A 58,056-nucleotide genomic window follows, 5' to 3' on the forward strand; every position below is an offset into this window, starting at 1 on the left:
GCATTCAGAACTGAACATTTTCATTTCCTGTTGATGCCACCGGCTTTCTCCTCCAACGTTGGAACATCAACAACAATTAGTCTGTTTTCTTCCATCTATTCGGTGAAGCGCTTTGAGACGTCGAGAAGACGTGTAAAGTGCCATATCAAATGCAAGGATTATTACTATTATCATCATTATTACTATCTCCTTCCTCCTTCAGACACACATACTCTCTCACACTCACCCATTCCGTCATATACGTGCGCACACTCTCTCACGCTGACACGCTCTCTTACACACCCGCTCTCTGTGTCAGGGCACGTACAATTACACAAGACGGTGAAAACAGACCATTTAGCCCAACTCGTCCATTCCATTGTCTATACTGCACAAGAGATTCCATCCATCCCTGTCTGCTCCCCTCTCCATTCCCCCTCTCCCTTGTGTCTGCATCAAGCTTCCTCTTAAACACGTTAGTGCGTTCTGCTTCAACCGGGGTTTGCTGTGATTAGGTCCACACTCTCACCGCCACCCCACCCTCTCTCTCTCTCTCTCTCTCCGTCCCTGGTGTGCGGACAAACACACCAGATGTGAACCTGTCTCAGAACAGGAACCGAAACACTGGTATCGAGCAACAACGAAAGCAATTTGCATTTATCCAGCGCCCCTCACGTAGGGTAGCGCCCCAGAGCGCTTGACATTAGCAGAGCCAAGCTGGGGGGAGGAGGCGGGTGACTGTAGGCAGTCGAAGAGGAAGGCCTTCAGGTGCGACCTGAAGCTCAGGGAGGAAGGGGCAAGATGGAGGGATAGAGGGAGAGTGCTCCAGAGTTTCTGGGCGAGGTGGCTGAGAGCGCAGCCACTGATAGCGGAGCAGTAAAAGACAAGTTACTTGGCTATAAATCGTAAGGCGGGAGAAACCGTTGAGAGTTTGGCTTATGATTAACCAACACCTTAACCCAGCACATATTACAATTTTTCAAGTGGGGGGAAAAGAACAGAACAAGGAGAGGCGAGAGAGAGAGAGAGAGAAAGATTAGGAACACAATTCAGAGAGAAATAGTGCTCTGATCAGATCTGATCTAAAACATTCCCTTATCCCTCTCCCCCAAAAACCCAAGGAGTTTCACCAAAGAATGTGGTAAACAGCCTGGGCGCTGCCACACTCACACTCACACACACACACTTCCTGGTCACTAGGGCTCTTAAACAGGTGACTTCAAGAAAAATATCCACAGCCAAAAAAAAGCGGATTGGAGGCAGTGGCTGACGACGATCACAGCAACACCACATATATACTCACATCACTCTTGGTGTCGAATGTCGCTCTGGATCCGAGCATTGTGGCGAATGGACGTGAAGCTGATGGACGCAACTTGAGCTCCAGTCCCTGATCTGAGTTTTCCTCTTCTTTTCTCTGTGTTTCTCTGTGTGTCTCTCTCTCCCTCTGTGTGTGTGTCTCTCTGCCTCTCTCTGTGTGTGTCTCTCCCTCTGTGTGTGTGTGTGTGTGTCTCTCTCTCCCTCTGTGTGTGTGTGTCTCTCTCTCTTGTGTGTCTCTTTTCTGTCCAGTTTCAGGCTCTTCACGGGTGGGGTTCTGAGTATCTATGAAACAGGTGACGGAGTTTCATGTGACAGGAAGTAAAGTAACTTACCTGTAAAGGTACAGCCTCCAATCAGAGACCGTGTGTGTTCCCTTCACCCAACACTTGGGAACCAAATCCAACCCTAGAAAAAAAAAGGGCCAAAACACTTGGGAGCGACTTAGTTCGGGAAGAAACAGTTACTATGTCCAAGAAACAAGATATACTGTATTTTTTTAAAAAATCACAAAAAAAAACTGATGGAAAATTAGATTGCAAGAGTTTTTGTTTGTGCGTTAGAAAGTTTGGGAAAAGATATTTTTAGTGTTAGATACGTTGGGAAAGTGTTTTTTTTTGTGTGTTAGAAGAGTTATTTGTTTGCTTTACAAGTTTTGGAAAAGTTATTTTTTGTTTGGGAAGTGAAGGTCCACCGGCTGCAGCCCGTGTCCTCCCTCCCGCACCAAACTCCGTGACCCCATCTTCCCCACTCTCGCCCGACTCCATTGGCTCCCTATCCTGCAGAGGATCCAGTTCAAGATCCTGGTCCTCACCTACAAAGCCCTCCATGGCCTCGCCCCACCCTACCTCTGTGACCTCCTAAACCCCTACCAACCCGCCCGCTCCCTCCGCTCAGCCGGCTCCGGCTGCTCCACGTCCCCTGACCCACCCGCCCCACCATTGGCGGGAGAGCCACTCTGCCCCCAACCTCTGGAATTCCATCCCCCAGTCACTCCGCCTCACCCCCTCCTTAGCCTCCTTCAAGTCCCGCCTCAAAACCCTCCTCTTCGACCATGCCATTGGTCACCCCCCTTCCCCTCCCTTCTCCCGCCCCTGAAATGCTGTACACTGTCCAGCGCCTTGGGACGTCCTCCCGACGTGAAAGGTGCTATACAAAAATATAGTTTTGGAAAAGTTTATATATTCTTACAACAATTTGGGAAAACTTTTCAAAGCAAACCTCAAAGTGAAACTTCAAACTGAAATCCGCCCCCACAACGTTGAGGTTTGACGTTGGTTTAAAGTGATGTGAGTGAGAGAGAGAGAGAGAGAGAGACTCTGTGGGTTTCCTGATTGAAGAAGATTTTTCGAGCGAGATTTTTGCTGCATGTATTTTATTTAAATGTGCCAGGATCTTTACCAAGTTCATTGACGCCTATTGCTCACTCCCTCGCTGGCGCTCTCCCAACCAATTCCGTTTTTTTAACCCACCAACAATTAATAATAATCCTTGCATTTGATATTGTGCCTTATCACGTTGTTGAGATATTTCAAAGCACTTGACAAAATATACTGTAAAATGAATTGACAGTGTATTTGTAAATTGCCTGTGTGCTACTCCCTACCTCTGTGACCTGCTAACTCCATTCAGACCACTCCGCAAAGCGGGCTCCATGTCCCACTCTCTGCCCTCCCCACCATCAGCCTTCCTGCCCCCACCCTTTTGGAACTCGATCCCAGTTCCTCTACCTCGCCCCCTTCAAGACCCTCCTCTTCAATCGTGCCTTTGGCCATGCTCCTACCCTCCCGATCCCAAACCCCAGCTCGGGTGCAAATCCTCGACTGTCCGCCTTGGGACATCCTCCCAACATAAAAGGTGCTGCGTAAATGTCATTTGTTGTTGGTCTTCTCCAGCCTCACTGTCTCTTCGGCCTCTCCATTCCGGACTCAGGTTTGCTGTGTGTCCACCACCTTTGGTGGTTCAGCTGTCACCCTCTGGACCACTCTCCCCTGAGTCCTCACTCTCACCCCTCTCCACCTGTATCCAAAAGCGGCTAAAAACCCACCTTCTCAGCTGTGCCTTTGCGTTCATGCTGTTGTACTGTTACCTGTCACCAGAGGACAGTATTTCCTCTGAAATGCTGATTCTCAAAGCAGTTTATGGAGGTGTTCCAATAGTACCTTAACATATTGTAATCTCACCAGTGTTCCCAATAATTACTGGCAAATGCGGATTGTTTCTCTAGGCAGCCAGAAAAGATGAACACGAAGTGGGGCAGAAACTTCGCTGACCAAGAATTGGCAACGGTTTTGACCAGGAGATTCCAATTGAAGCAAGTCTCATAGCCAACGACAAATAACATTTATATAATGCTGCTCACACCGGGAAGACATCCCAAGGCTGTGGACAATTCTCCATCTGAAAGTCTTCTCTGAGCCCCACACTCCGATGAACTAAGAGAAAATGTATCCGCACGGATCATTCTCTTCTTCATTGTCCAAAAACAAACCACTCCCAAGTCCAACCACTTGTCTTATATTTGCACTAAGGAATTTGTAGCTGTAAATTCTAATTGCTAAATAAAGAGGAAATTAAGACAGCACAGTGACCCAACAAATCTTCCCAGATCCTCTCACAATACCCAAGTTGGTTTAACGTCTCACGTGAAAGGCTCCGCCCAGCACTGCACTGTAGTGTCAGGCTCAACTGTGAGCTCAAAGTCACGATGACAAGATTAGTTTGGATGAATAAGAAGTCCCTTTGGCCCATTTGATCTCATCCTTTCAGAATACTTGTCCAATCATCTTCCCACCAAAGCATTAAGCTGTTTTTTTAAATGAGTCCCAATATACCGACCTCAACCACAACTTCCCGGTAACCTGTTCCAGTCGCTAATTCCACTCTGGGTAATGATAAATTTCCTGGGTTCTGGAATTGCTGTTTGCAATCTAAACCTGTATCCTCTTGTTCTATTTTCTCAGTGCATCCTGAAGTATTGTTCTGAGTTAACTTTTTTTCCGAAAGGCAAAATACGGCAGATGCTGGAAATCCAAAATAAAAACACGAGATCGCTGGGAACACTCAGCAGGTCAGGCAGCAGCTATGGAGAGAGGAAAGTGAGTCAACGTTTCAAGTTGATAACCGTTCGTCAGACCTCAATTCCATTTACTATTTGATACTCCTACAGAAGATCAGATTGGAAGCAGGTTTGATAGCTTTCAAAAGGGATTTGGATAGGTGCTTAAATAGGAAAAATGGCTATGGGGTAAGAGCGGGGGAGTTGGTGGCTCTTTCAAAGAGCTGGCACATGCACGATGGACCAAATGGCCTCCTTTTATGCTGTAAGATTCTATGATCCTTCTGATGCATATTGCTATCAGTGCTCATAGCTTGTTCCTCTCACACTGGGTGTGGCACATTGAGTTCATTGTCCGGTCTCGACACTTCAGTGCAGAACTGGGCTGTGATCCCATGAATGCTAATGACCCCATTACCAAATGCCTAATGCCACATGTGAACTTTCGCAACGAGTGTCGGAAGGCTATTCAATAGTGGCATTGTACCTTCGCTCACCTTTTAGCAGAGGAGAAAGGTAGTAATCAGGAGTATTGGCAAAGCTCAGGGGGCAATAAGGCCAATAATAATGCCACCCCCACCCCTCTCCTGCTTGGTGTCCAACTCTGCCAGTTTGCAGGCTCCGAGAGCTTACCTTATGTGAAGAGTAATGTAAAGGCAAGTAGTTATTTTTTCAGTAAGTCTCATTTACTTTCTACAAGTTTGCATTTGCGTAGTGCCTTTCATGCCAGGAGGACGTCTCAAAAATGTTTTACAGTTGTCTGGGCACCCAAGCTGGAGGGGAGGAGGAAAGAAAACGTGACTGAAAGCAGGGTTGAAATGATAGGTTTTAAGGTGGGAAGGGAGGGGACGAGGGACTTCAAGAGGGAATTCCTGCGAGCGGGGGCAAGTAGGGAGGTGGGCTGGTGTTCACTGAGTGGAGGGAGCGGCCGGGCGGAAGAGTGAGGGCGAGGCTGTGGAAGGATAAAATATATTTATCGGATATTTATTCATATTCTCCATCTATTCAGCTCAGAATTCCGTCGCCCCCCACCCACCCGTAAGGCATTCAATATGCAGTTAGATATTTGCTACAACAATGAGAGAGAGAGGAGGCAGAGTCGTGCCTCATTAAGTATCTCAAAATCCTTCCGGAAAAAAATAAGTAGAATTCCAGTGTTTGAAATGAAGCCAAATTGTTTGTGTGACCTAGATTTGTTTTTCCCCCACTGACAAAAGAAGCATTCACTCTTTCAGTGTGTCACACCACACAGCCTGGGAGACTGCCGAGATAGCAGCATTGCCAACAGCTGGCTCCAACCCCAGGGAAGTTGAGAAACCAAAACACAACCAGCTATGTTCCTATGCCCGAACCACAGAGTCTCCCACAAAGATCAAAAACATGGGGGGTACGGGGCTTTAATGTACAACATTTCTAAAGGAATTCTTTAATAAGGAAATAATAATCCTTGCATTTGGTATAGTGCCTAACCATGTCTTTGAGAAGTCTCAAAGCGCTTTGCAAAATACACTAATGTGAATGGACTGTATATTTTGTGGGCAAAACGCGGCAGCCAATTGTGCACAACCCAATATGCGTTACGCTCCCCACCCCAATCCCCCACCTGAACTCCACCTCACCAAATCGACCTTTCAACCAGAATTCCAGAGGGCGTGTGTGACATCTGGGTACAGCAACTGCATTTATGCAGCACCTTTCAGGAGACGTCCCAAGGCACTGGACAGTCAAGGGTTCGCACCCAAGATGGAGATTAGAAGGCTGGGAGCCAAGGGTTGGAGGCAGGGAGATGACCAAAGCCACCGTCAAAGAGGAAGGCCTCGAGAAGGGCCTTGAAAGACAAGGGAAGCTTCAAGATGCTACCCTGCGTGAAGGGCGCTATATAAACACAAGTTGTTGCACCGCAACAGGTTGACTGCTTCAAGGGCTAAGAGAAAAAAACTGGTAACTTCCGAGTCGCTCTCTGAGAGGTGAAACACGTTTGCATCAGTGGAAAAAATACCAACACTTTAGGGAAATAGGAAGGGATGGTTTGTCAGCTCAGCAGAGCTTGAGCCATCCACTGAAGCAAAGAAATGCACAAAAACGTACCCGACATAAAACCTTGATCAAGCAACTCGAACAAATATATTTGAGACCCGCAGTCAAGAGCTTTTACAGAAAGATTATAATCTAGTTTGTGCCAACAAAACACATTATTGGCAATACTTTAGTAATGAAGTACATTCCCAAAAAGGAGCCAACATAAAGGGGACGTAGGTAAACTTACCTCTCATCTTTCAGATTTCTTTAAGATTAGTAAGACATTTGACAAATCTTGCAGATCAATCCGGTTCCCAAATTTATAGACTGGAACCATTTATTTTCTCCCCCACCCCACTTGCCCCATTCAACATTCTTTAATGTGCTAAATATTGGGAGATTTGCAGCTATATATTTCTCTATATCAGACTTCTATGTTAATACGGTGGCTGCTCTGGACAATGGATGTTGTGAATTCTATTTCTCTCAGTTAAGTACATGTGAGTGAGTGAAACAATAAGACTCATTTATTCAGCCCATCGGAAAGTCGAGGCTCTGAAACCGAGATGAAAGGTGAATGTTTAAGGCCCAGGAGTTCTGACCGCGCACACTCCATACCCAGGAAATGACGAAGAAGCCCTTGTTTATGGAAGTAGTAGTTGTGTTTATTGATGCGATTGCCCTTGGGACTCCTGCAAATTACAGCTACCACAGCAATACGACTGAAACCAATGTGCATAGTTCTGACAGAACAAATAAGGAATGTGCAGGGTGAGGGGAGGGCGGGGGAAGAGAAGCCAGAGGTTACCAGAACCTCAGTAAATGCCTGGATCCCAATGTGAATATACAAGCAGAGCAGACAGACAGACGCACAATGAGAAATGGAATCATTACCTCCGTTTCAGCTGCCTATCACAGTGTTACCCATTTTAAATGCAGATTTACAGCTGAAAATGCCGCAAGTTTGTTACATAAATCAGTACAAATACCCTTCATATACAGCTCTCTATTAGATAGAAATCAACAATCTCAATTTATAGATAGATCTTTTTGTGACGCACAGAAAATAAAACAGATTTAAAAGACTTTAAAAAGGAAACTGCTAGATCATTATTGTTCTCATCAAATATTTGTAACCAGATAATAGAATATCCTAAGATTATACATCATATATTGTATATTACCATTTCACACCCATTTAAAAAAATGGGAATCTTAGAATCTACAGTAGTAAGTGTTTATGTTCTGGAGATGTGTTGTGTGTGTGTATGTGTGTGTCTGTGTGTGTACGTGTGTGAAGATGGAGCTTTCTAGCATTATAGGTCAGTAGTTTGCTGGCTGATTGATTTTCCGTGCATCAGCCGGCCTCAGCTCTTTAGAGTTAGATCTGCATTTGTTCCAGATACTTGTAAGTCGGGTTCTCATACCCGTGGTTCTGCATCTTGTTCAGATGGCGCTCTTCTGGGGTCAGCATGGGATCAACCTGGGAATCAATCAAACAGAGTTTTACTTAACAAAACCAGACTTGTCCAACTCATCATCCTCGTCCACTGGCTCCCTAAACCCCCACCCCTCCATCCCACTGGACTGTGCTCAAGATTTTTGTTCTACCTTTTAAATAATCCTCACTCTACTCCTGACATCTCCCCAAGTTCTCCTCCCCTGCCCTCTCCCTCCACCCTCTCAACTTCTGGCCCAAGTGAGTCCAACGGGATTTTCACCCTCTCCCTCCCACCATATTTGTACAATAATGACTGATCTCAACCCAAGTCCTGGTGAGCATGGGAAGCAGCAGAGACTCCCATGTTTATCAGGTAAGGGTATCAAGGGATATGGGGTAAAGGCAAGTAATTGGAGTTGAGGTACAGATCAGCCATGATCTTATAGAATGGCGGAACAGGCTCGAGGGGCTGAATGGCCTACTCCTGTTCCTTTCCAATACTGTGGAGGGCATCACCTTGAGCTAGGATTAAGGAATGTTTCAGGCAAATTTTACCCCGAGTGAGACAATAGGCTTCTGTGCATACAAACCAGTACCGTGGAAGCTCAACAACAGTGTACTGACACACACACACACACACACTTTCTCTTACCTCCACAATCCCATGGCTGATGGTACCATATTGCCTCTTCCGTAGCATAACCAGGCTGATGACAATTACTGTGGCTATGGCAACAGCAATCACCAGCAGGCCAATTAGAGCACTGCTGCTGAAGCTGAAGTCGTCTCTCAGAGCGCCCTCGGGATCCTGGACAAACAGAGAAAGCTTTAGCCGTGCACACTGCGGGCGAACAGAGCCAGATAGGAGTCACGAGGGAACATACGTATAATCTCCACTGCATCTGGTACCTGCATTGGTTCTTACAACTCTCTCTTGCTACCAATTGTTTCCCCCTTCCTCAACCCGAAAGCGCAGGGAGAAAGAGATGAACTGGGAAATATCAGAGGAGAGGAATACAGGGACAAAAAGGTTCCACTCGTATATAATGTTGCTGCAAATTGAACACCATAAACAATATTTAGCACAGCAGGAAAAAAATAGGCTTACAAGCTTTCAGTAAGTGGTCTATGAAGGAAGATTGAATAGGAAAAGAAAAGCCTGTTTATAAGAATTCAGAAAGGATAAATTAAATCTTACAACAGAGATTGGGGACTTGATTCTTTGACTGAGTATAAAAAAATAAATCTTTGTATATAGCTAAATAGTCAATATTTTTTTTTTGCGATTCGCTTGTAGGGCTGTGTTTGTCCTAAATACAGTGCTCAGGATAAATGTTAGCTCATGGGGAAAACTGATCAGTAATTGAATGGTCTTTAAAAAAAAATTAAATTATAAAGCAGGAAACTATGCAAAAGACATGATGGCCAGATGGAATGCATCCAAGATAATAAAAAGAGAATAGAGTAGATGGACATCAGAAATGGTTTCTAATTCAGTTAACACCGTACCTAAAAAAAGAAATATGAACTTGGGAAAAGAGCTACTTTAAAGGCAGTCATTTATGTGCACTTTGATGAGTAATGCACTAAGTCTGTCCCAAGCCAAGTTTCCAACACCCTGTTCTGCTCGTCAGTCTTCCCAGCTCCACCCTCCCTCCACAAGCTCCAGGCCATCCAAACCTCTGGAGCCTGTGTCTTTTCCCCATTTAGTTCAGGTGCTGGTTGGCAAGAGCCAAAGTCTACGGATCCCAGAGCGCGGAGTACTACTGGAGTTTAACCAGTTAAAAATGACAGTATACCGTTGCAGACGTTGGCCATGGTGGGGCGGTGGGGGCGCAGATTTGATTTATCAGGTTATACATAGTCTTAATATGTACCAAAATAATACTGGGGGAGAAACCAGGGCTGGGGAAGCCAAATAGTGACATCTTTTAAAGTAAACTAAGTGTAAGGTAGATCGTCTGAACATTTCCTCCTTTTTTCTTCAGCTTACACTTGAACGATCGAGCGACACAAACTCCAAACCAGTTTCAGTCCGAGTACTTATCACTGCTAAACTTCCACAAAGCAGAGATTTCTTTATATAATGAGAAAGGTTCTGTGGTAATCGTGCAGAAAGATACAATCTACCTTCTGGATCCAATCCAACTCAAACCAGCCCCCCCAGCAGGAGCCCCCTGTGCCTACCATGTCATCCTCCACCCCGCTGACACGCTCCGCATTGAAAATCAGTTCCTTCACATCAAGGGTCTCATCAATCACCTGGAAAACAAAAGGGAATCAGAAATTGAAGCTAATGTTGCACATACAAGCTAACTAGTTGGACCGGTCCCCTGGAGAGCTGCCACATTGTTCTGTGAATATAGGTGCATTGCACACATTGCAGGTTAAGACAAGTTACACAACAAGAAAATCAGGGAGCACTTTGTCCTATGCAGAGATTTCTTGGTACCCAGTGACCACATTCTGTGTGACCGCTTTACATTGATTTTCACTTCTCCTGAAGTCAGAAACTCAAACCTCAGGTGTCATCATGTCATCTCGCTGAAAGGCTAAAGGGCAAAGGAGAGGCTGGAAGCGCGAAAATTCTAATGCCTCAGAAATGCCCTGTCAATCCAAGCCAACAATTTAATTTTCAGCAATTTCAACAACCGTCAACCTACCACATTCTCGTTAATCTTCTTCTCATCGCTGCTGACTGCCATGCCATCAGGGATCAGGCCATCAGGATCGATCATTGCGGAACCTGTCGAGAACAGCACACAGTTATTCTCTTGGCAATGCTGAGGTGACACTCCATTTTGCATTATGTTTAGATGGAAAAGCACACACAGGACGTACACACAATTACTAAAACATTCAATGGAACACAATGTTTTCTAAACCGATATATGAATGTTGTGTGGTGGGAGTTTGGTGAATCAAGTCACTGTCTCTCACCTCTGACTTTAAAGGAGATGATTCTTTTCACAATTCAGATATGATCAATAGTATCAGGAAACTCAAAGAATGGTGGGCTGAATGGCCTACTCCTGTTCCCATATCCCTACGTAGGACACCGGGAGAAACTCCCGTCTCTTTTTGAATAGTACCAATGGATCTTTAACGTCCACCAGAACATGCAGATGGAACCTCAGTTTAACTCTCATCTGAATGATGACACCTCCGACAATGTAACACACCTCCAGCACTGCATTGGAGCATCAGCTTAGACAATGTGATTCCAAGTTCTGACGTGGCGGCTCGAACCCAGAACCTTCTGATTCAGAGGCGGGAGTTGCTACCACTAACTCAGGTTAACACATATCATTGTGATCAATTTGAGGAGCTTTACTCAAGCTTTCTGCCATCAGTGCAGAGCATTTCTAGCTGTAATATATTACCATTAATCTGCAATTAATATGCGCACCCCGCACGCTGGCCCAAACCTCATTCATGCCAGGCTATGCCCTCCTTATATCATACTAACAATCTGGCTTGGCATTTGCCATGTTTTCCTCAGTGTGTACAAAGCAGTGACAACTCAACCTTCAAACATTGAATATTGAAACTCGATACAGAGAGGGTCAAGTGCCACACAGTCACTGCCCTCTGGAGAGCAGGAGAAAGATGATCAGCCCTGACTGCCTTTACTTGCCCTTAAAAAAACTGAGTAAACACCTGCTGCCCAACATAGAGTAACACCGTCACCACACAACAAATTTTTTCGGGAAAATTTTCTCAAGCTCCCCATCAATACAAGGATTATTATTATCCCACCCAGGACCAATCTTTTACATTGAAACCAATCTGTTTACACCTTTTCTACATCCGTGGAGGGAAACGTGATCTTACAAGCCTTTAACTAGTGATGAATAATACGATGTTTACATTCCAGAATCTCAAAAGGTTTCACACTATCTGCCCCCTTCCTGCCCTGCCTCTCCACCCTTTGTGATGAGTCATAGCATTGCATGTTTTCCTGCCCTAATCCATCTCAAGTCTGGTCACGATACTGTAAGAAAAGGAGTCAGAATCAACATTACACAGTCTACACTGCTAGGATGAAACACCCACACTCCAGTAGGATTAGTTAATGGTGAAATCCAGAGATCAGGATCGAGGATTTGAGAATTAGGACTGGATACCGTTACAGCATGCAGGACAGCTGTCGGCCAACTAATCCGAATGTTTGGATTCTCAACTGCATCATTTCCACTGTGAACAGGTGGTGGTTCAATGTTCAGAATGTACTTCCTATAAACAGCACACTGTAGACATTGTGAACAGCAGAGGGAAAGTAATATTGGTATTCGACCACACATGCATTTGTGAACTTTAGAATCAGGCCACCACGAAAGGCAGATTCAAAGGTTACGAAATGCAACTTGGCCACTTTCCAAAGCCACCAGGGCAGACACAATAATAATCTTGCATGTGATATAGCGCCTTACTTATCACGTCATTGATACGCCTTAAAGTGCTTTCCAGAAGTAAAGTGGATTGACTGTATATTGTGGGCAAAACACGGCACCCAACTGTACACAGCAGTAGCCGACAAACAGTCGTGGATTGAGCGACCACTTTTTTTGAGGGATTATTACCCCCAGAAACCAATCCACCAATTGACTAACAAATGGATTCCTACTTACTGCTAGATAAATAGAGGTGTACGGTGTAAGGAAACTTGCCTAAGTTTTCGCCCCGCCCGGAAATTAAACCCAGGTCTTCTCACTTGCGAGTCGAGTGCACTAACTACACACTGGTCACAAAGTATGCACTAGCAGCATCTAAAGAGCACAGACTGGAAAACTATTCAGCTTGCTGAAGACTAGTTGTGCGGAGTCTTACTGAATTTAGCAGGAACACACACAATGATCTGCAACTGTCTGAGGTAAGAGAGTGACAGACAGAGAGAGAAAGGGATGAGTATGAAGATATGATGACAGCTGGGAATTTGTTTTTAAACCAACCTTTCTTAGCTGTTGGCCAGGAGTCCGGCAATGTGCCTGGCAGCAAAGAAGTTAAGAGAAATCAAATAATGAAGAGCAAGAAATTTTAAAAAAGGGAAATCAAAAGTTCCAGGTTCTCTGAGCAGGTCTTTACGTTATGTCCCAGAGCCTTACATCAACAAGTGAGAGAAAAGTGATTAAAAAGCATATTCATTCTTACAGACATGAGTGAGTGGTAATCAGATCCAATCATATTTACAAACTTGACGAATATTACATTGTTCTCTAGAGGAGACTGCTGAAACTAATTTCATTTGGCTCTTACCTCTGACAGAATATTTTAAAAGTCAAGTTGCAGAGAAAGGCAGCAGAGTTTACTCACTGCGTTCACCAAGGACTCCAGCTTTCAAGACTTGAAGTCTCTTTATATCTATTATGGGAACTAGCAATAACCTACCTGAGACCTTGAGGGAAATGAATAAAGAATATTTAGCTGGTCGATGTTTTGCAGAGCTTGGGTTGTTTAAATATACCTGTGATGTTGTCATGAAGAGATTTTTAAAAAACGAGTCGACTGGAGAATGGCAAAGCTCCCTGGTGTACAAATGTACAGTAGAACAAAGTCTGTGTGATTAAACCCTTTTTACATCTATAGAAGGCTCATGCATGGCTGGTGTATGTGTGGTTGTGAAAGAAAGAGGAGATTAAAAAAAAAGGAGAAATGGAATATTACGAAGGCCTAAAAAAATTTGCACTGCAGGGAGCTGGAATTCTTACAGGGCAGTTTCTTTGTGTGCAATTTAGCCTTCATTGATCTCAACCTATTAATAGAATGGTAAGCTGATCATCATCGCTGCCTGTAGCGTTTGACCCCCAAGCAATGCCTACCTTCATCACTAGTGATCACTGGGAAAGTCTTCACTTGAATAGGTCGGAATGGTTTGCCCTCAAAATACGGTGCCTCCTCAGAATCAGTCTCGATGGAGTTCTGGCTCTCGGAGCTGAGAGTGCTGAACTGATCCATCTCGGTGCGCTGCTCCTGCAGGAGTTCATCTGGAGAAACAGATTTCAAACGGTCACGTTAGGCTGGGATAAAGCTAGCTGCGCTAAGCCTTACAATAACCTGACAGACTGATCAGTCTCTCTCAAAACCAACACTGCTCAATTACGTGCAAGCTGCAGGCAACCAAGAAAATCGGATCAAATCCACTCAAGATCTCCAATCTTTCTGTACACGAGATTGTTCTTTTGGTGTCCAACATGGCTCATTGCATCTTTATCTTTGGAGGTTATGTTCTTCCTTTGTCTGTTTTGGCATAATTCCCTGGCCAACAGGGGTGCACATGATACTTTGAGGCTTCTGAGAACGCTTGGGAAACATACGAGTCTAAGCCAAGACAATTTCTAATACTAATGAGAATCTCATCACTGTGAAATAATAGTAATAACTTATTAAATGATGTCTCAATGGCAACAGGACTTCACAACAGCAGCGTGTGGGGGATGTCTGAATGAAGCATGAACCGGCTTGGCTTAGCTTACCAGTTTGGTTTGGAGAGCTTTTAGCTTATTGTGTTCCTCACGTAGAAATGCACAAACATTAAAACTCTCTGATGCATTTCCTTCAGCTAAGCCAGGCACATCCATTAGCAAGCAAATTAATTCTCACACTGGGCAGAAAGCCACGCCGCCCATTGGGAGGCAGACTGCTTCTCACACGGGTCAAGGCTAGCCTTCAGGAGCAGGCACGCTCAGTGCTCGCGTGTTGATGCGTTACTCACGGGAGAGATGGGAGTTCTCACACAAGCCAGGGTGACAGGCGGCCAATTCGGAAGCAGCGGATCAGTTTTATACCAATTGAAGTGTTGCCTGAAAGTAAAAACCTTTCCAAATATTGGCTGAAATATTCACTTCAATAAACACACATCTCCTTGGCAGCCCCTTGTGTGCGTGTGGTCTGCAGTTTAAGAATATGCTTCATTCTTCTAATCCTTTGTCTATATGGTTACTTTTGATCAAGGACTGCAATGCATTTACAAACATCTCAATAGTCACTTGACTTTTACGAACCAATTTCATCTTGGATTTCTTCAGCAATGTATGGCACCTTGTACAGCAGTGACAGGCTCTGGTTCATCCGCTCTTCGATAACACGCAGGTGAGTCATCACCTAGAAAATAGGGTTAATCATGCTCAACTCATGATAACACTCGTTTACTTGAGTTAATAGAGACTCACCACAATTTTAATCAGTAGCCTACTTGGCTAGTAAGAGGGTTTCAGCTTTTCACATTTGTTTATTCCCCCCACATAACAACAATAAGCATGGCCTGTAGATCACTGATGATGACGGATTACTAGGAGCGATAAAGGTCTCCTGTGCATTAATTTCCACGATTAAAAACATTTCTTCTGAATACAGGAGCGACTTTTGATAAAGGTGCTGGTAATTAGAAATAGACAGCATGTGGAAACCGGGAATAGTATGTGGGTTGATTGCACTTCAGCAAGAAATTCATATAAATTTACCAGCCCTTAAACAATCACTATTGTGACCATTTCCAGTCCAGAAATATTTTGCCCAACTTAAAACAGAGCAAGGGGTATATATTCCTGAAACATTTCAAATGGAATGATGTCTAGGGACAGTGTAAACAACAGCTGGCTCCAGAAGATACTCACTTAATGAAGCTTGATTTAACGATCTGACTCTCCCCTCCCACTCCCTCAGAGAGATATTAAATTGTCAAGTTATCTGTCTTTGTTTCTTTGATAAAGTTTTTTTTGATGAAAAACAGACAGATGTTTAGGTTTCTCTCAGAAAAGATAACTGTGATCCAGCTGTTGATTCTTCTCACCTGAGACTTCATCTGTGCTGCTTTCTCAGGATCCACAGCCATCACATGCTGGTAATGACGCATTGTATGCTGACGATCCTTCTGTTCTGCACGCACGTAGCGCTTCAGGGCTTGCAGGATACGGTGAGACTGTGTAGGAATAATAATTATTACAATAATCCTTATATTTGGTATAACGTCCAACATTTTGCCCTGCCCGGGAATCAAACCGGGGGGCCTCTCGCTCGTGAGGCAAGTGAGCTGACCACTATGCTACAGGATTCCACGGAAATAGCGAGAGACATTGACTTTTGTGGAATATAAATTGATAAATCTCTTAAGTTGAATTATGAGTCACAACAGATTGTTTGAAACATTTGGAAGTGAAGTCAACTGTAGCATGAGCTAAAACAAAAAAAAACTCACATTTCTAATTTCTAAAAAAAAATAAAAGTAGAAAATACATCAGCCAGAGAGAAAGCTAGGTCAGTCAGATTATTTGAAAGTGTTCTTGTGAGGGAGGGGCTCAAACGTGATATAACCTATATATTCCAGGTGCTGGCTGACCTGCTGTACATTTCCAGTATTTGCTGTTACAATACCAATTTTCATTTATATAGCATATTTGACGTGGGGTGGCGTCTCAGAGCGCTTATATTATATGAAACCATAGTAATGTTCATCTTGTGGCTGTTGGAAATCACATTAGTAAATGGTGGCAATGAGCTCTGCCTATTGGGAGTCACCACAACAACCTTCTCAGACATAGGCTAACTTTTCAAAGTCCTTTCTCTGGGGAATTGTGAGTTCTTGGAATAAAATACTTAACGTGAACCGACAAGCTGCAATTCTCTCCAGAAAACAAGTCTGATAACTGCATGATTCACCGGAAGGAAGACACTAAATGTGGTTACTGAGATGCTCTATTTTGAAAGTTAATTAACCATTCTCCTGGGTACATCTAGTTGAACTTTTTTTTTACTGAAAGACACAGAAAGAATCAACCAGGTTATCGACCGAGGTTCTTTTGGTTTTATTTGGTGCCAGTACTCACACGGGGTGGGCTCGCCTGCAACGCGGAGAGATAGTTTTCCAAAGAAACACGGCGACGATCATTGAGCAAGGCCTCAACACGAGCTAGATGAGTCTCAACCAACCGCTGCTTCTCACTGGCTGCTTCTTGCTCCAGAGACTCCACCATCGCCTTGAAGTGCTGAAGGACAAGAGGCCATGAATGGCACCCTGTACAGATCAACCTCCACTTCTATGCTGCTAGCAAGCACCTCAGAACTTGCTTGAAGTTCTAAGGTGGTCACGGTTCTCTTTGACCGTGCCTTCAGCTCCCCTCTCGACTCTCTTCCCCCTCCTCGCTCCCTCCCTCCCCTCACCTCACCCTGACCATTTCCCCCTCCTTGCTCCCTCCCTTCCCTCACCCTGACCATTTCCCCCTCCTCGCTCCCTCCCCTCACCCTGACCATTTCCCCCCTGCTCGGGTCATGACCCAACTGTGCAGCGCCTTGGGACGTCCTCCTGACGTGAAAGGCGCTTTATAAATGGAATCTTGTTGTTGTTGAAGTAATATTCTATAAGAACTTTCAAACTTATCGCTGCACGCTAGTACAGCATTCTGAGAGAGAAGCTGCAAATCTGCCTGCAGGCGTTCAGCGATATCCCAGAGCTTTCCTCTCTGATTTTGTCTGAAATTCTCAACTCGAGTTGCAAGATCACATTCTGCTTCTCTTTATATCGCTAGAAGTCTATAATAATAATAAAAANCTATGCTGGTTGTGACACAGGGAAGCAATTTGATTCACACAAGATGGTTCAATTGTAAGCATTTCACCAGGCCTTTGATATCCTGCAGTGAAGATAGCACCTGCCATCAAGTCCGAAACATAGATTAAGCAGTTATTCGTGTCGTCTGGAAATTAAGTGATATCACTCTCTGAAGAGTGGTAAGGTGGTCGACAGTGGGCATCTGTAAACATCAAAACATGCTTTGGATGGAAACTCAATAATTGAAAGGCAGATTGCCAACACACTGATCATGAACACGATGGTTTTGGTCATAATCTTGCTTCTGACAGATTAAATCAAAGGCGACGACTTGCATTTACACAGCGTCCCTCACACAAGGTAGTGTCCCACAGCGCTTGACAGTGGTGGAACACGACGCCGAGCTGGGGAGGGGGTAGTGACCGTAGGCACAGTCGAAGAGGAAGGTCTTCAGGTGCAATCTGAAGATGAGGAAGGAAGGAAGGAGCAAGGAGGAGGAATAGAAAAAGAGTAGGTGCACGTACCTGAACTAACATCTGTTGTTCTGCTTTCGGCAGATTCTTTGCCTGTCTTTCTGCTTCTTCCCACTCTTCTCTCACCTAATTTGGGGAGAAAGCAAATGGTAGTTCATAACTTTAGAGACTTACTTTCATAAGATATTTTTAGTACATTTGATTGCAAAAATATGCTGCATTAACGATATTTTTGGAAAAAGTTTTTGAGGTGTAATTATCACAATAATAATCTTAATACCTTTATGTTTCGATGTCTATTTACATGATATTTTAGGGCAGGAAACGGATTTCTAAGGCCTTTCACCAGATTTCCTTTTCCCTCTGAAATTCTGAACTTTGCAATTGCGTGTTTTTAAAGTTTCACGACATCGAACAATTAATTCTTATTTCCCCAACAGAATTCAAAGCTCTTGCAAGATTCCTTAAAAATTGAGCCATTTCCATACACACACCCCTCACCTTATCCATGCGATCACGGTGGCGAACGTCCAACTGTTGCTTGGCCTTAGCAAATCGAGCATGCTCATTCTCATCTGCGGGCGTCTCAAAATACACATCCACCTCATCTGTTGGGTGAGACGATGAGAGAACTGGAAAAGAGAAAATAAAGTCACCTTCAGCACTTCACTGGGGCTTCAACTTTACACTGGAGTCTCTGGATTTCGATGGAGACTGACAAACCATTAAGCAATTTCCAGTTATACAGATTTCAATTTAAAGTCCTTAAAGTCTGGGATTTGGACTCAATTCTGGAGATGGGTGAGCTCATTTTGATTTTATTTCATAGACGTTTAGGAAGGAGGTAAAGAAAGCAAGTATGTGAACCCAGCAAGCATTATTTTAGCAGGAGATCCCACATTTTATCAGTCAGATAATTTAATAAGCTTTTGTGAAAAATTTAGGGTCAAAAAATTTAACTTTGATTATACTTTGAGACTAGAGAGACAGGTGGAAAGAAAAACAAGCAGACTAAACAAACATACCCAGTGAGGTATTAGATCCAGAATATCAACTTTTTTCATGGATAAAAAAATTAATATGTAATATATTTTACATAAATATTTGATTTAATATTAAAACAGTGCAATCAAAATAACATCCAACAATGGGGATTTTGAATAAAGCTCAATGTGTTATTTTCACCATCAATTTCAGACATTCATTGCTACATAATCATCTGTATTCAGAAACTGACACGTAGGGTAATTAAATTTCATTTAACTACGCTCAAATTTTAATTTCAGATCATTTTGAAATCCAATACTCACTCAACTTCTCAAGCAAGGATCTGTAACTATGGTGCATACTTTATAAGTACAGTTAAACATGGCTATTAACCAAGCCATTCAGCAATGGCCATTAAATCCAATTTTTGGTTTAGATTCTTTATCAACCACTTTTGAGATAAAATTCCCAGAGAAGCTAGCCAACCAGAAAGGCATACATATGCCAGAAACTCTCTCCTAATCACCAATATCATATCTGCTGTGAAGCTTTGGTGATAATTTTAATATTAGATTAGATTTCAAAGGTTATTGGAAAAAACAGGTGTCTGGGTCTATCAAGTTAAAGTAGCATTTTTCTGTGAAAGACACCAGTCTTCAGATCTGGCAATACAAAGGGAGGTTTCAATTTAGAACTCTCTGCAGCAAGAAACATCTGAGTGAAAACTATCTGCTGCCTCTTCCTGAGTAGGTGGACTTATGAACCAGTTATCTATGTATAAAGAATAACTTGCTTTGAGGCACAGATGAACAGCAGCCATTTTGTGTATACCTGTGAAAGTGAGACTTGACCAAGGGGCAACACATATCCATTACGTGGAACCAAAGAAACATTCTGTTCTGCCTGTTTCACGTGCGTGATGAAGAAAGATCAATGATTTTCTCAAAAGGTTCTTCCAAAAGATTTTTTACCAAGGGACATCTCTGTCTATGAATTGAATATTCCAGGGTCAAATAAGAAACATTCAGCAAAGAACATTTGGAAAGCAACATGAGCTGATTTACAGATCTCATTTCCCTCAATACAGATCACGATAGCCAGACTGTTGACATTGCTTCAATGAAGAGCGAGAGAGAGACATATCCTTAAATCTACTGTCTTGAACTGCTGTGAGCATTTTATCTGCTTAAACTCAATACCAAGCCCCATTTCGAGCAGGACAGCCCTTCTTGCTGAAACAGAAGTGAAATTGTTGACTTAGATCTCTCTTCCAGGATACGAGACCAATGTGTCAAGCTCTTTTTCTTAGTTTCGAGTACGCTTCACACGTCTGTGGGCATATAACAGAAGCTAACGCAAACAGGAATCTCTATAAAAGGATCCAGTGATGTTTAGCACAATGTTTGAAACCAGAATCTGACGTGAGTCAATTAAAATTGAAGTGGCCAAGACAGATCTTAAAAATCAACCTAGGCAAATCTTCCAACCGCTCCTATTTTATTTCTAGTGATAACCCTCAAATTTACACTTTGATACCTGGAATACAACTCGATATTTTCTACCTCGAGGATCACTCATTGGAAAATGAGAGACTGTGCCACTTTTGTCTTCATAGCCCATCCTATGGAATATCCAACACCACAGCAACAGTTTTGAACCTGCTGAGAACAGCACGACTGTAACTGGGTCAATGTCTGCAGCTGCAAGCATTCGGCACAAAATACGCTTGCAGTGAGCTGAGCTCCAATGTCACGGTTGTCACCCCTGTAGGCATCCTTTGATATTGAAAGCTCCATATTTTTTTACACAGGAAAACACTATTATAAAGCAGCCTTCTGAGGCTAACATCTCAGGTCCTGTGTTATATCTAATGGCAACTGCATCACCCCTGTCACTTGTACCTGACACATGTTATGCGCAAGAAAGTAATGCTAATGTTGCTTTCTGCATACTGCTCATACGAATCACTGCTTATGACTGCAAAGTGAAGTCAGTGTTGCTTTCTGTGCGTGAGCAATGCACAGGAAGTGATGTTAGCCACGCTTCTCTCAGGGATAGCGCGCATCCTGGAACATGGAGGTGATATCAGCTTCGACTTAATGATTCATATGTCAGCTATATTTTAAGATGTGTGAGCCCAGCTAGTCAGTACAAGAAGCCAGGTTTACCATAAGCAATCCCACACTCAATTGGGGAGGGGGGGGGGGAGAAAGAGGAGAAAAAAGGTGCAATAACAGGGTTGGCCTGTAAATGAATGCCTGACTGGAATGCCAACTGTTGATTTCTGGCCAGTGACTGTAAATAATATAAGGTGATACCATCTGGGAGTTACGCTAACCATTACACATATCTGGAGTGGTTAATGGTAAAGTATGCAGAACAGTTACAACCTTTACAACCTTTGATAAGAAAACATTACAAGTCATTGCCCCACAAACAAAGTACCATAGTTCAAACCAAAGGCACATGGAAGGTTCTGAATGAGAATGGTCAATCAGGACACACAGTAACACACCAGCAAGGCGCACATAAACTACAGAAAGGTACCACCACAGAGGGAAATGTGACAAATCATCTAAGAAACAGACATCATCAACAGCGGATTCTGGTCTAGAATGGAGGACAATCTACAGGAAAGCAGTGACAGCAAAGCTCAGAGTAGATAAGGCATTGAATTATCCTTATCTGAATCAGAAAAAAATGTTGGGTTTGGCTAACCCAGATTCATTTTCTGATTAGCCAAGATACAAGACTTGTGAGCAAGGACTGCTCACTACGGAGGACCTGACTTACTCATTTGTTTACACACAGCCATACAGTATTCCTCAGAATCAAAATTGTTCCTGTTTCCTCCACAACCTCCGTAGATGAAGCGGACACACTTTTTCTTGTTGGCGTTGAAATACCAGCGAGGTATCATGGCCCGGCAGGGACCAGTCATGGCCTCCTGCGAGCAGACAGCTGTGTGAAGGAGATTGGACAGAACATCAGAAGTGACTAGAGGCAGATTGATACTGGGACTGATTCCCACCCCAGCTTGGGTGCCCATCCAGCAGTGTCAAGTGCTTTGAGAGGTCCTCCAAATGTGAAAGGCGCTATATAAATATAAATTGTATTGCACTACATGCTTTCAAAGTACAAAAACAACATTTCCTTTCATTAAAACATCCGCCCTGCAATTGGGAGTAACCTTCTACACAAGCACACACATATATATTATTATATATGATATATATATATAAAAAAAGCAGCATTTTAAATTCTTATGCATTGCCATCGGTACAAAAATACAATGCAATTGTAAATGTCACTGTTCACAAGAAGGAAAACAACGCAATGTTAATATCAAGGGCTTCAAATCAGTTACAAATTCACAGGATTGAGCACATTCGTAGAAATGAGTAGCACACTCGATCTACAAAACTGCTCTATATTTACACTAATAGCTCAGGGCAGATTAAAGAGTTTAGAGACTGATACTTACAGTCTCTGTAGCTGATGCCTTCACTGTTCAACCAAGCAGCTATGACACCGCCACCATGAGATGCCGCCTACACAATGGCTGACAGCCACCCCATTTAAGAACATAAGAATTTGCTTGGCGAAAGAAGACCAAGGGTCCATCCAGTTTGCCTTCCACCACCCTGGTAGTTGCACGCACACATCATGTCCCAAACTATACACTGTATCCCAAGATATTATCATCATTTACTCTAGTGGAGAGGGGCAGAATGGTCTGGATCCGTTAGTGGTCCATAGCCATAGAGATCACCAACGTCGAGTGGACAATTACAACCTATAGATGGTCCAAAGGTCTTCTTGAGCTCAGATAAACATGTTAGTTACAATCAAGTCTCAAATCAAACTCACAATGGTGTAATAAACCCTAGTATTTTGTACATGTATGTTAACATTCTGAAATCTATCATTCAGATTTCTTACAGGAAAAATTGAACTGATAGAAGCACAGGAGGAGAACATAATGGAAATCTGCTGTAGAAGTGGAGGGCCCCAATGTGCAAAGCAGATCTGGACAGAAAATAATAATAAGTACACTTTGGAGTTAATGAAAGTATTCTTAGAAATGTTCATTTTACATCACCAGCTGATGTACAGTGAAGAGTCAACCAAGTCACCAGGATTATTACTGATCCTAATACATCCCTTACCTTTCACATCATCAACCACATTTTTACTGTAGAGACTCCTCTCCTCACTGGTTTCCTCCTCCTCATCTTCATCATCATACTCTTCATCTTCATCAGCATAATCATAATCCAGATCATCTTCATCATCCTCCACCACTGTAGCTTCTTCCTCTACCTCAGTGGACTTCTCTTTGCTAAACAAATACAGTGCAGAGTGGTTAGAATGGTCTTTTCAGCATAGAAGAGATTCTAGCTTAAATAATTTTACAATCTCTCTCCCACCTCTTCCCTCACATGTATCACGTTTGTTTGGCGGATTCAGGCTTGGTTGTACAGAGAAACTGATGGGAGTATCACTAGAAACGTTTGTGGTTCCTCAACCTCTGGAAAATAGCACTATAAACGGGATTGCCATTTCACTAGAATCAGCAGCTCTCTGGTATCTTTCCCAAGTGGTCATTCTGTGTGTGTGCGCGCGCGCGCGTGAACAATAGCCAGAGGCTATTTAATGGCGTGACAATGCCTTGAGGCATCACAGCTGAGCTTGATCTCATTCTCAATGTATAAACACATACACACACCTTCCAGGAGGGAATCACTGCATGGTGATGAGGAATGGGGATGCTGCCAGATTCCCCCTCCTCCCTACCACCTTCCTAGTGTGAAAATCGATTTAATATGTTTTGTCACCAGCAACAACTATTAATTAATTTAACCCCCTTACTTTCAGTCCTGTTCTCTTCAACTTGCAATATTCTTTTCAAAAAGCCATTATAACAGAGTAAAGCCATACCCTGCATTAGCAAAGGTTTCCTCCAAATCATCTTCATCCTTAAAATCATCTTCGTTTGAGTTAATATCATCGATTTTATGTTGAGGACAACAAACGTATTCAGTGCCACGGAACCTGTCAATCCCGCATGGAAGTAACATTCCATAGGTGTGGAGAATCATAGATTCAGCGATGCAGGCCTGACACAGAGCAATGGAAAATGGATTTAATTGGACACAACAACTCTGTCAAAAATCACTGCGACAAATAGCAGCAAAGTCTGACTAAATTATTGAAGTAATGATGCTCAATAAAGTTGATTATTCAGGTGAGTGGTCATAATTTTAATCAAAGCAGCAAACAAACAATTTACTCAAATAAATCAACTTAATTATTCCTGCAGCAGACATCAGCATTCAAGCATTGTAAAGCTCAGCCACTCGGTACCTCCTCACAAAATTTTGGACAATATGCAATGGAGAATTTTACCATCAAATCTAGCAAAATCACAACAAATGACAACAGGACTACCCATTCTTCCTCTTAAGAGCACATAACCAATAGACGTATAGGCTGAATACACTTCATATTTTGTTGAAAACATCACATTTGCATTGGTAACTTGCTTGGGGAGATTCAGAATTTGAAAACAATTCAGTGTAGTGTTTTCAGACTATATTTTTAACAGTACTTATAATTGGTGTCTACCAGGTTGGTAGCCCTTGCCTCTGCGTCAGAAATACTGCTTTCAATGATGAGGCATTAAGCGGAATTCAAATTCATGTCTTCAAGGCACACCTCAAGACGCTCCTTTTCAACTGCGCCTTCGGTCTCCCTCCTACCCCAACTCTCCACCACTCCTGATCCCAACTCCCTGCTCGAGTCCAAATCCCTGACTATCCAGCGCTTTTGAACGTCCTCCAAGCATGAAAGGCCCCATACAAATGTCATTTGTTGTCGTTCCCTTCTGCCTGTTTAGGATGACGCAAGTTAAAGATCCAATAACAGCTTTTTGTTTCACTGTACCCTGGTAAACATCGTCTGGAATAACTGGTTATTTTGCTCTTGGCTGTTAGCAGGACTTTGCTCAAACACATGCCCGTTTATGTTTGCTTGTCCACACAGTAATTACAGTTCATTTTGAAAATGCAAGTTATTATTACATACAATGATCCTTATCAAAACATTTACCCTATGCTTGTACACAAAACAATTTCACATAACCTTTCTAATTACAATTCTCACAATCTATTACCTCCGGTAGGTATATTGTACTCATTGTAACTACAACATAATCTTTTACCTGCTTGGCAACGGTTTGCCAGTGCTGGTGACTCTTGCACTCCTTCATTTGCTCCTTGTGGAAGAATCTGCATTTTTCTGGAACCAGTAGAACATCGCTGACAAACTCACCTACTGTCAAAGAGATAGACAAAGTTTAGCAACGAGATTACAAAAGCTGTACATGGGTTTATAATCTCCAGCACATTATTTAAGAGTATGTTCCTATTATCTTGGGATACAGGATATAGTTTGGGAAACATGTGGCTGCCAGGATGGTGGAAGGTGAACTCGATGGACTTTGGTCTTCTTTTGTCCAGAAAGTTCTTACGTATCATTTTGTGTCACTGAGGTAGAGATCTTTGGCTTTGCATGTACACTAAGATTCTATGTAAAATATTGGCTCCACAACTTTCAAGTACTGTATTACAAATAGATGTGCTGTTCCCTTGCAGCCCAGGTTAAGATCGTGGAAATGGAAATAAACAAGAAGGTGAAACTGCTGGGAGGAAGCCAAAATGGAAATCCAACTTGAATCACAAAAGAACACCAGCACATTCTCAAAGGCAGAACTCCTAGACTACTCAGCTTGTAATCTAAAGTATTTGGCATGTTCCCAAAGTTCTGGTTGTTAATTAGAGCTCTGCTCTCTTTGCAAACCTGATCAAAGTGGCTTGTCTAAAACACATTTTTTGCTTACATTTATTTTAACCTAATCAGGTCAAAGCATAATGGTTGACTTTTGATAGCTTCAGAATAATGAATGTAAAACTAAGAAAAAGATGGGTAAGAAAACGAATTATATGTGGATAGTCGTCTTATGTACATTTCACCTTCTCGTAATAGGAGCTACCAGTACTGAAGGTTACAGAGAAGACCAATAAAATGACTTGACAGATCCTTGTTTAATTTACTTTTGGTCACTAGACTGTAACCAGCATAGGATGAGTCTGTATTATATTTGAGGGCAAAAGTGTACTTCTGTACAGAACTTGAATCAGACAGAGGTCTGTGTCTCTGTGGCTGAAGAAATCAAGTTTAGCTATCTTTGTAAACAGCATTACATTTCAACAAATGAGTCAAGTCACTTTAAACTGACTTTGGAAAATCAACACAACAATCAAACACAGCAAAGGCCAGGCGCTGTATGTTTCTCACTGAAAATAATCCATGACATTCAATACAAATCCTGTAATCAGGAGGTGGCATTCACTAACACCCACAGAGGACTCAATGGGGATGGAATGTACTGAGCCAGGCTTTGGTGAGCCAATAGAAAGCTACTACAACCACAACTGGGACATTCTCCAAATAGCTGCTTAGAATGGCTAAATGGTAGCACTCTCGCCTCCAAGTTAGAAAGTTGTGGGTTCAATAACAACAGATTTCATTTGCATAGCTCCTCTCATGTCAGGAGAACATTCAAAGGTGTTCTCGCCCAACATTGGGACTGGGAATCGCACAGTCTAAGATGACACTCCAATACAGTGCTGGGGGAGCGTTGCATTGTTGGAGGCGTTGTTAAACCAGGACAAAGATTTAAGATAATTGGCAAAAGAACCAAAGGGGAGACAAGAATTTTTACAGGGTTCTGGGGTTCAGGGCTCTTCAACTGTGCTTACAGCCATCCATCCCACCCCCACCGGCCTTGGAATCTGGCTCTGCCACTGTTAAGCACTCTGAGACCCTGTGTGCAGGGTCCTATATAAGTGCAAGTTGTTGTTGTAAGAGCGGGGCTAAACGGATAGCTCTTTCAAAGAGCCGGCACAAGCACGATGGGCCGAACAGCCTCCTTCTGTGCTGTAAGATTCTATGATTGAGTTCTTTTACTCATACTGACTGGACGCCAAGATGGCATACTGCACTTTGGACGTTCATAACAGCAGCCTCATCAGCAGCTTTTTGTAAACGCATCCAGTCTTGTACATCAGACAGCTACATGGCCGCTTCATTTCACAGGTCACTGAGAGGGCTAATGGTTTTTCCATTTCACAAATCGTTACATTCTGTCAATAGAGAAGGTTAAACTCTTAATCCAATCTTTGTGCCTCAAGTTCAATGGGAAACTATGGCGGAGAATATCCTTGAAATGAACCAAGTGAAATTGAGACCAAATCACTTCCACTGTTTAAGTCAATCAGACAGATTTTATTACTATTTATTAGTAAATATGAAAAAGGGTCTATACAGTGAAGAGATGTCAGCTGAAAAAAATCACTCCACACAATATTGAACATCACAAAGCTCACACCTGGGGTCAGTCCAGTTTGAAATTAGGTCTTCCAAAACTTTAGTACTAATCCTTTTTATGGTGGGGGAGGGAAGAATCATCCAGAATGGTTGAAATTCTCTTTAGTGGTGCTAACTCAAGGCAATTTGCTGCTGATGGGTTTAACGAACAAATCTCCAAAGGATTCAACGCTAATCTTCAAAACTCTTCCAAAAAAAGCCAATACTGAGCATTTCTGCTATGTCTGAACCCATCACCAAACGGTTAAAAGAAATATCTCAAATTATCCAACAGTTTTCAACCCATTTCCTAAGCCACAAGCAATGGGATTCATACCACAGCCTTCAAACACTAACACACAACACTAGCAATATACCAAGCAGTAGTTTGGGATCAGAGTTCAAACAGAAGCATGAAGTGACATCTGAATTGATTTATCCACAATCAAGTACTAGAATGTTAACCTGTTCCCCTATTTGACAAATAATGCTTCAAGGAGTACAGCTCTTCAAAACTTATTGCAGTGTCAGCAATGACTAGAACCAATGGAGATTCAACTGGAAAACAACAACAACAAGATTCCATTTATAGAGCGCCTTTCACGTCGGGAGGACATCCCAAGGCGCTGGGTCTATAATCTATCCGAGACTGGGCCTTAGGCAAATGTTACCGAAAACAATTTTTTTTCACAAAAGTTCTGTAAAAGCATAGTGGAAACAAATTGTTCGAGACAATCTAATTACACTTCAAAATAGCTCCAAAAATGTGCGTATGGAAACAAATCAGGAAAGGCCAAACAAACTGCAATCATTTTTTCCAATCTTGTGCATTGCTGGGGTTACTTGGATTGCTGCCAGCAATGGAAGATAAAGAACTCCAGTCTGACTCAGAACAAGGTCACGTACAGACAAGGGCTGGGAAGAGCAACTGAAGATGATGACTCCCAATGGAGCAAAGCTATTACAGGGACAAAGTTTTTTTTGGGCTTCATTGGATGGTAGCGCTGATTTGTTTGTGGTGGCTGAGCAAATGCAGATGAACATCTACCTTGAATTAGCAGTTTTAAAGTATAAAACACTCCAAAAGTGTGACAGACGCCAGTAAGTATACTTATCTTTCTTTACAATATTCGGGATTCATAATTTGATAGAACACTGCCGCTTCATCGTGGCAATGCAGTGTTTACAAACTACAGGTTATACTTCTGTGAAGCACTTTGAGAAGTCTAGAAGACATGGAAAGCGCTACATCAAATGCAAGGATTATTATTATTACTTGGGTAGGTTTGCTTTGAGGGTAGTTTTAATAGGAGTCGGTCATCAATACTGTGAACACTAAAGTGATCCTGACATACATGCCATAAAACATCCTGGGTGCGTTTCATAATGATTAGGTTGAAAATGGGAAGGTAACCTAATCATTATGAAACGCGCACAGTGTGTTTCAATGATGCAAATGACATATTTGCCTGCTTTGTTTTAAAGTCAAATCATGAAATGATATCAGGAGTTTGATGCCCAGATCATGTAACCATAGAACAAAGATAACAACCCAACAGTAAGCACAAAGCACATCACAACAGTCCACGAATAGAACTGAAATTCAGTTTGCCAACTGCAAACAGCTTTAGTGTTGCATTTCTCTTTGAAGCTGATCACTATTTGTTGGGAGGACAGTATTAAAAAAAACACACTCTTCCTTGCCTTTGTGTTAGTTATGGTTTGTACTTACCCAGACATTTCACAGGAACCACAATATGGGTGTGACCCTGACACCGTTTCTTTCCTTTCTTGCACCAGTTGTCGATGCTGATTGGTTTGTTCGCCTCCACTACATTAGTGATTTGAAGGTCTGGGTAAACCTAAGATAAATCAGTTCACAAAATATAGTTAATCCACTTTACAGTATATTCTGTGAAGCACTTTGAGACGTCTCAACCACACAATAAGACGCTATATCAAATGCAAGGATTATTATAAAAAATACATTTGCATCAATGTGAAATTTACTAAAACATTTAAACAACAACAAAGCTTCAATTTGACATTAATTGGAATTTTAATCATTTACACATTCCATAAAAATAAATAGCCTCTGTATTTAATATTCGTTTATAGTCCAATCCAATGGTTTGTCCCATATCTAAAGTCATTTTCTCCGAAAACTGCCTGAGACATACATCTGCTAAAATGCTAAATATTTTTTCTCATGCGTATCTTGCCAGTCCCAGCAAAAAATCTATGAACAGAACCTATCAGTATCAGAAGAGAAGCCCTAGTGCAGATGCAACTATGCTGCATCTCTAACCAACACAACTGCTATGCAGTTTGAGCACCAACCATTCCTAGACTCACCTCTCGGCAATACTGCAGAACCTCTTCCTTGGTTTCCAGGCAGCTTTTGATTCCTAGAGGATCGGGTTCCCATTTTCCTGTTTGAATGTCGATGTGCATGTTCAGCTTCCCACAGAACATGGCGACTTGTGGCTCTGCCACTGCAAACCCTGCTATAGTATTGGCTGCTAATGCCTGAAATAGAACAAACACATCAGCATTTCACAATGAGCTTCGTCTTGAAATAGTAATACTCATGGATTGCCTCCAATTTAACACCTAGTTTAGCTGCCATTGGTGGAAATTATGAAACAGAGCTTTAAACTGAAATATTGTCTCTAATTGCTCCACTTTAAATGTTTCCGAGTGTATAAATTAATCTGCAAAATACCAGACTGGGTTCTGGGCATTGCCTACTGACTACAAGAAAACCTCATCAACTTGTGTAATTTGAAGACAGAAGGAGCAAGATGGAGGGGCTGAGGAAGGGACTTTCAGAGCACTGGGGCACAGTGTCCGAAGGCTCAGTTGCCACCGATAGCACAGAGGAAGTGGGGAACAGACAACGGGCCTGTGTTTGCTGAGAAGAGTTTAGCAGAACAGGGAGGTGCAAGAACAAAGGGTTTTGTGAGCTTGATCTTGAAAACAAATCAATCCACTGGGAGGCAGGTAGACAATGGAGACTAACTAGGACGGGATGAAGGCATGTCAAGTTTTGTGTGGGTAAGTATTCGGTTCATTTCACAAAATCAGTATTTGTTTTATAAAATCATACAGACTATGGGGTTCTAGATGTAAAGTTTGCAGCTTTTGGAATACAAACTTTAAGTCAAGAATTTCTTTCCTGCCCCCAGCAAGCTCGTGCCATTTCACAAAGCAGCAAATAACTGCCATTTTAGACACATGCGCATATGTACATTCACAGATCAAAATCTAATGCCATTACAGTTTTACTTCAGTGGCTCTGTAAAAGAACAGCTGCAAAGATCAGAATCACAAGGAGAGGCAGCCATGCAGATATTCTCTCGACTTTGATTTATTTATGCTCATGTTATCAGTATTCACAGAACCACAGGAGCTGCCATCAAAGTCTCAGGAAAAAAGTTAACACCCACACTTTATATTTTATTTAAATCTAAATGTTACGTTTTCAACATACCTTTTGCAATTCAAATTCTTTACATCTACTATTAAAATGGATTTCAGTAGCATATTCCAAAAGCGTACAATTGCCAAAAGATAAGTGACACCTGACTTATTGTTGAATTCAGATTAGGTCTTTCATATGTACAATTAGATGCTATTTTCATTTCTGAACACTAATCGAGTAATTTGTTTGCTTACAAAACAGTCTCTATATTCGACAGTGAATCCTGTGAAGCAATGACAATTTGATGAGTCTCTATCAAATGCAAAGATTACTATTATAATTTTATTATTATTGTTGCTATAATAATGGTTAGGTATTCCTCTAAAGAATATTGCATCCTTCATTCTAAAGTGTACGGATGCCAGAATGCAGCTTCCTTTTCAGAGATACGGGTGGAACAGCTACACTGCTATAGGAATGTAACAAAGTATTTAATTACAGTTGGCACATCTGGCACGTTCGGAATTATTTCCAATTTCTACTATACATAATGAATTATTATGTCATTCGTAACTATTATTATTTAGGTCGGGTTACCAAAACCATTGATTGCTCAGCATGCGTCAGATACCTAGCCGACCAGAAAAAACCCCACTGACTGGTAGAACATTAATCCCCTTCAGTTGTGCTAAATGTACATGATTTGAAAATGGCCGCGAGGCACTCACTCTGTTATTTACAGTGGAGCATTGGAAGAGAGAGTGCTGCAATGTTTAGAATGATACTCGTTATCCAGCAAAGCATATTACACCAATGCTGTAACCTAAATGGTTAGAGCTCTGTATTTTGTGTGTGTTTGGGAGCAGTTATGTGAAGATAAAATATTTTTTGTGAGCAGCTGAACTCAAGCCTGACAGATAAGAGCTTTATGCAATTGGTTTTACTGCCACTGCAATTTCCTGAGATTTTAATACTCCAGTTTCTCCCGCAATCACTTAAGCGCACAGGGATTATATAGGGACCACACCAACTACACTATCGGCGCAATGGCATCAGATCAACTTTCAATTCATGTTCACTGCTGGCTATGTTATAAAGGCAAGTGATTGGTATAAAGTCAATAAATAATCAGCAAGAGTGAACTGTGAAGCATTCGTTCAAACAGTTAATGTTTCTGGTTCAGTTAAAGATGGATGCCCTTATTCATAACCTTTGGATCACTTCCTTTCCCTTTTGTTCCATGCTTCAATTGCCTTTCCAGAATAACTGACATCGGCAGCCTTATTTATATTCAATCAATATTTGCTTGCATTCATACAATAGTTCCTACACTTCAAAATAATTTTAGGAACTTCAAAGAAGCTCCAAAATAGGGATTTTCAGAAGGTAAATAAATAGGGAGAAACTATTTCCACGAAGGATCAGTTGATGTGTTAATATTCTAAGTTTACCCACAATTGAGGTAATGCTACAATTCCCTATTTTATTCTTTTCCCCATCTTTTATTGAAGACGTGTAATCAAACTTGATACCCTCTACCCTTCTGCAAAGAATAACCCGTCTTCACCATTCTTTCATTCTCAATGGCAAAGATTATTTCCTTCACCTCCATGCAATCCCACTCTTTGACTATCCTCATTTTTTGAAGTTCTTATGTGTCGTAACATGAAGAAGCACTACATCAACCTAACACATACATTTTCTTTGTTTTGCACATCAGATTTAAGCATTGATACAGACCAAAATCTTTCTAGGGTGCATCATTCATACTTTGAGCATCTCAGACTGTCTAATCTATCAAAGATGAGCACCTCAGCCTGTCCTTTCCTTTGGAGAACAGCTTAGGAACTTGGAAAATTTCCCATGAGAGCAAGCAAGACATTACAGTTCTCACCAATTTAAAAAACCTCTCCAGGGTTGATGGCTGGAGACTAAATTTCAGAACTGACAGCAGTTCCCTGCATTCATTCACAAGTAATAACTTCACTGATTTAAACCATTTATTAATAGGAATATTCTGACCTATTCATGACTGTATATCGGAATTTTTTGTCAAAATATTTTATCCCTTCTTATTCAAGAACGGGGGTCTCAGAAATCATTCTCCATGTGAAAATGTCTCAAATGACATAGGCAGATGGCAATGCTTTATGAAGTGTGAACACCAAGCTAACATTTTAATTCAGATTATGAATTCATTTAAAAAAGAAAACATTTTCTACTCCTGTAAACACAAAACCATTTAGGATATCTAAAGATTTAGAGGAAGAAGAATGCATTGTGGGACACTTTCTGTAGCTAAGAAATTAATTCCGCTTTATGAGTGGGGAAAGTACTCAATGTATTCATGCGAAGAATTAAATTCCAACATACTGAAACCTTCAAGATAACACAACCCAGAACTCGTTTACAAATTATCATTCACCAGTGATTTGTACAGACGAGAATTTCAGTTCAGTACTTTTCCTAAATTGCATTCATTTTATTAACCTGCTTATATGAGCCAAGTAATTTGGGAAACACTTCCCAGTTCTTTGCTTTATTCTGCATGAAGTGATCCTCACAGAGTGATTGTCTGCTGCCTCCCTGATGAATGCTGCCTCGGTAATTTTAAACGACAACAAATAAAGCATTCTGACCTCCAGCAGCTTATGTGCCTGTAGAATAAATGGCAACTGCTGAATGCTTTTTGCCAGCATAAAGCGTGCATACATTTTATGGTATCATCCCGCTAGGCCTGTCCTTCCCATTAGGGCTTTGAGGAAATGGCTACATCGCTAAGTCTCACTGATGAGCATGATAGGTTGCTCAACCCTCAACAATGCCCTAAGTTACTGCAGATATACTTGGTTTGGCAAGGTACATCTTCTTAGAGCCTGTCAATCCCAATAAATTATTTTAAAGAATAGAAATGATTTCTTCAACCTCTAAATTAAGTGAGTGATCTTCAGGATATAATTTATTTCCAATTCCAAATCCAGTGTTCAATTGATTGAGCTAACCAGAATGCAGCAGCAGACCCAAATTAATTCCTAGACACATCTTTATTTATCTTTAGACACACTACTGTATTTGAAGGATTTAAAACTTCCTGCATTTGCGTTTTTCTAAAGTTCATTAGTGGACATGCAGAATGGAGTTCCAGCAAAACAGTTGGTCATAAGGATGGCTATCAACAATACTCCATGGAGTACAATATTTTTTGTGAGGCTGGTGTCAAGGCTAAATACCGATGACATGGATGAATGATAATTCTGGATTTTTATGCCATTACTGTTAGATTTCAAATAGAAAAGCAATCTTTCTTGTATTTAGACCCTTTCCTTTACCAAACAGTTGTACACATTGAAGAGTGAGGATCCTGTCAATGTGCCTCTTCCTTTAAATTATCAAAGCCCAACTTCCTGATTTGAATACAAATTTGATTTGCGTCAAGTTGCTCAGTCATTGAATCTGAAGCAAGATAGTCACATTTATTTTCAAGTATTGCTTCTCCTTTTGGTATAGATTTGAAAACATTCTAGGCAAAGCTTCAGCATAAAAATCAACTGACTGGATTAATATGGTGAGACACTCAATCCTGAAATGTTTAATGTAGCTTTAAAATAGCTCAAAGCAGATAGTTTTAAAAAAACTGGGATGGAAAACAGCCTTCAACAGGATTCAAATGGTTCTGAACTATCTCTTTCACACCAATAAAGAATAAAGAAGCCCAATATTGAAGGAGAGAAGAAAGCTGGTGATTTTAGTCAAAGCCCCACTTCACCATAAGCAAAGATACTTGGTGGTGAGATCTGGGATCATCCTGAGATTAGGATTATTCTCATTCTTCCACTCCACACAATATACAGCGTCTTACAATTGTTATGATGACAAAAGCACATATTGTTGCTTATCAGGAAGGGTAAAGTGGCGGAAAGACAAAGATAAATTCAGATTGCTTTGTAGTTCATAAAGATTATGCCCATTGTATCAATATAGCTCTCAAAAATACTTTGTGGAAAATCAAAAAACAAAATCCAATCACAAGCATCCAAATGGAAAATTACCTGGAAGGCAACAGATGTAGAAACATTGTCATAACCAACATGCAACTCCTCCAAGGTAATTTCTCCACAAAATGATACAGTACATGGCTCAAAGTATATCACAGAGCTCAGTACACCACACAACAAAATTAAATTGAGATTCATCTGATTTGAGAGCCTTAACCATGCATGTAGCAATTGCATTGTCAGACTCGGTCTCAAAAGGACTGGCATCTAGTCATCTCTGCTTGGATGTAATCATTCATTCCCATTCTTCATCAGTTATCTGTCTTAATTTAAAAACTTACTTTAAATAAATGTACTCCACACATCATGTTTGCATTTATACGTGCATGTGGGAGGGAGGAAGAATTCTTCTCATACAATTCATGTACAAGTGATATCATTTTTTGCTGTAATTTTCCAGTCTTATACACTAATTATGGATTACGGTTTAAATTAAACCAAAAATACCTACAGTGAAAGCTTTCAACTTTTTAAAGGAAAGACCAGTGCCCTTTTCGAGTGCTCCAATAAAGTACAGCTTATTCTTCTCCAAACTTTTCTATTTTTTATTCCTTTCCAAACTTTCTCAAATGCATTTTGAAGATAGAGCATTCAAAACTGTCTAATGTGGTCCTAGCAAAGAGTTCTACAAGATGAATCAAAACTCCTTTAAAATGCAGCTTCCTACTTCATTATTCCTTTATCCACATTAAAATCCAGCTGCCATTCCTTAGACCCAATATACTATGCACAGAACCTATCGAATGCCATCAATATCCTTAATCGTATTCTGGCCATAGATTGAACATTTATCATTTTATGCGTTTTAGCCAATTTCCTATTAATTTCACGCATCACCTTCTGAAACGCCTCCCAATGCAGAAACGTATCAATTGCCTTCGAGAAATCAAAAAATATCCTTTAAGAAGTGCAACAAATCCTTAGATACAAGTGCATTTTTCTGATGGCCTTGAACTAATAAATTCACCACCTATCCCTCTACCGCTCCACTGTATCCCTCATAAAGACTTCTCAGCATGTCCGTGCTCCTCTCATCAATCTTTTCTCCAAGCATTTTCACATTCTGAGAATCAATGCACGTCACTGATATTTTCCTACATTCCCTACCCTTTTTTTAAAGACCAGCCATTGGGGAAATTTCCACTGCTCGTTCTACCTTAACACCCAACCAATGCCTCATAGTCAGAATTTTTTCAGTATACTTTGAGCCTTTGGAGATGGTGAGCACTTTTTTTTTGCATTACACAATAATAATCCTTGCTCTTGGTACAGCACCTTTCAAGTCGGGAGGATGTCTGAAAGCCCTGAGTAATGTCAAACAGCCAATACAAATAAATTTAGTTTCCAGCATCTCCAAATTCACGTTACTCTATTGAAGACAAACTACTACACCTCATTCTGGAGGGTGATAACAATAGAGCTAACTAATCTGCAACATTACAAAGCAATAATAACCAAACAATCTTGTACAGACAGCAAATCAGGATCATGCCGATTGCTGTTGACTCAATTCTCTGATTTCCATTAAACACTCAGTATTCAGATACTCTTCTTCTACACCAAAACAATGGGCATCCTACTAATTAATCATTAAGTGGCATCAGTGCCATACATGTCCACATTACTTACAGACTCCAATAACTAACAAGGAACATTTGCTGTGACTTAAGAATACAACCTTAGAACTAAAAAGAACTTACTGACCACTCCCCCTTCCCAGCCCTGACATAGTGTCTCCTTTATCTCGAACTACTATAAATAAATCAGTACAAAACTAAGAATTTATGTTTTGAAGTTACTGGGTTCATGTTCCTTGGAGGTTAACTTCCCAAGCTTTCAGCAAAGCTTTCTGCAACTGGCTGCAAGGAGAAGAGAAGAATCCCCATGGTATATAACAGACTGGAGCTTCAACACATTTAACATTCTTTGCCAATGCATTTTTTAATATTGTGGACAAAACCACCACCTTTTTCATTCAACACAATAGTCCATTCACTGCACCATGACAACAACATGATTAGTGTAATATGGCATTCATTGTTCATCTCTCACACGGACAAGCTACGATTCAGGCAGTTAAATGCAAGCAAAACACTGAGATGATACGATCTATACATCAGAGACTATAATGTACAGCACTTGGGAATCAAGATGGCAAAAGAAAATTGGCCAGTGTGGCTGCTAATACAGCTCTCTATCAACATTAGATGTAAATGGGTAGTAGGTGAGCAGAAGATTGCGTCTCATGTGATGCCCTTCATCACTGGAAAAGCCTGCCTACGGGTTTATAATAATATTTGCATTTGATATCGCGCCTTATCATGTCTTTGAGACTATCAAAACTCTTCACAGAATATATCACTTTCAGATATGCCCAGGCTCAAAATTGTGAAAGGTAAGGTTAGGACAGACATCAGGGAAGTATCTTTATACTGAGGGTTAACAGCTGGAATCGGTTACCAAGAAGGATGGTACGTGTGAGTATCCTGGACTTACTTATAAAACATCGTAATGCTGAAATGGAAAGAGGGTTCCTGTGAGCATGAGATGAAATTTGCTAAAGTGCCTTCTTTATCTAAACATCTCATGATAAATCAGCAGCTTCAGAAGAAATAAATCTTTTTTTCAATCGTCGTATTTTGGTTAGGTTACATGAAAGGAAGAAACAAATCCAGCACGCTGATGCAACAATTGTCCCAACAATTAGTTACTTGCACCAATTATCTGAAATAAAGGACACTTGTTTGACATTTTATACTTAAGTGTTGGTATTATTGGTACTAAACAAATGTAATCTTGTTGTTGTTGTATTCTACAAGATGTCTGTCCTTTGCAATAATGGTATTTGGCCCACAATTTCTGCAAACTCGATCGGGTTTGTAACTGCAAGACACTGTGATAGACAAATAAGATATCTGCATTTCCATAAATGACAGAACCCAACAACGCACTCAATTACTGATTTCCCATGTGCCACCAGGCAATAAGTAAATGCAACTGAAAAGGCTGCCTAGCTGTCATTCTATGGGAAACAGTTCAATAAATAGATAAATACAGTTCTTGCATCTGATAGCACTTTATCACATTGAAACACCTCAAAGACCTTGACACAATAACAAACTTCAAAGTGAGTAACTTGATATGCAAGCAAAGCTGGCCATCAGTACTATTTTTGGAACATATGCACCAGTCGGTTGGGAATTGGATGCTAGAGAACATTATAAGATATATACAAACACTGACAACAGAATGTTGTTCAAATGCCCAGCTTCATATGGTTGTCAGTTTCAATCAATCTGCTTGAAGATAGTAGATTTATTTTATTCTGACATTTAAGCAAAAAGTAAACATACTGCGATCACTTTTTGCCAAGCACAGTACAAATATGCTTTTGACAATACTGTCACAGATTCATTGCCGCCTGCAATTGCAAAGCTACCTTTGTAAAGGAGATTGAGAGATTTCAAGAAAGAATTGTGACAGTCCTGGCACAAATGGTCACGTGGGATTTCTCTGACTATACCGCCTGCTGTTCATTAAAGATAGCTCAGACAAAGATGAACCCTCCAGTACAGCAACTCTCTCATTATGACATCAAACACTATTTTGAATAATCTCAATGTTTCTGCCTTTTTTGGCAGATTATTCCACACACCTATCAGTGTGAAAAATATTAGAATGTTTTGCTGATAGATTCCAATTTTCCTTTTCCATATTCATTTTTGTCCGAATTTTACTTTTCCATATCCATTTTTGTCCTCAAGTCTGGGTTTACCTGATCGATACTGTTCTAAGATTTCTAGCTCACAGCCATTACAGCTAGATCAGTCTTTTTTCTTTTCCTGCATTCTTTCTAATAAAATGATAATTGTTTGATCCTAGGTTTGTATTATAAAAATACTCCATCTCATGATCTTGACACGTAAAGTGATATGCCTACCTGTTGCTCCCAATTCTATTTATTCTACCCTTACATTGCACATTTTTTCCTTTAGTGTGCGATGCTTTACAATTATAGGCATTACATTTCACTTTCTGTATATCAGCAAACATAACCTTGCTCACTGGCACATGGCAAAGCAGCTAATTTTTCATTTCCTGTGGTTTTCTGGATTGATGCACCTGTCTGATGAGTGGGACGCAGGATTCTCTCAAACCATGTCTAGAATAGGCCAAGCAAATAAAATTGGAATCTGTGACCAAAAATCCCTATTACTGAGCAAGAGGCGTGACATTTATTTTTACCTTTGTGTTCACCGCAGCAGTTTTACCTTGCACTGTGAGCTCAGAACCCTCAGAAACGAGCATAGGTGAATTAATAAGAACCCCCCCCACCCACGAGAAGACTTATCAGAAAAAAATTCCCACCTAATTCTTTGGCAGATAGGTTGAAAAACTTCCCAACTAAATTGGAAATACCATTTGAAATAATACTTTCAAAGAACATGAACACGTGGATCGAGAGATATTTGGGCAAAATTCAGAGGTCATCGATGTGTAACATGGTGAGATCCAGCCATACGATAGTCAGATTTCAGATTTTGCTCAGAAAACTGCTGGAGATTAGAAATTTCATGCCAAAGAATGCAACCAGCCAAGGATGTAAAATGCAGGCTGTAAGGTTAAAATATACAGAAGTGCTGCTAGAAAAAAACATTACAGAACCTTTCCTCAGGAAATGAAATTATGTAGCAGATCCATTGACAAACAAGTCAACGGAAGGATTAGGCTTCTTTGGCTCGACGGCTTTTTATTGTTCCGTGATGAAAGGTGAACATGTGGACACGAGTCTCGAGTGTCACTCCACCATCCCATCCCATCATCATCATACATGACCATTGCCCGCACATACATGTGAAGTATAACGGTTTGCCTGAGGTGACAGGCAGGACAAGAACTATATTACAAGATCATCAGCTTCAGGAAACGGAGGAAGGCGTTTTAGGCAGTTGCAAGCTTTTTAAAAAGCATTTTATTTCCAAATCTTCCTGACCTTGAACTGTGGGTTAAGACTTCTTGAATTATACAGTAATTATACTAAAGGCTGGCAAATATGATGAATTACTTTCTCCAGTAACATCATTAGCGTCAATCAAATATCAAAGCAGTTGTTAGACAAGAGAGCTGGCAGCAACCCAACTGCCCAAATAATTGAGCATTAACTTCTGCAGTGCGCACCAATCAAATCAGCTTTGAAATCTGCAGTATCAAAGCAGAAAGGGTTTCTGAATCTAGGAGGTAAACTGTAAATCATGCACGGAACCAAAGAAAAATAGTACGTTTAGAGCAGGGACCACAGGTCACTGGTGGTCCATGGGGTGATCTTTGGCTACCCACACATTACTTTCTAAATGTATTATTTGGAAATTAGAATTTGCAAACTAGGAGACCCATTTAATGTCTTTTTAGAAATGTGGTTTAAAAATACAAAAAATCTTGCCGGCCAGGCAGATCTACAACCGAACATAACCATATATTTCACCCACAAAGTATAGTCAATTCACTTTACAGTATATTCTGTGTAGTGCTTTGATACGTCTAGAAGTCGCTGCATCAAATGCAAGCATTATTATTACAACCATTTCCTCCCTATCTTTGAAGCTCAGATGCTATCTACAGCATCTAAAATAAAGTTGCGTTGGGTGTAATTTGGCAATATGCATACCAAACTGCAAGCAGCACAACTTCAATTTCTGCAGCACTGCAAATCCAATATCATTCATCTTCTGGGTCAATCCAGCACTATGATCGGCAACATTTCGATTCAGTTCCAGAAACTGCAGGCTCAAACTGAAATCATGGTACTCCTCTCCCTGTTCCTTTGGACAATTACATTTCCACATCAGGAAGGCTTCTTACATTTACATTTCCACATTATTCACATGCCAGCTGTCAAAAGGAATTGACACATGTAGAGCACAGCAGTTTAATGCCAATGATTTGAACTGCAATCAATTACCTTTAAAAATCAAAATTAATTTTGTAAAATATTTCTTGACCCACCCACTCCCACTGTCTTCTTCTACTACATTTAAATATAGTATTTACACATATTTTACTAAGAATGCTGCACATCAAGACTGAAGTGGATAGATACTTGTTAGTTCAGGATATTAAGAGATATGTTCCAAGGGCAGGTAATTGGACTTGAGGAACAGAGCAGCCATGATCTTACAGAATGACGAGGGCCTGAATGGCCTACATTTTTTTCATCTTAAGTGCAAAGCCAGTATGACATCCTTCCACAAGTCCACTCCACTAATCACTGTTGCCATGAGACAGCAAACCGAACACCATACATTACAAAATCACATCAGTTCTTACAACATCCTGGATATATACCTGGGTGGGTATCTGGAAATGACACAGCCATTAACCATTGTGAATAAATTATAACAGCAACATTTCAACAGACAGGTTGATCACAACCTAAAAGCAATGATATAAAATTGTTTAAATACAAATCTTTTCTGTGTTAGTACAATTTAAACATTGCTACTCTTTGATTTATTTGCTATAATATAGCAGACCTCAATATTGTGATGCTTAGCAATTCTCTAATTTAATGAATTAAATCAACTGCAGGCTGGATACTCTGCACCAAGTTTAACAAGTTACAGACATTAGAAATAGGCAATACTATAAGCTAGAAATAGTGTTGTTTAAAATGGATTTCAGAACACTGGTTACCCTTTTCTGCAGTGCATTACTCGTGAAAAATAGATTAAGCTTTCTGATGCACTAACATTTTGTCAGTAACATCTGACTTTTTATACAATGGCAAGCAGAACTCCCACCTATATGTTCGAGCTTTACATTATCAAGGGAGGGACCAGACAGCATTCATCATCCTATCATCCTATTATGAATCCCATGATAGCACGTAGAGCAAACTCTAATTGTATTTGTGTATGCAGGCAAGGACTACAATTTAATCAGAGCAACAAATTCAAGAGGATTGCAATTACTTTCACAAAAAATAATAATGGGTACGATAGATTAACCATGCATATTAGTCTATAATGGAGATGTACGCATAACAATAAACTGGAGCTATACGCTGGAAACGTAAGATAGGAAATTTTTAGGTACATTAATTTGCGGGCATTCTGAGAATGAGGATGGTTCATGTTAGGTCTGAACTCTCACGTCTAGGCTTGTATTCTAATACAGTGCTGCATTGTCAGAGGTGCCATCCTTCAGATGAGATGATAAACTGAGGTCGCTTCTGCCTGTCCAGGTGGATGATAAAGATTCCATGGCACTATTCAAAAAAGAAAGGAAGTATCTCCCGATGTCCTGGCCAATAATCCTCTAGCTAAATTGGTCAGTCACTTCATGTCCGTTTGTGGACACTGCTGTGTGTTATTTGGCTACTGCATTCCGCTGCAAAGAACACAGTTACTATACTTTATAGTAAAATCCTCCAAAGCACTTGAGATCTTCCTGATGCAAAAGGTGCTACATCAAATGCAAGGATTATTATTTTGTCTGATTCCAGACAACATCTACTTCAACAGTCTCAACTCTGATATACCACTTGGTGGAGCATTATGTTAAATGGATGATTACCTGCATGAAAAAGAACCTAGTAAATGATGGGCTTCAGAAAGGGTACATTGCATCCTGATTTGTTAGTGAGAAGCAATATGACTATTGCACCAAGACTTGCAAAAGGTCTTTGACAAAATGCACTACATATTAGAGATTTCTTTAAGAACTGATTTTACTGGGCATGAAGGGTGAGAAACAAATGTGGATTATTTATAGTAGAGGGAAGGAATCATAAGGGAAGCTCAGCTGAAATGGGAAGGGGAGAAAGAAAATTATTAGTTATTTAAATGAACACACTTATTTCAATATAATTCCTTAACAGCCCTATAGAGGAAGTTTATAGATCTTTAACCATAGTAATAATATTTCCCTTTATTTTGCATTTAAAAATTTGGATTGTAAAGCATACTAAAAAAAATTAAACTCAATTGATTAAAAAAACTAAAATTTTTGCTTTCTATTCATCCAAATGCTTTAATATAGGAAAAGAGCTGAGCACCATAAAATGGTACTATATATAACAAAAGGATTATTATAGATATATACATACATACACACACATTATAAACACAGGGTTTCAAACTGACATATGCTACAGTTCCTTCTCACGATTGTATATAGGCAATCAGCTACCTTGCTTTCCTCCCTAGATACAGGGAGTGGAAGGTAGACCAACAAGAAAATGAAGTACTAAAGCTTTCCTTGGCTTCACTGGAATTAATGAGCTCAGTATACAGATAGCCTCTGACAGCACACGCAATACCATTTCACTTGCAAATGTACTTGTAAGGTCATTTGTAGCATAAATGGGGGCACTTGGAAACATTACAAGTGTAACCACTGCATATGTGCCCATACCAACCTACAAACCTTCTTCTGTCTCAGCCATACTGCAGCAATGGTTTCGTCCACTGATGAATGAGCAATGCATGGTCCCAGAAGGACACGCGGTAGAATTAATTGAAACGTATAATAGGGAGACAGAGAAGCTTGGGAAATAAGGGTTTGAAGGGGCACAAAGAAAGCAGAAGAACACGATTAAACACGTGTTGCCACAATCTACAATATAACTCCATATAATATTGCATTTATATAGGTCCTTTCACGTCGGAAGAATCTAATAAAGAGGTGGAAGGGCTCAATGCACTGATTGCCCTCCTCTTGTTTAGATGATGGATAACAATGTGAAATTGCAACAGCTTTCTTTTATTTGCTGCAAAACAATCAATGCAGAACAAGCTGGGGCAGAATAAGCACCAGATCAATTTGAAGTAGGAATATTTATGGCAGTCATTTTGGGGCATTATGCTCAATTTTAGGCCTCCTCTCCTCCTTCCCCCACACATACAATACAAGAAAGTGAAAGTCAGGAATATGCACTTTTTCTCAGCTGGGTTGTACACCTTGTTCGTGGGCTGGTATTTAGCAGCAGTTCCCACAGCAACATCCTTGAAGTATTTGAATTATTCAAGTAATAGCCCAGCAGAATGATCCTTTCAGTGTCTTCCCATTTGCTATTACAAACCACAGCAGGCTTCAAACACAGAACTGTCCCTAGTCTATTCCAGCCGTTGTTTTCAATGATAAGGAGACTCTTTAACCCAGTAACACATGCATCAAACCGCAGTACAAAGACCCCCTTCTCTATAGCTTATCTAACGTTCCTTCATGGTCTCAATAATCTTGCACAAATTTACATGGTATTCCTATTATTAGACTAATTTTTGTACCAGTGACGTATATTTCAAAGCAACAGAGGTCCCAATTCGACTGGTATCTGGAGACCAGAACAAGCAAACACTTCCAAAAAGCTATTTCTAGTTTCTTTCCATTAAAAGAAACAGCCACCCCCACATCAACAATTAGTGGGGCCATTAAATCTTTCAGTATTAAACGGTTTATGTTTCTCTTCTCCTTTTATTTTCCCAGAGTCTGGGTCAGTTTCCATAAACGACTAACCAGGTAAGCATGCAAGTTCAATTTTGAGGTTCAAAGGTGAAGGCACCCACCAGCCAAGATAAAAAAAANCTTTGAATTGTAGGGCAGGCTGTTGTAATTTTGAAAGCTGTAGCTATGCTTCACTGTTTAATGCTCAACTTTCCTTTTTGTAAACAAAAAATAATTTGGATGGTAAAAAGAATGTACCAAATTGCTGGTCTGATAGCAGGAGGCATGATCTAATTTCCTCTTCAAAGTTGTTATTCCACCTCAAACATTTCAGCCCTGTCAAGACAGCAATACCCATTAAACATAGATGTTTATACAAGAACACGACTTAGGAGATTAAAATGTTCTCCGAATTTTAGATCGTAGGAAATTAGATCATGTCCTGCTATCAGACCAGCAATTTGCCATTCCAAATTGATCTTTATTTACAAGGAAAGTTAAAAAGCATTAAACAACAATAACTTGCATTTATATAGCAGTGAAACACCTGGTTCAATTGGTAGCACTCTCGCCTCAGAATTAGAAGGTAGTGTGTTCAAGTCCCACGTTAAGACTTTGAGCTCGTAGTATAGGCTGGCGCTCCAATGCATTCCTGGGGGATTGCTGCAATGTCAGAGATGCTGTGCTTTGACTTAGATATTAAACCAAAGTTCTGTCTGGTTGTTCGGGTGGACAGGAAGGATCCCATGCACTATTTAAAAAGAGAAGGGAGGTTCTCTCAGTGTCCCCTTCATTCAAACTGGTTGCCAGATTCACCAACAAATACAGTCTAAAATACAAGGATTGTTATTATTCTCATGGAAAAAATGAATTTAAAAAAATTAAATCAGCCCCAGAACCCAATAATTTCACCATGTGCAATTACAGCTTCTCAGCACAGAACAGGAGCATCTATAGCAGCATAATGACAGCACACTCATTTTCCTCTCAGGCATACGAGAGTGATCAGGGAAAATATTTGAGTCATGCTCCCAAATTGAAGGGTACTAGGCTTGAGAAGGGTATGAGAATAAGGAGAAAAGCAGCTAACAAACAGTAATTGAAGCTTCTAAGCACAACTTCTGCTTTAATCACTTCAAGCAAAGTAGCCATCGTGTACACAAAACACATCTTGTATTGTCAATACAGTGCTGGTAAACCTGCACATTTCAAAATATAAAAGTATCAACACATAAAAACACAGACATTATCACAAGGACAACTGTACTATCCAGATTTTTCCTCTACACGAAAAAGAATCTTCTTTTGAAATTGAACACACTACATAAGCTTCTATGAAAACTATTATGGTATTATGTGTTATTTCTTGGCGGTCACCTACAGAATAAATCCCAGTCAGCTCAGCCATTACATCACAGACACAACCATTCTGGGAGGATACAATGAATAATATCCACCATGACACATGCTGTCAGAGTGAAATATATTTTTTACGAAAGATGGGAAGCAATGAGAGTTCAAGAAATAATCTTCTGGGGTTCTGATAACAACACTAATTTGGATTCTTGAACAGATTATTTCCTTCAAATCAAGTGTACAGATTGAAGCTTTGTACAATTACTAATTACATTACTACGCCAGAACTGGTATGTTGACATACAATGGCAAATTGAAAACTTTACAGGACTTCAAACAAAAGGAAAATGCATTAATTGTGTTTTAAAGTTGTGAATTAAAATGTTATTTTATTTCAAGGTCTCAAAACAAAAATGTTTGTGTGCACACAAAAACACAGGCGTGAAACCTTTTAGATTTACTCTCAGACTCGCTCTCTACACGACAACCTGTTATTTATTCCTTCCCATAATTCTAGGATTAGCACATTACTCAGTCCACTGACATAGCCAATTTTCTAACGTCTCTCTATACAAGTACAAACACAATATTTCACTGTGATCTGATGCTCCAGACCAATATAAATTGAAGGCCCATTCATTACGTGCTTCCAACCCATGCAGAAACAAACTGAAGAACCTTTTTTCCTTTCTTCATAGATGCTGCCTGACCTCTGAGTGTTCCCAGCGACTTCTGTTTTTGTTTTGAAGAACCTTTTTTTTCCTGCCATCAAGTCTGTATGGCCAGCAAGTACAGTTTTTTTGACACTAGCTCAAGGGTCTAGGACTCTCTGGAACAGTCAGAGATAATCTAAAACACTCAAGTGTTGTTTTTGTCATTTTCTCTCACGACAACAAAGCTATGTTTGAGTTCTTCTGTGCTGGAGAGCAAGGAAGAAGGCAGTTTCACAACCATGATATGCATTAAATTACTGAACCGTGCTCATTGTCCAACATTTCCAAAAATTAGACAGAACCAAAAAGGTATAGAATGACAACACAAAATGTGGACAGGATTTGCATCATATTTTCAGATTTTGGAGTTCATTCCACCATGATAACCTGAGCAAAATGGCAAAAGAGTTGAGTGAAATTAGATTTAAGAAAGTCAAATCAACTGTGCAAAAAGTCATCTCTGACTGATTTGAAAATATACTTTTTAAATTAAGCAACAATCTGTCATCAAACTACTCAAAATTGACACCAACCCACTAAACTACAGTACATTAAATGCACTGATCTATCAAGTGTATTGTGCTACTCTGTCACACACATGTATATAGCTTTCTTTTTTGATAAACTATGCACACATTTTAAATACACGTTTCAATATGCTAGTAGAGCAATATCACAATTGTTGCATAAAGGTACAGGAAAGTCTGAATCAACAACAATTCTGAATCCTAATTCCACTACCATCCATAAAATCCAGGTCATACAAAACTCTGCCGCCCGCATTCTTACCCGCACCAAACTTCGCTCCCCAATTACCCCAGTCCTTGGCAGACTGCACTGGCTACCTGTCCCAGTGAGGATTGACTTCAAGATCCTCACCCTAGTCTTCAAATCCATCCACTCCTCTGCACCCCCCTACCTCTCTGACCTCCTCTCTCCTCACAAGTGCCCATTGCCTTCGTTCCACCGGGTCTGGACTCCTCCTTGTCCCTTGAGTCCTCCGCTCCACCCTCGGCGGCCGTGCCTTCAGCCATTATGCCCCGAGGCTCTGTTCTCTCTTCCTCACTCCCTTCGCTTCGCTCCCTCTCTTCCTATTTTCAGGTCTCGGCTGAAGACCTTACTTTTCACCGTGCCTTTGGTCACCTTCCCCCCCCCCTCCCCCTGGCTCGGCCCAGGATCCGTTACTGTGAAGCGCTCTGAGACGCCGTCTGGCGTGGAGGGCGCTGTATAAATCCAAGTTTTTGTTCTTGTTGTTGTATCAACTGGACAATCCAATACAGCAGTGATGTTGTGATAATCATGGGAGCCATGTGCAACCAACAAAACAGGCAACACTCAACAGATCTGCCTGTTCCCAGCCATGTTAAACTCACATGAAAAGCTCTATATTAAATGCAAGGATTATTATTAACATTTAAATGCTGACTCAAACAAGACAAAGTTTGTAATACTGCAGTACTGAACTCAGCACCCATAAAGAGACTAACTACAACAACAATCAACAACTACGATGTTGATTAAAAAGCACAGACAACTTGCACAAGGACAGCATACTCCTGTATCTTTAAAATTAATACTGAGAAAGGTAACATTTATTAAATTGCAAATCATTTCCAATATGCTAACATGAAAGAGGGCAGTTTTTCATTATAAACGTTCCTACTTACAGTAAATCCAGTTGAATTACTAGCAGTATGGACTTAAATGGTTTCTCATCTTGGATTCAACTCTAAATCATGGGGACTATTAGATAGTCATTACAATGAAATGCTGTTCTAAAAAAAGTTGAATATCTTTATATCAGAAAATGAATTATGAGGAATGTCTAAGACCACTGTATCATACAGTCTGTTTTGTACTTGTATATACCCTGAATTTGATCAGAATACTTGAGATAGTTTGAAAAAGAGCTATGTCGACTGAAGTTTTCAAAATGTATCCCACAGCAGTCTAGCTCTTTAAACATGGTATTAAAGAGAGGCAAGCTGGTTTAATCCATTGCTAAATCTAAGCTTTTATTGGCTGCTGGTTGCACTGGCAAAGGAGTACAAAATGCAACGCAGCTGGCATATACACTCAATCTTGAAGCTGGATGTTGGTTGAGATGCTTTCATTTGATTACATAAAACCAATACTACATGTAATAGTTTATTAGTCAATGCCACAGACAGTTTAAACATTTTGGGGCAGTCACGAGAGAATTGGGACAATTATTTTTGTTCTTAGAGAAAGATAAGCTCATTCTCTGCCACTTGCAAACATCCAAAGATGGCATTGGACAGTAATAAGTCAGATTGCATAGAGTAGCACTGCTGACCGCAACCATATCACCTGAAAAACACCTTGGGTGCAAACCCTTCAATGTTGGGACATCCTCCAGTTGTGAACGGCGTTCTATAAATGCAATTTGTTGTGTGGCTCCGATATCTTCTTCAGTAAGGAGTAAGCATGAATCTATTTATTTTCCCTGGTATACGAGCATAAGAAATAGGAGCAAGAGTAGGCCATTCGGCCCCCCTAGCCTGCGCCGCCATTCAATAAGATCATGGCTGATCTATTCTAACTCCACCTACCCGCCTTATCCCCATATCCCTTAATCCCTTTATCCACAAGAAATCTATCAAGAAAATAATGTATTTCTCACCTTTCGCCAGTCCCCCCAACAAAAAATCCATTCCAGAAGCCAAGCAAGCAACCAGCTTATAGACATTTGCCAATAATGTAAGCAGCTACAATGATATGTTTAAATATTTCCCCAAATTAGGCACTTTAGCTTTGAACATCCTCCCCTGGACAGCCTGGTTGAGATCTGGAACTTTCTGTGGGGTTACATTCCAGAACATTCACCAGTCTGATGTGGTTGGCACGGTAAGAAACCAATACGAGTAAAAAGAAATTCCACATTTATCTAAAATGTTTCCGTCTGCAGATGTCATAAAAGACCTTGTACCTTGGCATCCATCCATGAAATGATATCCCTTCAATGTTACCATCGTCTCAATTCTTCTCTTACCTCCATTAATAGCGACCTATACTCCCCAAACAATTGAATAAATAAAAATACCCATCTATCCTTCACATTGCAACAGTTGCATTTCTCTGAAATTTTGAGCCAAGGTGCTTCTTGCAATAATATTTACATTTGACATTGCGCCTTTCACATTGGGAGGACGTTTCAAACACTTCGTAGAATTTACTGTACAGTGTAGTAACTGTGTATTTTGTAGGCATATTTTGTGGTTCTAAACCATCATCATATCACTGGGCATACTTTTAACAAGAACTCCTGCTCTGTTTAAGAAACGTCCAAGTTCCAGAGTAAGTACACGTAAGTCGGTTTAGGACAATCATTCAGGCAGTGTTGTCTTCCTCACTTTAGGACAAGCACCCAACACCAGACCATTTCAAAGCATTGGTTCCACTCTTACACACCCCTCCCCCCATGTAACATAAAAAGGCAGCACCACTCTGTGCGCCTGAACTTAAGTTCACTGCTGCGTGTACCTGATAAGAATAGGGTGTGGAGATCAAAAAATGTAATGTGTCACCAGTGCACCAATTCTTAATTGCACCATACCATCATTCCCAGATTACCGACATTTTAGTACTCTCGACCAGCCTAGGTGCTTCTGTGTTATTGCTCTAACATACAGGTTGCACAAAGAAAGGGCATTGCAGGCTAATGACATGGTGCCTGATTATTACAATTTCCTGCCTGATGATTAAAGAGGGAGTGAACCATAGAGGCAAAAACAACAAGTAACAACAAATTAATTACATTTGTATAGCCCCTTTCACGTCGGGAGGTTGTCCCAAGGTGCTGGCAGCAAATATTCGTGAATCGTAAATACAAAGTGGCCATTCTTTTTTCAAACAGGCTTTGAAAAATTCGTCCTCAGCTGCAGAATACTGTCGGCAAACACTTTAAATCAAGAGGTAGTGAAGCAGACGCTTTCTCACAGCAAAGGAGCACCATCAGCCCAGTATTGACTTTAGCCAAGTTCTTTACACTACAAACCGATCTGGAACAGCCTTTTATACCCCCAAAACCCCCAACAAAATGGATTTCATCAGCTGAAAAAAGGAGAAATTAGCTTGGAATAGAAAGGCTGCTGAATAAACTGAACATGGCCTGGGAGAGCGCAAGGAAACAGCCACACCCATGCATCAGGAGCACAATGCTGTTTATAAATCATGTAACAATGGTCTCACACAAGTCTCGGCACGCTCTTTTTTGAGTCTGCGGTGCTGAATTTAAATTGTGAAATCTTTATAGATAGACAGACACGAATGTAAAACGATACGCAATGATACAAGTATGACCTTGTTCACATAGGGATGTGATTCATTTGCTTCCCTCAAGCAACTCAAGGAAGCCCAGGGGGAGGGAGGGAAAGATTGATCCTCGTTACCCTCTGGGGCAGGTTAGGGGAAAAAAATCCACAAGATGGACACAAAACCTCTCACCTTGCTAAAGAAAATGACCTAAAGGGGAGTCATACACTTCCCTCTTCCCACAACTCTTGTCCCCATTTTGAGACGTCTCAATGACGTGATAAGATGCTATATCGAATTCAAGGATTATTATTAGTATAATTATTATTTCTCCTGGACCTTCCAACACTAACCAAAAAATACAGCGCCAACTAAGAGAGGTTATTCTCCTGTATGAAGGTTGTGCTGCTACAGCCCAGTCAGACAAGGCAAAGAGGAGCTTTGAATCCTTGCTGGTTTAATTTGATATAAGTATATATATTAAAAAAATATGATTTTTTAAAGTTGGTGGCAATGTTCTAGCTCGGGAGAGGGTGGGGAGGGGGAGAGAGAGGGAGGGGGTAGATGTGGGGAGGAGGGGGGTGGGGGATAGGGAGTGGAGAGGGGGGGGGAAGAGGGTAGATGTGGGGAGGAAGGGGGGTGGGGTAGGGAGTGGGGGGGAGACAGGGAGGGGGTAGATGGAGGGAGGGTGGGGTAGGGAGAGGATGGATGTGGGGAGGGTGGGGTAGGGAGTGGGGGGGGGGGGGGAGGAAAGAGACCTTTTTTCTTTGCCGGAGGCGAGGAATGCGGAGGTCTGGTGCGTGTATCCCGCTCTCTGACAGGCTGCAGGGAGAAGGCGACCGAGCAGGAGAAGCGGCGTCGGCTCGGCTCCCGGGCTCTCCCTCCGCGGGGAGGGGGAGACACGGGCGCCAGTCACCGGGAGGCTCCCGCTTCCCCCCCCCCGCACCGATTGGGAATGATCCCGATTCCCCGGGGCCGTATCTACCGGGGGGGCTCCCCACCGTCACCTGCCCGCGACCCTCCCCACTAACAAAAAAAACACTCTACCCCCAACCGGGTGGCGGCGGGGGAGGGGGGGGGTTGGTCGCCTTGATCGTGTTCGCATCGCCATAACGGGATGATCCCGGTTCCCGGGGGCTCCCAGTAACAGAGACAGAGGAGTCTCGCGGGTGGGGTGGGGGGGCGGCTTTCTCCCCGCACCCCCTCCGAAAAAAAAATCCCGGGGTTCGGGATAAAGCCCCGCCGCCCGCCCGCCCGCCGCCCAACCCCAAGCGCCGCGACGGCTCTTTTACCTCAACGTAACCGGCCCGTCCGGTGGCGGCGACCCCGGCGAGCAGCAAGAAGGTGACGATGGTCGCCATTGGAGTGAATGCGAGCGAGAGGAGCGCTGGTCGGTCTCTCGGTGCGTGTCTCGCCTTCTCTCTCTCTCTCTCTCTCTGTCTGTCTGTCTCTCGCTCGGAGGAGAGTGGATTGCGTTGCGTGTGCGTGAGAGGAAAGCAGAGGGGGGAAGAGCGCTCGCGCTGGACTGACGGCGCCTGACACCAGCCCTCCCGCGCCGCAGCTGGCAGTGGTGGGTGCGCATGCGCAGGCTGGCTCACCGCCTCGCACGAAGGGAGGCGGGAAACGAGAGCGAGGCCGCGGCGACGGTTTAACGGTCGGTCGCTCGGCTCGGAGCACGCGACGCCCCGCCCCCCCCCCCACTCGCGGGGCGGGCAAGAGGTGCAGAGGGCAATGGGTGGAGGAGTGGGGGGGCAATGGGTGGAGGGGTGGGGGGGCAATGGGTGGAGGGGCAATGGCGGAGGGGTGGGGGGGGCAATGGGCGAGGGGTGGGGGGGGCAATGGGCGAGGGGTGGGGGGGCAATGGGCAGAGGGTGGAGGGCAAAGGGGTGGGGGCAGGTGAAGGGCAAGGGGTGCGGAGGGCAATGGGCAGAGGGGTGGGGGGTAAGGTGGGGGGGCAGAGGGCAAGGAGTGGGTGGAGGGCAAGGTGTGGGTGGTTGGGGCGGAGGGTGAGAGGCAGGGGGCTGGTGGAGGGCAGAAGGCTGGAGGAAGGCGAGGGGCAGGAGGGTGGAGGGCATGTCTGGGGTGGGTTGACCGAAGGCAATGGTCAAAGAGGAAGGTCTTTATATATAAAAAAAATCAGATTGGAGTTGAGGTACAGATCAACGATGATCTAATCGAATGGCAGGACAGGCTTGAGGGGCGGACTGGGACTCCTGTTCCTATAGTTTGAGATGGACCTTGAAGGAGGCGAGGGAGGGGGGGCGAAGAGGAGGGAAGAGTTGGCAAGTCCGGTAAGCAAGGAGTTAGCATAATCAAGCCTGGATGTGATGAAAGCTACCCAGCGTCAAGGAGGGTGTTGTAATAAAAATAGAAGTTCTTGTTGTTGTAAAGGGAGTTGCTGGCTGGCGAGAACCCAATACCTTGGACTGGAGCAGTCTCGGGAGTGTGACTCAACCACTCTCTCTGTACCTCCTATATTTTTGTGGAGTTATGGCCTCTGGGCTTGTGACTGATTACCACGTGTTGGTGTTGAAACTCTTGGAGCTTAATGTGGACACAGTCACTGAGGAAGGGAATAACAAACCTCCTCATTGCATTCTCCTCCCAATTGTAGTCCTGGTGATGCTGTTCCGTTCTCTCTGTGCCCGTGTATATAATTTAGAGGTAATGGGTGGTTGTTGTCTAGGGCAGAGAATTTGGACACTGCTCCTCCGACAAATGTATTTTAAAAATGTGGGCCTGTCATCTGGCAAGCTGATAAAGGGAATGTGCAATGCGCTCATAATTCACCAATCATGACCGAAGGGCATTTTATTATCCAAGGCTCAAACACAGGCCCTTCAGGGAAGAATGTTTGTCTTCCACTTCCTTAGCTTCATGTATAACATAGAAACATGAAAAATTGGGGAGACTTTTAAGGGATGTGTTCGTAGTGGACATAGAGGGGGACAGAGGGAGTAAAACTTAAAGGTTTTAACTGATGTAGCGCAAACCACATCATCCAATAAGATACAGATATCAGCTTCGCCCTCGTGGTTCTGCTGGTTTTAATGTGGATGACTTCTTTCCAGTGATGTATTATACAGAACCTTATATCAGAAGATAAAAGAAGCTGCTTTTTTCCAGGTAAAGTACCATCTATTTGTAATCCACAAGTGGAAAGTTGTGCTGCATTTCTGTTTTCAGAAAGTCAAGTAGCATCTATCTACATGAAACCTTCATTGATATTACAGAAGTGTGAAATGAGCAGATTTTATGGTGACCACATTCTCAGTTTTATTGTGACAAGTCATACTGAAGGTTTTTTTTTAATTTATCGCTAGTTTTCATTGACCCTGCCTTGACTTCAGGCTAGGTTTTTATACAGTTGTTATCAAACAGTTGGGTTTCATGTACAGATTGGGAAGTCTGGATTGATAGAGATCTTAGTGCAGAATTTTTCCTATGCATCTTGTAGCATGATCTTGGGATTAAGTCATGAAATCATCCATATGGTGTAGTAATGTGGACAGGTACTTTTCTACTTGCAGAGACTAGGAAAGCAAAGCACAACTGAATAAAATGTATATGGTATTCTTAAAACACCTGTCCACATTCTGGAATGTGTACACTGGTTATTTTACTGGAATAAAAATCAACAGATATGAATTACTTCAGTTTTGAGAATTCTAAAAAAGAGGATCTTTAAAAAATAAAGTGAGTATTTGGGGGGAATAACAGAATGTGATGCTAATGCAAATAATGACTAATAAAATGTTTTGCTGCATATTTCAAGCTTTGGGAATGTAGAATACACAAAACAGCTAATTGGCTGCAATTTGAGGCGATACGAAAGAAAGACTGGGAAGTGAAAATAAAAACTCTCAGGACATCAAACCCACTGCTTCCTCAGTCTATGGATCCAATATGTTCTACCCTGGACTCCACCCAAATTGTTTAATCCCCAGAAATTTTTTTTTAAAACCCTTCAACTCATTTGATCTCATCTTTCCAGAATACCTACCTAATTTTTTTCAGAATTACAGCATCTGCTATTTCTTAAGTAACTCTAGATATAGTCCTGGCCTCCACCACCCTTCCAGGTACCCATTCCAGTTATTGATTTCTTTGTGTAAAAGTTAGAGGTTTCCTGGATTTAAATTTAACAGACTTTGTTTAATTTTAAAATTAAGGCTCATTGTTCACAGTTCCTCTTCCAAAGAGAGATATTCCTCTCTCGCTTATTAATGCATGCATACTATTTTCTTTTAACTTGTGCTGCACCTCGAGTGAGTATTCCACTGCATTATTTGGAAAACACCCTAACCGGTGGTGCTTTGCCTTTTAAAATGTATTTTTCGAACAGTGCAACTGACTACATAACCAATTGCCAATGGGCAGCAGCATGCAAGGACACCGACTGACTACAGTATATAATCTCAAGCAATTGTGGTCTGTTTTACATTGACCAATAAAATGAATGGAAATGGGTAATAGGGTAGAGAAAAAGGCCAATCATATTTGTAGATGCAGATACTGCAGCTGGATAAAAACACAAATTTATTATATACAGCAAGTGACAGCAAAATAGTTTTATTTGGAAATATGGAATATGTAGAAATTAATGGCATACTACTTTGATTGTGTGTATTTGTTGTACACGACACTACATAAATAGCATAAAAATGAACACAGTTGTAGTTACACTGACATGAATGAATAATAAAGAAGTGCAGATACAATACAAATTTACATTGATAAAATGTTTGTTGTGTCCGGAGGACATCCCAAAGCACTTAGATCAGAATAAGGTATCACAGCAATATAGGAAATGTGAATGTTGATAAGTCGTCAAAGAATCTTAAATCAAATGAGCTTTGTTGCACCATCTGTTTTTATAGAATCACTCTTAAGCATTCATGTGGCCAGAAGAACCTAGCTTCAACTATGCAGATTCAGAAGGCAAGCAATTCTGACTCTTGAAGAAAATGGAGCAACTATGATGACAATTATGTATTTATAAAATATATAGTGGAATGATTCTTATAAATATGACCTTAACCACATGTTTTATCTATTGTGGGTGCAGAAATTAACTCAGGTGGCAATATCTGCAAACAGTGGTAGTTGTATACTACACCAACATGCAAGAGGTTAACATGTTCTTTTTTTTTGCTTGTGGAGCATGAGACGAAGAACTGATCCTGTAAGTAGATATTTGGCTTTCTGGAGTCATTTTAATTAAATTGTAATGATTTAATTCTGTTAAATAATTATCCCTGTACAAAAAGCAAAGCAATATTCTCACCAGAATGAACCATGTGTGAAAGTATAAATCAACTACCACTGTAGATGTCACATGCATGCATGAGTGAATATCCAATTAAAAAACATTGGAATGATGATAATTTGAATGACTAACAGTGGAGAAAGACAATTGTATTTGTTGTTCTGCACATAATAAAAGGCAACCATATATGGTTGGTGACATTTATGGATATTTGTGGGTATTGTATAACTCATGTTGCAGAATGCACCAGAATATAATGGTACTGATCTGGGAAACTCATATAAGTTGCATTATGAAAGGCGCTCTATAAATGGTATCTTGTTGTTGTTGTTCTTATGACTTGATATAAGGCAAATATGTTTTGGCAGGGCATGCAGATATCATTTTTCTCCCTTGATAATTCCTGCTCGCCTATAGCTTAAAAAAAAGCTTCATGCACTCTTAAAATATCATCAGGTCCATTTGAGCCGCATGTTTTATAAATGTGTACAGTAACATTGTTTTTTGACCAGACAATGTTTTGCCAGCTAATTATCTAGTTCTACAGAATGGGAACAAATCCCTTTTGAATGAAGCAATTTATTTGCAGCACTATCATTCACATTTTGGGGCTGCTTTATAAAGTGATGGCTACAGGCGTAATGTAAGAGCATGGTGCAAGTCTATCCTGCCCTATTATTTTGCCATCAATAATAGCGCATGCATTTTACTTCACTGCTTTCTCACCGATTACGTAGTTGGTTTAGCTTTTCACTAGACTGCTTCTGCTGATGTGATTGCTTGTTTCCTAAACAAACTATTTTGCTGAAATTAACCTGCTGTTGAAACCTTTTGTCACTTAAATTACTGCTGGCTTGGGTGTATTTTGTTTTTCACAAGTCTATGTTTCATCAATACAATCATGTTGATGCAAACAATTTTGACCTCCAATGATGCCCCCAGGTATGTCTTTTAACATGGAGCTCCACGCAGCATCTCAATGTTTCCATCATAATTCTTGATAAGATTGTCACATTGCTCCACCATCTCGGAATTATTTGTATTAGAGTACCGTATTTGCATTCACAAGTTCAACTGAATGCAAGTTGAATACATTTCCATCAAAATTAAACAGTTCCTTATTTTTCTCCCATCTGCTCCAATGACAAGTTTAGGTCATTCAGAAAAATAATTTTACAATTGCCTTGTAACTTCGCCATTTTCAAGATGAACGAAGCAGTCTGATTATTTTAATTGAAGGTAACCAAAATGTGCTTGATGTCTAGAGCCGATATATCGTCATCAATTTGCTTTTCAATTAGAACATTTTATCAGATTTTTACAGTAATTACTGTTGGGTGTATTGACTGTTTTTGTAGAGTGGGGGTGGGGTGTGGGGTGGAAATAGCAGTCCAATTTTGTGCACAGTAATGCCCCAAGATCTTGGGTATGATCCAACAAGTCAGCACGAAAGAAGCCAAGCCACCAAGGACTGAGGTAAGGTATTGCATCCACCTAAGGATGCCAGCTGTGAATTTATATTAAATTATAGATCAGGAAAGGAGACAGAATGAGGGCAATTCCAACAAACTAAGAGGCTTTCAATCAATGAAAAGGCAGGAAGAAGAACTAAGAAACTAAGAGGGTATCAATCAATGAATAGGCAGGAAGAAGAACTAAGAAACTAAGAGGGTATCAATCAATCAATGAAGAAGCAGAAAGAAGAACTAAGGAAAAAAACAGGATCAGAACCACAGCAAATTGACCTCCACAGCCATGAACAAATCAAAGATAGAACAGCATAGTCATATGGGTGCATTGTTGACAGAGCCTGCAATCATGCTGTGACTCAATAAAATATGGCCCAACAGTGTAATCCAATTCAAAAACACAGCATCAGTAATGATGAAGACTGATTAGCCACGGCTTCAGATGTCAGTACTGCACTATGGTGTCAGCCGTCTCTCCTGATCTCCTACCTGCTGGAATAGGACCACAATATTCAATTATTCTCTGGGTTGCCACAATTGCAGTTAGTTCTGGCACTGTTACTGGGGTCTGCACAACACCGCAACCTTCTGAACCGACACTGCACCATCCCTATGATAAGACCGACACACTTGTCCGTCAAGATCTTCTTGCATACTTGCACCACACTGCAACCTGCTGGACGGACCATCACTGCTACATGCTGGCCACGTCTCGGCTCGGGAGCATTGGGCAATGCACACCGAACCGACCGGGGTAGATCTTGGCCTAACACTGCCACCTCTTGGATCAGACGCTGCTTCCGACA

General features: G+C 41.3%; 2 protein-coding genes across 5 annotated transcripts in view; both read right to left on the bottom strand.

Annotated features, from left to right (window-relative positions):
* Positions 1-1,436, bottom strand: part of st14a (ST14 transmembrane serine protease matriptase a) — a 16,850-nt gene extending 15,414 nt beyond the window's left edge. Inside the window, exon 1 of the mRNA XM_007896011.2 lies at positions 1,283-1,436. Coding sequence (XP_007894202.1) covers positions 1,283-1,321 — 39 coding nt within the window. The 5' untranslated portion in view covers positions 1,322-1,436. The remainder of the gene's footprint in view (positions 1-1,282) is intronic.
* Positions 1,437-7,016: 5,580 nt separating this feature from the next.
* Positions 7,017-52,066, bottom strand: aplp2 (amyloid beta (A4) precursor-like protein 2). Of its 4 annotated transcripts, none has more exons than XM_042343905.1 (17): positions 51,805-52,066; positions 29,604-29,777; positions 28,981-29,110; positions 25,042-25,151; positions 23,760-23,938; positions 22,988-23,160; positions 21,612-21,779; positions 18,333-18,463; positions 17,883-17,957; positions 16,637-16,795; positions 15,604-15,732; positions 14,816-14,915; positions 13,634-13,798; positions 10,478-10,560; positions 10,002-10,076; positions 8,467-8,622; positions 7,017-7,856 (listed from the first exon to the last, which is right to left on the bottom strand). In XM_042343905.1, the coding sequence occupies exons 1-17, from the start codon at positions 51,871-51,873 to the stop codon at positions 7,755-7,757; spliced, it is 2,178 nt and encodes a 725-aa protein (XP_042199839.1). In that variant the 5' UTR covers positions 51,874-52,066; the 3' UTR covers positions 7,017-7,754. The 4 variants fall into 4 exon arrangements, with proteins under 4 accessions (XP_042199839.1, XP_042199838.1, XP_042199841.1 ...); XM_042343904.1 differs by having other exon boundaries at positions 25,042-25,154; XM_042343907.1 differs by lacking the exon at positions 21,612-21,779.
* Positions 52,067-58,056: the final 5,990 nt, after the last annotated feature.

This window comes from Callorhinchus milii, unplaced genomic scaffold (assembly GCF_018977255.1).
Source record: "Callorhinchus milii isolate IMCB2004 unplaced genomic scaffold, IMCB_Cmil_1.0 Scaffold25, whole genome shotgun sequence".
Lineage (NCBI taxonomy): Eukaryota > Metazoa > Chordata > Chondrichthyes > Chimaeriformes > Callorhinchidae > Callorhinchus > Callorhinchus milii.

Excerpts from the sequence above, each read along its gene's own strand:
- aplp2 (XM_042343904.1), bottom strand. The coding sequence starts at position 51,873 with ATGGCGACCATCGTCACCTTCTTGCTGCTCGCCGGGGTCGCCGCCACC. Across the intron at positions 14,916-15,603 it reads CAGCACAGATGAAGTCTCAG|GTGATGACTCACCTGCGTGT; the intron begins GTGAGAAGAATC and ends CCTATTTTCTAG. Across the intron at positions 13,799-14,815 it reads AGAAATCCAAGATGAAATTG|ATGAACTCCTGCAGGAGCAG; the intron begins GTTCGTAAAAGT and ends CTGTTTCTCCAG.